Genomic DNA, 72089 nt, shown 5'->3' on the forward strand with positions numbered 1-72089 from the left:
TCAGCTCTATCTGGTCATTTAATGTCTTGTCTACACTGTTCATTCTAGTTAGCTATTCGTCTAATCTTTTTTCAAGGTTTTTAGCTTCCTTGCAATGGGTTCAAACATCCTCCTTTAGCTCAGAGAAGTTTGTTATTACCGATCTTCTGAAGCCTACTCTGTCAGCTTGTCAAAGTCATTCTCCATCCAGCTTTGTTCCGTTGCTGGCAAGGAACTGTGATCCTTTGGAGGAGAAGAGGCACTCTGATTTTTAGAATTTTCAAATTTTCTGCTCTGGTTTCTCCCCATCTTTGTGGTTTTATCTACCTTTGGTCTTTGATGATGGTGATCTACAGATGGGGTTTTGGTGTGAATGTCCTTTTTGTTGATGTTGATGCTATTCTTTTATGTTTGTTAGTTTTCCTTCTAACAGTCAGGTCCCTCAGCTGCAGGTCTGTTGGAGTTTGCTGTAAGTCCACTCTAGACCCTGTTTGCCTGGGTATCACCAGCAGAGGCTGCAGAACAGCAAATATTGCATATCAGCAAATATTGCTGCCTGATCGTTCCTCTGGAAGCTTCATCCCAGAGGGGCAGCTGCCTATATGAGGTGTCTGTCAGCCCCTACTAGGAGGTGTCTCCCAGTTAGGCTACACAGGGGTCAGGGACCCACTCGAGGAGGCAGTCTGTCCATTCTCAGAGCTCATATGCTGTGCTGGGAGAACCACTGCTCTCTTCAGAGCTGTCAGACAGGGACCTTTAAGTCTGCAGAAGTTGTCTGCTGCCTTTTGTTCAGCTATGCCCTGCCCACAGAGGTAGAGTCTAGAGGCAGTAGGCCTTGTTGAGCTGCAGTGGGTTCCACACAGTTCAAGCTTCCAGGTGTTTTGTTTACCTACTCAAGCCTCAGCAACGGCAGACACCCCTCCCCCAGCCAGACTGCAGCCTCGCAGATCAATCTCAGACTGCAGCCTCGCAGATCAATCTCAGACTGCTGTGCTAGCAGTGAGCTAGGCTCCGTGGGGGTGGGGCCCACTGAACCAGGCACAGGAGATAATCACCTTGTCTGCTGGTTGCTAAGACCTTGAGAAAAGCACAGTATTTGGGCAGGAAATGTCCTATTTTTCCAGGTAGTCTGTTACAGCTTCCCTTTGCTAGGAAAGGGAAATCCCCAGACCCCCTGCACTTCTAGGTGAGGCGATGCCCCACCCTGCTGCAGCTCACCCTCTGTGGGCTGCATCCACTGTCCAACCAGTCCCAATGAGACAAATCAGTTACCTTAGTTGGAAATGCAGAAATCACCCGTCTTCTACATTGATCACACTGGGAGCTGCAAACCGGAGCTCTTCCTATTCAGCCATCTTGGAACTGAAACCTAGTTGAAGTTTTTATCTGCTGATTTCAATATGTAGGTTGTCTATGAATCTATAGTGACTGATTTTGCTCTCAAGAATGGGTCATATTCTCTTGCTTCTGTCATATATGTACGGTTTTTGTTTTTAGTTTTGCTTTGCACTGTATGCTTGACTTTGTAAATGATAAGATAGAAACCCTGCATTCTGTCATCTTCATCTGAAGAGTGTTGCATTGCTCAAATTGATCTTGTAAAGGTTTGTTTTTTGTTTTGTTTTGTATTATCTTTTTTTAAAAAAATATTTGTATATTTTTAAGTGGCACAAGAGCAGTTTTGTCACATCGATATATTTTTAGTGATAAGTCTGGATGTTTAGTGTAACAATCACCCAAATAAGGTAGAATGTGCCCCTTCAGTCAGTTCTCACCCTTTGCCCCCTCCCACAAGCCCACTTTTCTGAGTATTATTCCATACTCTATGTCCATGTGTACACATTATTTAGCTTCCACTAATAAGTGAGGACATGTGGTATTTCATTTTCTGTTTCTGTATCCAACTGAATAATCCATTTAGAAGTTTGATGGTACATCAAACCCAACCTATTCAAAACCTAACTTACTATTTATCCCTCTAAATATACTTCCCACTTTTATTTAATCCCTCAGCTGATGATCATCAATCACTCAGTTATCCAACCAATCAATCTAAGCAATCTAAGATTCATCCTATTTTTTTCTTATGACTTCTCTTCCATATCAAATCGTCATTTACTTTTTCCTTCTTGTAATGCCCTGGAATAAATCTCTTCCACTTCCTTGTCTTTTCCTTAGCTTAGTTTCTCATTCTCTCCTAAAGTGTTACAGTAGCCTCTTATTTAGAGTCCTTATCCCCAGTATTTTTCCATTTCAAGCTATCTTCCTCAGTCACCCTATAATGGTCTTTAAAGTGGTTTTCAAAGTTTTAAAAACAAAAGCCACAGTAAAAAAAAAATGCATTATATACCATAAATCAGTCTGCACACACACACACACACACACACACAAAACTGAGACAAGGGTTTAATAAAATAATTTTTACCTTGTTTACATGAGGACCATACTGAAATTTTCAATTTTACTTCAGATATGTTCTATTTTAATCTAGTTTTTTACATGTCTTTCATTCTATTCTAATTTATATCTCTTAAATTCTAGTAGTGACCCACAAAATTCATTTCTCAATGGAAAGAGAAGGATTAAATAATGGCAGAATATTAACAATCTAGAAAATGAAATGAAATGTTCAGTGTATTATTCTTACTCATTTGAAGTTTAAAATATTTTAAAATAAAATATTGGGGAAAGTTATTTTTCTGAAATATTTTCTTCCTCATTGGCTTATAAGCAGCATTAAGGCAAAGATGATGCATTTTAAATTCTTAGGTGTTGGATACCTAGCGTAATTATTGCCCTATAATAGGTAATCAATAAATATTTGTTTTTCAAAGAATATGCATTGACTAGTTCCTAATATACTTGGAAAAACAAGAAAGAATTGTGTTTTGAAAGGAATAAGAAGATCAGAGGACTCTAATCTAGAAAAAGGAAGGCGAATTTGTATGAACAATTGAAAGTTGTTATAATGGAGTTCACTGGACAACTGCCAATGCTTTCCATTGCTATTGTTTATAATATAATTTTGCACCAATGGATAAAAATATGACAATATGAAAATATTTATCCCAGAATTTTGTATGCAAAGCATTCTTTTTCACTTACATAAAAAATAGTTATAATTTTCAGAAATTAAGCCTGATCCTTATCCATGTGCAAACGTGTAGGCAAACCATAAGACTTAGTTTTCATACATTTGGTGTATAACTAAAGGCATTTTAAATATTTAGTTTAATGTGTTGACTCCATAATATTAAATGTTGTGCTGTGAACATTGCAGATAGTAAATAATTGTCAGCTGTATTGAAGGAATATTCCTCCCTTAGCCATGTATTTATCTTCAAAGAAAATAAAAATTGCTAGTTTTTCAGGACAATCTGCCTTTACATATTATTTTGAAAACGAATTTGAGTAACTGAGGAAGAGAATAAACAGTTTTCATTGAACAGTCTCTAGTTATTAGTTATGCTTGAAATGCCTTTTGTGGTTCATTTTCAAGGTGAAACTGTCAACTCTGGATTTGTGGAAGGTTTGTATTATTTTTCTTTAGAAAAGTACTCTGATAGAAAAACCCAACAAAAATAAGCTATACATTTCTTATGTTGGTATGACTTTCCTGTATAGAACTGGATTCTAGTGAGCACTTTTTGCTTTCTTGATCTTTGGCTCCCATTTGTGTTGGCTCATAGATAGTTTTGATCAAGCCAGGAGGTTGTTGCCTAAATCTGTGACTATCCTGTTACTAAAATTCTAGCCGCCATGAGGCAGTAGGAATAATGAAGTCAAGGATGGATAGCTCCAAGCTAAATGAGTTAGGAAGAACCATAGATTTCACAAATAAGACTGTGTTTAGATATTTAAATCTTCCTCTTTATTAGTTGTAAGTGGACAAACAGGCTTTCTGAGTCTCAATTTTCATCTGTAAAGGGAATTGTCTCTGGAATTGAGAATAAAATGAAATGAAATGTATAAAAGCAGTAATCATGTATCAGACATCATTAATGGTGGTTTCAGCAGCATCAGAGGCATTGGCTCAGGATATCCTTTAAGTGTAGCTTTGAGTAGATCAGACTTCTCGCAGCCACCCATTTTCAGGGGTCCTCAGATACTTAGGTCCCCTGGCTAATCTAAAGGTATATGAAAGCCACTTAAGTAGTAATTGGAATAAGATAGGGGATTAATATGTTAATTAAATCTGAATATAAGTAGGAGAATTCTGAAACCAAGCGGTGTCAGGTAGGGGTAATTATTCTTTCTGGTTGGCCATATGGTTATGTGACCTCCACACAACCTTCAAGTATTGTCTAACAAGCTGTAATCTTGGCTTAATTTATGCAATAGAAGCGGGGTTCTTTCTTGTGTGAATCTTAATTCAATTGGCAAGAATGCAAAATATAGAAAAGACTAACAGTGTAAAAGTTATAGCTACAAAAATCCCCTCTGCAAATTCTTCAGCGCATGATTGTCCTTAAAAGGCAAGGGCAATTGAAGGAACAGCAACCAGGATGTTTTACTGGAAAGAAAATTTGTGAGTGGCTTCATAGGAAAGAGGTTGGACATGCCATATGAAAAAAGTCATTGGTTTGTTTGGGGCATTCAGACAGAAGAAGTAAAAACTAATTTATCAAGGTATTAAATTACTCTATAAGAAAAACTTTTTAAAGAACAAAAACACCATCTATGCAGATATTCAAGGAGTGGATAGATGACCAGAGGCTGAATTATAGCAGAGGGGATTTTTGTGTAGCCATTGTCATTTATTAAATAAACTCTCTGTAATTCCCCTTTCAACCATAAGATTCTCAGACTGGGTGTTACAGGGATGAGAATTATCTACTGGAAGAGGTTAAGCAACTTACTAAATACAAAGGCACCATTATCATTAAAGGATTAGACATTAGTATTAGGGAAATGCCCACTATGGGAAGCCTTAGCAGTGGACTCACTCACTATTACATCAAGAAGAGAGCAGAAATACTTTATTTCATGTCTTTTGGCCTAGAGTTTGCAAAAATTAAACATATGCATACCTTTTAGGCAATCATCCTTCTCTGCTGTGAACTGAAAACCGTGATAAATGATCTGACCTTTACCAGGCTCACATATATATCAATACTAAGGAGCAATTTTTAATTTTAAAAAGTCTGTGAGAGACTTTCTAAGAGAATAAACACAAAACAATCCATGAATTCTTATTCCATACTCTATGTCCATGTGCACACATTATTTAGCTTCTACTAATAAGTGAGGACATGTGTTATTTCATTTTCTGTTTCTGAGTTGGTTCACTTAAGAAAATGACCTGAAGTTCATTTTACTTATTCATATTCTTATTTAACTTTTACCCTTAGTGCTAAGGCAAAACTCAATTCTATCAACATGGTGTTTGCTGTTACAAGGTTGCTTTTCTGGTAAAAAAAAAAAAAAAAAAAAAAAAAAAAAAAAAAAAAAAAGTCATGTTAATCAGGTTCAATAAAAAGCCAAGGATGCTCATCAGTTTCCTCCAAGTAGGTAGGACTCTAACTGCTTGCTCATCTCCTCTGCAAAAGAAACTGCTGAAATGACTGCTCAGTTTTTTTAGTTTTCCAGCTATTGGTTTCCCCTGGGATCCTTAATATCTTGTCTCACATGTGCATATTTTATGGGTCAGCCAAGGATTTGGGAGAAATACATATACAGATTTCAAGGCTCCTAATTCAGAAGTTCTCAGCTTTATGGGACTTTTCCCCTCAACCATTCCCAAACTCTCTCTTTTGATGCCTCAGGCTAAAAAGACTGTGACTTCCTTTTTGAAGTTTGTGCCCTCACACTCTGAAGCTGGGAAATGTCTATAAAGGAAAACACAAATAAATGTTTATCTGACATTTCTCTCAAAAATCAATTTCCTTGAGTTTCTGCCTATATTCTGTCATGTTCAATGCCTTCAAAGTGTTGGTTTTTCGTATTTTGTCCAGAGTTTATCCTTATTAGTAACAGAAAGTTTTAGGTCAATATAAGCCTTGTCATTACCAAAAGATGCAAGTCTATATTCTGAAAGTTTTCTCTCATAAGTATCTCTTCAATGTCTTTCTCTTTATCTTCATTGTCACTACTCTCCTAAAGGTCATCCTCATTGCTTAGGAGAATCGAGATATACAATGCTTTCATATTCGTTCTTCTAACAAAGAATGATCCATTCAGAAATGGAAGCCTAATCATGTTCCTCCCTAATCATGTTCCTCCCTAATCATGTTCCTCCCTTCATTAAAACCATTCAATACCTTGCAATTGGTCTCCGTTTAAATTTCAAACTCTTTTATTTGGCTTAAAAGGTCCATAATCACTTGGTCCTGGTGATAAATGGTCTGCCATTTACCTTCATTGAGGATTACACTCTAGCCAAAGTAAACTCCTTTATACTCCATGGAATATGCCTTGTACCTGTGGTCTCCAAAATTTCATACTCTGTTCCCTCTGTCTGGGACATTGCTCTGGATCCTCTTAATTTGGCTGATGTCTTATTGATTTTTACATCTTTACTTTTGTGTATTTCTATAGTACTGAACTTCCTGAGTCATTTCACATATAAATTCTATTGTTATTTTTGTTTAATTTGTCTAAGAAGCTTTATAGCCTCTTATGGCTCTAGGAAGGCATGGACGATGTCTTCCCTGAATACTGTATTACAGACCTATGCCTACTGCCTGGCATATAATTAAAACACAATAAATGGTTAACGAATTAACAAATATAAACTACTTTGGAAACAACCTGATTCTATGTATAATTTCAAAACTTAAATGGCAAGGGTCAACAGCTGGGCAGTCACGTACTAATTTTCCCCAAATCATAAGACATGAAAACTCTACAAAAACACTTCATATATCATATCAAATTTTATTGAGAATTATGTTGGGAAGCAGAGCTGAGCAGATCACGCAGTCAAAGATTGAAACCATCCTTGCCAACATGGTGAAACCCTGTCTCTACTAAAAATACAAAAATTAGCTGGGCATAGTGGCGCATGCCTCTAGTCCCAGCTACTCGGGAGGCTGAGGCAAGAGAATCAATTGAACCCAGGAGGCGGAGGCTGCAGTGAGCAAGATCGCACCACTGTACTCCCGCCTGATGACACAGCGAGACTTCATCTCAAAAAAAAAAAACAAAAAAACAAATTTTGGTTGATTTCAAAACTTCACTTGTCTCAATCAAAAATATATGGTTATTATTTAAAATATATGGTTATTATTTAAAGCATATAAAACTAAAATATATGGTTATTATTTTAAAATATATGGTTTTTAAAATATATGGTTATTATTTAAAGCATATAAAACTAAAAGACTATGTTGTAAACCAGTCTTTTGTTTAAACATATTTGAAACCTCTCTTTTATTATAAAAATTGTTTTTAAAATAACAGCTAATGAAATTATTTAAAATTTTTGCCATCCCACTGTGATTCACTAAGTGGACTTTTCCCTAATTCATTTCATGTTCTGTGTGTTGTGGTTAAGAACTGACTAATTCTGAATTCCAGTTACACAGTTTATAGATTTGTAATCTTAAATACCTAACTTTCTAAGCACATTTTCTTCACCTATAAAATGGGGTAATTTTATAGTTTATCCTAGGTATGTCTATGGTGAATGTGTGTGCATGTACACACACACTTGTTTGTGTGTGTGTGTGGGGGGGGGTGTGTATATAAAAAAGTGCTTGTTGGTTTCATAAGCATTTTGACAATGTTACCTTAAATAATGTATAGCTAACAGGTCATTGTTTAATTATAGGCATCCCTTAGGATTTAGTATATTTAGAATCTTTGTTAAATGCAAAAAAACTTCTTATACTTTGATAATTCAAAGATAAAAATAATGGGACAAAAACTTAAAAGTTTGGACAATTAATGTCATGAAGATCAGATATATATCCAAAGGAGAATAATAGTTCGTACTTTTGATATCAACATACTGCCATATAGAAAGCATCATTTTTGTTTAAATTGTTAGAGCTATGTGGCAAATAGGAAAACATGTTACTGTCATTTTAATGTGGAAAAAACTAAATGAATGGCCAGGCACGGTGGCTCACACCTATAATCCCAGCACTTTGGGAAGCCAAGGCGGTTGGATCATGAGGTCAAGAGTTCAAGACCAGCCTGGCCAAGATGGTGAAACCCCATCTCTACTAAAAATACAAAAATTAGCTGGGCATGGTGGTAAGCACCTGTAATACCAGCTACTCTGGAAGCTGAGACAGAGAATTGCTTAATACCAGTAGGCAGAGGGGTTGTTGTGAGCCGAGATGGTGCCACTGCACTCCAGCCTAGGTGACAGAGCGAGGAGACTCCCTCTAAAAAAAAAAAAAAAAAAGAAAAAAAAACTAAATGATTGCAAAAGGTTAAGAGATTTGTCCAAGTTAAATCAACTAGTGAGTAGATGGGCATGATTCAGATCCATATGCATGACTCTACAGAGCTCTTTCTTAAACTATGCAAAAGAAGCTTGCAACTGGGAAAAATGTCTGCTCAGCGGAGTCACAGGAAGACTGTCGACAGAGCTCTGTGTAATACAGACATGGCACCAGTACAATAAACCATGTTTTATATCAAAATACTTATGTTCTAGTCAAACATTATAGAAAATATATATGATAGTGTATAGAAGGGGGTCTTTAATTTTTGGTGGATTTATATTTAAAGCAATATTAGTTTTAAATGGAGAAATTATATATTTTGCAAAGAGAAAGGGAAGTTTAGGAAAAGGTTACATAGGCTATTTGTAATATATGCAAAATATAGCCCTTTCTATCACTTAAGCCATATGAGGTATATAAAATTATTAATAAAACTTGATACACATTCAAATTATACTGGTAAAATCCGATGTTATGAGTGTGGGGGACAGTTAATAAGCAGGCCTTCTCAACTGTTGCCCTTCAGGCTTCAAGCTATGGTACAAATGATAAAAAAGCACCAAGAAATGTCCAAGGCAGATACCGAGGAGCTTAAATCCTTCACTCAATATTTATGAAGCACGTAGTTGGTGTCGATGTAAGCCGAGCCCATTTCAGTGAGCAGTACGGTGGACATAGGGCTGTCTGGCTATGGCTCTGGGCATGAGAACTCTGCAACTACTTCCCTTTTTACAGCTGGGGCCCAGTATGCCCTGGAGATTTGGGAATTGGCACCTCCTCCGATTCTACAACATTGACACACAGGGTTCTAATTATTTTGCAGGAATTCACAGACACTAAGTTGACTTTTAGTTGAACAAATAATGTTAGGAGAGGCTTTAATGAGAATTCATGGATTAATTTGTATTTATTCTCTTAGAAAGTCTCTCATAAACTTCTTAAAATTAAAAATTGCTCCTTAGTATTGACATACATGCAAACCTGATAAAGTTCAGATCATTTATCAGGATTTCCAATTCACAGCAGAGAAGGAGGATTGCCTAAAAGATATGTATGTGTTGAATTTTTGCAAACTCTATAGGCCAAAAGACGTGAAGTAAAATATTTCTGCTCTCTTATTGATGTAATAGTCAGTTGGTCCACTGCTAAGGCTTCCCATAGTGGGCATTTCCCTAATACTAATGTCTAATCCTTTAATGATAATGGTGCCTTTGTATTTAGTAAGTTGCTTAACCTCTTCCAATAGATAATTCTCATCCCTGTAACACCCAGTCTGAGAATCTTATGGTTGAAAGAGGAATTACAGAGAGTTTTATTTAACAAATTCCAATGGCTACACAAAAATCCCCTCTGCTATAATTCAGCCTCTGGTCATCTATCCACTCCTTGAATATCTGCATAGATGGTGTTTTTGTTCTTTAAAAAGTTTTTCTCATAGAGTAATTTAATACCTTGATAAATTAGTTTTTACTTCTTCTGTCTGAATGCCCCAAACAAACCAATGACTTTTTTCATATGGCATGTCCAACCTCTTTCCTATGAAGCCACTCACAAATTTTCTTTCCAGTAAAACATCCTGGTTGCTGTTCCTTCAATTGCCCTTGCCTTTTAAGGACAATCATGCGCTGAAGAATTTGCAGAGGGTATTTTTGTAGCTATAACTTTTACACTGTTAGTCTTTTCTATATTTTGCATTCTTGCCAATTGAATTAAGATTCACACAAGAAAGAACCCCGCTTCTATTGCATAAATTAAGCCAAGATTACAGCTTGTTAGACAATACTTGAAGGTTGTGTGGAGGTCACATAAACATATGGCCAACCAGAAAGAATAATTACCCCTACCTGACACCGCTTGGTTTCAGAATTCTCCTACTTATATTCAGATTTAATTAACATATTAATCCCCTATCTTATTCCAATTACTACTTAAGTGGCTTTCATATACCTTTAGATTAGCCAGGGAACCTAAGTATCTGAGGACCCCTGAAAATGGGTGGCTGCGAGAAGTCTGATCTACTCAAAGCTACACTTAAAGGATATCCTGAGCCAATGCCTCTGATGCTGCTGAAACCACCATTAATGTCTGATACATGATTACTGCTTTTATATATTTCATTTCATTTTATTCTCAATTCCAGAGACAATTCCCTTTACAGATGAAAATTGAGACTCAGAAAGCCTGTTTGTCCACTTACAACTAATAAAGAGGAAGATTTAAATATCTAAACACAGTCTCATCAGTGAAATCTATGGTTCTTCCTAACTCATTTAGCTTGGAGCTATCCATCCTTGACCATTATTCCTACTGCCTCGTGGTGGCTAGAATTTTAGTAACAGGATAGTCACAGATTTAGGCAACAACCTCCTGACTTGATCAAAACTATCTATGAGCCAAGATCAAGAAAGCAAAAAGTGCTCACTAGAATCCAGTTCTATACAGGAAATATATACCAACATAAGAAATGTATAGCTTCTTTTTGTTGGATTTTCCTATCAAAGTACTTCTCTGAAGAAAATAATACAAACCTTCCAGAAATCCAGTTGAGAGCTTCACCCTGAAAATGAGCCACAAAGGTCATTTCAAGTGTAACTAATAACTAGAGAATGTTCAATGAAAACTGTTTATTCTCTTCCTCAATTACTCAAATTCACTTTTAAAATAATCTGTAAGGGGAGATTGTCCTAAAAAACTAGAAATTTTTATTTTCTTAAGAAGATAAACACATGGCTAAGAGAGGAATATTCCTCCAATTCAGCTAACAATTATTTACTATCTGCAATGTGCATGACACAACATTTAATATTATTGATTCAACATATTAAACTAAATATTTAAAATACCTTTAGTTATACACCAAGGCATGAAAACTGAGTCTCATGATTTGCCTACATGTTTGCACATGGATAAGGATCATGCTTAATTTCTGAAAACTGTAACTGTTTTTTTTATGTAACTGAAAAATAATGCTTTTCATACAAAATTCTGGGATAAATATTTTTCATACTAAGTCATATTTTTATCCATTGGTGCAAAATTATATTATAAACAATAGCAACAGAAAGTATTGGCAGTTGTCCAGTGAACTCCATTATAACAACTTTCAATTGTTCATACAAATTAGCCTTTCTTTTTCTAGATTGGAGTTCTCTGATCTTCTTATTCCTTTCAAAACACAATTCTTTCTTGTTTTTCCAAGAATATTAGGAACTAGTCAAATGCATATTCTTTGAACAACAAATATTTATTAATTACCTATTATAGGGCAATCATTATGCTAGGTATCCAACACCTAAGAATTTAAAATGCACCATCCTTGCCCTAATGGATCTTAGAAGCTAATGAGGAAGAAAATGTTTCAGTAAAATAATTTTCCCCAATATTTTATTTTTAAAAATCTAAACCTTCAAATGAGTAAGAATAACACACTGAGCAGTTCATTTAATTTTCTAGATTGCTAGTATTCTGCCACTATTTAAATCCTTCTCTTTCCATTGAGAAATGAATTTTGTGGGTCATTAGAACTTAAGAGATATAAATTAGAATAGAATGAAAGACATGTAAAAAACTAGATTAGAACATAAATGAAAAAAATTGAAAATTTCAGTATGTTCCTCATGTAAACAATGTAAAAATTATTTTATTAAATCCTTGTCTCAGTTGTGTGTGTGTATGTGTTTGTGTGTTTGTGCAGACTGAGTTATGATATAGAATTCATTTTTTACTGTGGCTTTTATTTGTAAAATTTTGAAAGCCACTTTAAGGATCATTATAGCATTACTGTGGAAGATAGCTTGAAGAGAAAAATACTGGGGACAGGGACTCTATATAAGAGGCTACTGTAACACTCTAGGAGAGAATGAGAAACTAAACTAAGGAAAAAAAAAAGACGGAAGAGACTTATTCCAGAGCATTATAAGAAGGAAAAACTTAATGACTATTTGATGTGGAAGAGCAAGCACAGAAAAAAATAGGGTGAGTCTTAGACTGATTGCTTGGATAACTGAGTGATTGATGATCATCAGCTGAAAGATTAAATAAAAGTGAGGAGCATATTAAGAGGGAAAAATAGTAAGCTAGGTTTTGAATAGGTTGGGTTTGATGCTTATTCAATTGGATATAAGATTCTGGGTCTTTGAAGAGATCTCTTTAAAAGGCAAATCTGGAGGGAGGGAGCCAAGATGGCCGAATAGGAACAGCTCAGGTCTACAGCTCCCAGCAAGAGCAACGCAGAAGACGGGTGATTTCTGCATTTCCATCTGAGGTACCAGGTTCATCTCACTAGGGAGTGCCAGATAGTGGGTGCAGGACAGTGGGTGCAGTGCACCATGTGCCAGCCAAAGCAGCGTGAGGCATTGCCTCACTCAGGAAGCGCAAGGGGTCAGGGAGTTCCCTTTCCTAGTCAAAGAAAGGGGTGACACATGGCACCTGGAAAATCGGGTCACTCCCACCCTAATACTGCGCTTTCCCAATGGGCTTAAAAAACGGCACACCAGGAGATTATATCCCACAACTGGTTCAGAGGGTCCTACGCCCACAGAGTCTCGCCGATTGCTAGCACAGCAGTCTGAGATCAAACTGCAAAGTAGCAGCGATGCTGGAGCAGGGGTGCCTGCCATTGCCCAGGCTTGCTTAGGTAAACAAAGCAGCCAGGAAGCTTGAACTGGGTGGAGCCCACCACAGCTCAAGGAGGCCTGCCTGCCTCTGTAGGCTCCACATCTGGGGGCAGGGCACAGACAAACAAAAAGACAGCAGGAACCTCTGCAGACTTAAATGTCCCTGTCTGACAGCTTTGAAGAGAGTAGTGGTTCTCCCAGCACGCAGCTGGAGATCTGAGAATGGACAGACTGCCTCCTCAAGTGGGTCCCTGACCCCTGAGCAGCATAACTGGGAGGCACCCCCCAGTAAGGGAAGATAGACACCTCACATGGCCAGGTACTCCTCTGAGACAAAACTTCCAGAGGAACAATCAGGCAGCAGCATTTGCAGTTCATGAAAATCTGCTGTTCTATAGCCACCACTGTTCTGCAGCCACTGCTGCTGATACCCAGGCAAACAGCATCGCGAGTGGGCCTCTAGCAAACTCCAACAGACCTGCAGCTGAGGGTCCTGTCTGTTAGAAGGAAAACTAACAAAGAGAAAGGACTTCCACACCAAAAACCCATCTGTACATCACCATCATCAAAGACCAAAAGTAGATAAAACCACAAAGATGGGGGAAAAACAGAGCAGAAAAACTGGAAACTCTAAAAAGCAAAGCGCCTCTCCTCCTCCAAAGAAACGCAGTTCCTCACCAGCAATGGAACAAAGCTGGATGGAGAATGACTTTGACGAGTTGAGAGAAGAAGGCTTCAGATGATCAAACTACTCTGAACTACAGGAGGAAATTCAAACCAATGGCAAAGAAGTTAAAAACTTTGAAAAAAAATTAGACGAATGTATAACTAGAATAACCAGTACAGAGAAGGGCTTAAAGGAGCTCATGGAGCTGAAAGCCAAGGCTCGAGAACTATGTGAAGAATGCAGAAGCCTCAGGAGCTGATGCAATCAATAGGAAGAAAGGGTATCAGTGATGGAAGATGAAATGAATGAAATGAAGTGAGAAGGGAAGTTTAGAGAAAAAAAGATAAAAAGAAACAAACAAAGCCTCCAAGAATATGGGACCATGTGAAAAGACCAAATCTATGTCTGATTGGTGTACCTGAAAGTGACGGGGAGAATGGAACCAAGTTGAAAAACACTCTGCAGGATATTATCCAGGAGAACTTCCCCAATCTAGCAAGGCAGGCCAACATTCAGATTCAGGAAATACAGAGAATGCCACAAAGATACTCCTCGAGAAGAGCAACTCCAAGACACATAATTGTCAGATTCACCAAAGTTGAAATAAGGAAAAAAAGTTAAGGGCAGCCAGAGAGAAAGGTCGGGTTACCCACAAAGGGAAGCCCATCAGACTAACAGCGGATCTCTCAGCAGAAACTCTACAAGCCAGAAGAGAGTGGGGGCCAATATTCAACATTCCTAAAGAAAAGAATTCTCAGCCCAGAATCTCATATCCAGCCAAACTAAGCTTCGTAAGTGAAGGAGAAATAAAATACTTTACAGACAAGCAAATGCTGAGTGATTTTGTCACCACCAGGCCTGCCCTAAAAGAGCTCCTGAAGGAAGCACTAAACATGGAAAGGAAAAACCGGTACCAGCCACTGCAAAAACAAGCCAAATTGTAAAGACCATCGAGGCTAGGAAGAAACTGCATCGACTAACGAGCAAAATAACCAGCTAACATCATAACGACAGGATCAAATTCACACATAACAATATTAACTTTAAATGTAAATGGGCTAAATGTGCCAATTAAAAGACACAGACTGGCAAATTGGATAAAGAGTCAAGACCCATCAGTGTGCTGTATTCAGGAAACCCATCTCATGTGCAGAGACACACATAGGCTCAAAATAAAGGGATGAAGGAAGATCTACCAAGCAAATGGAAAACAAAAAAAGACAGGGGTTGCAATCCTAGTCTCTGATAAAACAGACTTTAAACCAACAAAGATCAAAAGAGACAAAGAAAGCCATTACATAATGGTAAAGGGATCAATTCAACAAAAAGAGCTAACTATCCTAAATATATATGCACCCAATACAGGAGCACCCAGATTCATAAAGCAAGTCGTGAGTGACCTACAAAGAGACTTAGACTCCCACACAATAATAATGGGAGACTTTAACACCCCACTGTCAACATTAGACAGATCAATGAGACAGAAAGTTAACAAAGATACCCAGGAATTGAACTCAGCTCTGCACGAAGCAGACCTAATAGACATCTACAGAACTCTCCATCACAAATCAACAGAATATACATGTTTTTCAGCACCACACCACACCTATTCCAAAATTGACCACATACTTGGAAGTAAAGCACTCTTCAGCAAATGTAAAAGAACAGAAATTACAACAAACTGTCTCTCAAACCACAGTGCAATCAAACTAGAACTCAGGACTAAGAAACTCACTCAAAACGGCTCAACTGCATGGAAACTGAACAACCTGATCCTGAATGACTACTGGATACAGAACGAAACGAAGGCAGAAATAAATATGTGCTTTGAAACCAACGAGAACAAAGACACAACATACCAGAATCTCTGGGACACATTCAAAGCAGTGTGTAGAGGGAAATTTATAGCACTAAATGCCCACAAGAGAAAGCAGGAAAGATCCAAAATTGACACCCTAACATCACAATTAAAAGAACTAGAAAAGCAAGAGCAAACACATTCAAAAGCTAGCAGAAGGCAAGAAATAAGTAAAATCACAGCAGAACTGAAGGAAATAGAGATACAAAAAGCCCTTCAAAAAATTAATGGATCCAGGAGCTGGTTTTTTTGAAAAGATCAACAAAATTGATAGACCGCTAGCAAGACTAATAAAGAAGAAAAGAGAGAAGAATCAAATAGATGCAATAAAAAATGATAAAGGGAATATTACAACTGATCCCACAGAAATGCAAACTACCAACAGAGAATACTACAAACACCTCTATGCAAATAAACTAGAAAATCTAGAAGAAATGGATACATTCCTTGACACATACACCCTCCCAAGACTAAACCAGGAAGAAGTTGAATCTCTGAATAGACCAATAACAGGTTCTGAAATTGTGACAATAATCAATAGCTTACTAGCCAAAAAGAGTCCAGGACCAGATGGATTCACAGCTGAATTCTACCAGAGGTAGAAGGAGGAACTGGTACCATTCCTTCTGAAACTATTCCAATCAATAGAAAAAGAGGGAATCCTCCCTAACTCATTTGATGAGGACAGCATAATCCTGATACCAAAGCCTGGCAGAGACACAACCAAAAAAGAGAATTTTAGACCAATATCCTTGATGAACATTGATGCAAAAATCCTCAATAAAATACTGGCAAACCGAATCCAGCGGCACATCAAAAAGCTTATCCAACATGATCAAGTGGGCTTCATCCCTGGGATGCAAGAGTGGTTCAACATATGCAAATCAATAAATGTAATCCAGCATATAAACAGAACCAAAGACAAAAACCACATGATTATCTCAATAGATGCAGAAAAGGCCTTTGACAAAATTCAACAACACTTCATGCTAAAAACTCAATAAATTAGGTATTGATTGGATGTATCTCAAAATAATAAGAGCTATCTATGACAAACCCACAGCCAATATCAGACTGAATGGGCAAAAACTGGAAGCATTCCCTTTGAAAACTGGCACAAGACAGGGATGCCCTCTCTCACCACTCCTATTCAACATAGTGTTGGAAGTTCTGGCCAGGGCAATCAGGCAGGAGAAGGAAATAAAGGGTATTCAATTAGGAAAAGAGGAAGTCAAATTGTCCCTGTTTGCAGATGACATGATTGTATATCTAGAAAACCCCATCCTCTCAGCCCAAAATCTCCTTAAGCTGATAAGCAACTTCAGCAAAGTCTCAGGATACAAAATCAATGTACGAAAATCACAAGCATTCTTGTACGCCAATAACAGACAGAGAGCCAAATCATGAGTGAACTCCCATTCACAATTGCCTCAAAGAGAATAAAATACCTAGGAATCCAACTTACAAGGGACGTGAAGGACCTTTCCAAGGAGAACTACAAACCACTGCTCAATGAAATAAAAGAGGATACAAACAAATGGAAGAACATTCCATGCTCATGGGTTGGAAGAATCAATATCGTGAAAATGGTCATACCACCCAAAGTAATTTATAGATTCAATGCCATCCTCATCAAGTTACCAATGACTTTCTTCACAGAATTGGAAAAAATTACTTTGAAGTTCATATGGAACAAAAAGGAGCCTGCATTGCCAAGTCAATCCTAAGCCAAAAGAACAAAGCTGGAGGCATCACGCTACCTGACTTCAAACTATACTACAAGGGTAAAGTAACCAAAACAGCATGGTACTGGTACCAAAACAGAGATATAGATCAATGGAACAGAACGGAGCACTCAGAAATAATGCTGCATATCTACAACCATCTGACCTTTGACAAACCTGACAAAAACAAGCAATGGGGAAAGGATTCCCTATTTAATAAGTGGTGCTGGGAAAACTGGCTAGCCTTATGTAGAAAGCTGAAACTGGATCCCTTCCTTACACCTTACACAAAAATTAATTCAAGATGGATTAAAGACTTACATGTTAGACCTAAAACCATAAAAACCCTAGAAAAAAACCTAGGCAATACCATTCAGGACATAGGGGTGGGCAAGGACTTCATGTCTAAAACACCAAAAGCAATGGCAACAAAAGCCAAAATTGACAAATAGGATCTAATTAAACTAAAGAGCTTCTGCACAGCAAAAGAAACTACCAGAAGAATGAACAGGCAACCTACAAAATGGGAGAAAATTTTCGCAACCTACTCATCTGACAAAGGGCTAATATCCAGAATCTACAATGAACTCAAACAAATGTAAAAGAAAAAAACAAACAACCCCATCAAAAAATGGGTGAAGAATATGAACAGACACGTCTCAAAAGAAGACATTTATGCAGCCAAAAAACACATGAAAAAATGCTCATCATCACTGGCCATCAGAGAAATGCAAATCAAAACCACAATGAGATACCATCTCACACCAGTTAGAATGGCCATCATTAAAAAGTCAGGAAACAACAGGTGCTGGAGAGGATGTGGAGAAATAGGAACACTTTTACACTGTTGGTGGGACTGTAAACTAGTTCAACCATTGTGGAAGTCAGTGTGGCGATTCCTGGGGGATCTAGAACTAGAAATATCATTTGACCCAGCCATCCCATTACTGGGTATATACCCAAAGGACTATAAATCATGCTACTATAAAGACACATGCACACGTATGTTTACTGCGGCACTATTCACAATAGCAAAGACTTGGAACCAACCCAAATGTCCAACAACAATAGACTGGATTAAGAAAATGTGGCACATATATACCATGGAATACTATGCAGCCATAAAAAGTGATGAGTTCATGTCCTTTGCAGGGACATGGATGAAACTGGAAATCATCATGCTCAGTAAACTATCGCAAGGACAAAAAACCAAACACTGCATGTTCTCACTCATGGGTGGGAATTGAACAATGAGAACACATGGACACAGGAAGGGGAACATCACACTCCAGGGACTGTTGTGCGGTGGGGGTAGCGGGGAGGGATAGCATTAGGAGATATACCTAATGCTAAATGACGAGTTAATGGGTGCAGCACACCAACATGGCACATGTATACCTATGTAACAAACCTGCACATTGTGCACATGTACCCTAAAACTTACAGTATAATAATAGTAAAATTTAAAAAAAGATTCTGGGTAATTAGAGAAGAATTTTAGCTGAAGGCATAGCTTAAGGCGTCAGAAATAGATTATATTATAAGAGAAAGTGAAGACTAAGAAGATAAATTGTCAAGTATAATAAATCAAAGAAAAAGAATCAGAAAATAAGAACTATGGTTGCTATTAAAAGAAAAAGAACATGAAAAATTGGCTCGAAGAAAAGTAAAATAGATTTCTAGATGGGCATAGTCACAGTTAAGTGTCAAAAGAATTGAAGTAACACAAGTACAGAAAATCATTTATGGTTTTCACAATTCGGTGGCAATTGCCAACCTCCATTAGAGCAATTTCAGATAAAAGAAATTGAAGTAGAATAAATTGAAAGGTTTTGGGTAAGGAAATGAATAATACACACACACACACACACACACACACACACACACACACACACACACGTGTCATCCCCATCCCTGGGGAAATGTACTATGAGCCCCAAATTGTTCAAAATAGAAACTAATATACAATAACATACCAGGTTTAATATATTAGGTTTCTGATTCAGGCAGTTTTCTTTAAATCATTGAGATAAAATTCGACGTTAAGTTATAGGTAAAGGAAGTAGTTTAATGTTTCTCTGGCTTTGTGCTGATTTTTCTAACCTTCTGTTACAGTGACAGTATAAGGCACTAGTTATAAATGTGGGTTTTAGAACCAAATTGCTGGTGCTCAATTCAATATCTGCCAGAGACTAGTTATAATACCCAGACTGATTACTAATATTCTCTGCTTCTCAGTCTCAAAATGGGGTGGTGTTGATCATAGTACCTTCCCCTTAAGGTGGTTGTTTGGGGGATTTAATTATATTATATACACAAACCATTTAAATTTGTGCTTCAGCACTTAAAGTCCTCAAAAAAACTTACCTGTTATTATTTTTGGGAGTTCCCTTGAGAACTGATTTCTAGAAAAAATAAAAAGAAGAAAAGGGACTTTGATGCATTACTACTACAATCTGGACTATATAACCTCTTTTGAAGTAGAAACTGAACTCAATAATAGAATATTCTTAAAAGCTCCAAATGAGTTAGAGCTAAAATTTTATGACTCTTGAAAAAGGCATATGCAATATGCATGCATATTTAAGGTAATTCTTGAATGTTTTGTGGGCTCTAGTTTCTAGTCCCGCACTTAATGATGATACCCTTTCTGTTGTAAGTGAATTTTTAGTTGAGAAACAGCATATAGTGTTCCATAAGGTAAACAAGATGCTGTGGTGCTCCAAAAATACAATTCACTCATCTATGAAGCTCTAATCCTGATAATAAAATGAAGTTGAAAGAAGAATCACGCAAAAGATTTTAATCCCATCTTTAACAATTTTTCGATTTTTTATTTTCTTAAGATTCCAGCACTATCAAATATGCTTTGCAATAGATTATAATCAATACCAGTAAAACGCTTGGAGGTATTTTAAATTGTGGGAAGTAAAGGAAAAAATTGTGAGAGGAGACAATGGAGCAACAACATGTAAAGTGATAAGCTTCAAATATACAAGACACAAAATTAGGAGAAAAAAACCACAAAAGATTTTGGTATTTGGTAGTTTCTAGGAAACTAAACATTGGTTATTCCCCAATTGCAACATATTGTGATAGTTGATGAGTAATAACTGATCCTAGGGGAGAGGCCTGGAAGCCACAGATTTCTCCATTCCATTATACCTTTGAGTATATAAAACAGCTGCAATATTCCAGGGCCAGTCACTTGCCATTTCTCATAACAGTGTCGGAGAGAAAGAACTAACTGAAACGTTTGAGGTAAGAAAGGTCTTAAATATCATCTATTTTGTAAATATAGATATATAGCATCTCTCCACATATTTTTCTTTAAATCATAAAAATTTTGATTATGGAGACTAAATTGTAATGGTTGCTTGAATTTGTAGATTTAGTAACTAGAAAACAATTTTTAGTATTCTGTTTGCAAAACTTTTTTTTAAATCACCATCCTGCTGTACTAAATATTTATTTTAGAGTGACCATAAATGAATCTTTCTAGGAGTGGAGCACTGGTGTGGGAGAGTGAAGATAGAGTGAGACAACAGAGCCTCAGGTTTATTTTTAAATTTGTGGCCATCACGTCAGCAAAGAGAGGGAACATGCACCACCAGAGATTCTCTAAAGTCTGAGCAAGTGCCAATTTCTTTGGTTTCCTCTTTTATCTTTAAAATATATGCAGTACTTGCATTCCATTCCATAACATTTTATGTTGATTTTAATATAAAAGTCATTTGTCTTTCCCGTAAACTCTTGAATAAAATTAATTATCTAGGAAGATGTATCTAATTTATCTGGAGTATCATTTATTCTACAGCACACAGCAATAAACTGCTATGGGTATCATGACTTGATAAGTATAAAAATAAAAGGAGATAGCTTGTAATTATGCTATGTCCTGACTCTAAGATACGATCTGGAAGAGTCTGTAACGTGGATTATCTACTTATTTGCTTAATGTAGTTTTGAATAATTCTTGAAACCAGTTGAAAGAAATTATATTGTAAAGGCCCTGCTTGAATTCTATTCTCTCCAAAACTATTTCCGCAACCTGCCTCTTTCTTCTTCTAAATACTCCCAATATTTTGCAATTTCTATATATGGTGTATATCACGCTTTTTTTACATTAAAGAAATATCTGTATCCATCTTCCATGTGGAAGTCTCAAATGGAAGAAATTATGCTTTATCATTGTGTCCCTGAAAGCACCCAGCATTGTTGCTTTGCACATAGAAAGTAGACTATGTATATGTATGTGTGTGTCTGTGAGGAGTATGTGTGAGTGTATGCATGTGTGTGTTTGTATAATTTTTACTCTTGATTTCCTGCATGAACAATCTGCCTGTAGAAGGCTGAACTTGACTGGAATTTTACATTCCTGTCTTCTCGAAATTATTAGATTATCTGGTACTTTTTTGAATTTGAATTCAAATTTTGATTAATATCAGAAAATAAAGGCAGAGATCAAAATTTTGCTACATTTTTTACACTGTGTTCTTTTGTCTCATGGATATATAGGAAACATCAAAAGGTGATAAAACTTCCCTAGAATCTCCACTATCTCAAAGGTACTTCGAAATGATAATGATATTAAAAATTGACATCTTCCTCAACGTAAAGTACTAAATTAAATAATCTTTAAAAAGCTTTGTAATGTATTTACCTATAACAATGTAACAGTGAGCTTAAAAGATCCATAAATCAGGGACTTTCCAAACTGATATTACAGGAAAACTTCAGAGATACTGCAGGTTCGGTTCTTGACCACCACCATAGAGTGAGTATCAAAGTTAGGCAGGTCAAATGAATTTCTCGGATTCCCAGTGTACATAAAAGTTATGATTACACTATAGCATTGTATGTTAAGTGTAATAGCAGTATGTCTAGAAAAACAACATACATATCTTAATTAAAACCTGCTTTATTGCTCAAAAATGCTAACAATTATCTCAGTCCTCACTGAGTCACAATCTTTTTGCTGGTGAAGGGTCTTGCCTTGATGTTAATGGCTGCTGATCAGGGTGATGGTTCCTGAAGGCTAAGGTGGCTGCGGCAATTTCTTAAAATTAGTCAACAGTGGAGTTTGACACAGGGATTGACTCTTCCTTTCACAAAAGATTTCTCTGTAGCATGCAATGTTGTAGCATTTTGGAGCATGTGAAGCATTTTGCCCACAGTATTTGTTTCAAAATGGGACTCAACCCTTGCAAACCCTGCCACTGCTTTATCAATTAAGTTTATGTAGTATTTTAAATCATTTACTGTCATTTGAAAAATATTCACAGAATCTTCACCAGGAGTAGATTCCATCTCAAGAAACCACTTTCTTTGCTCATCCATAAGAAGCAATTTTTCATTCATTCAAGTTTTACCATTAGATTGAAGCAATTAAGTCACATGTTCAAGCTTCACTTCTAATTCTAGTTCTCTTGCTATTTCCACCACATCTGCAAGTTACTTCCTCCACCGAAGTCTTGAATCCCTCAAAGTCATCCACAAGAGTTGGAATCAACTTCTCCCAAACTCCTGTAATGTTGATATTTTGGCCTCCTCCTATGAATCACGAATGGTCTTAATGGCATCTGGAGTGGTGAATATTTTACAGAAGGTTTTTAATTTACTTTGCCCAGATCCATCAAAGAAATCACTATCTGTGCCAGCTATAGCCTTAGAAAACGTATTTATTCAATAATGAAATCTGAAAGTCAAATTTACTCTTTGATCCATAGGCTGCAGAATAGATGTTGTGTTAGCAGGCATGAAAACAACATTCATCTCTTTGTACATCTGCTTCAGAGTTCCTGGGGGCTCAGGTACATTTTCAATGAACAGCAATATTTTGAAAAAAACATTTTTTCCTAAGAAGTGAGCTGAAAATATTAGTAAACCATGCTGTGTTATATTTACTGCCATCCAGGCTTTGTTGTTCCAACCACAGAGCACAGGAAGAGTAGATTTAGTATAATTCTTAAGGGCACTACGATTTTCAAAGTGATAAATGAGCATTGGCTTCAATTTAGGAAACCAGCTATATCCCTTAAAAAGAGTCAGCCTGTCCTTTGAAGCTTTGAAGCCAGGCATTGTTTTCATCTCTTTAGCTATGAAAGTTCCAGATGGCATCTTTCTACAAAATAAGACTGTTTCATCCACAATAAAAACCTATTATTTATTGTAGACACCTTCATCAGTGTTCTTAGATAGATATTCTGGATAACGCTGCAGCCTCTATATCAACACTTGCTGCTTTATCTTGCACTTTCATGATATAGCCAATCTCTGCTAGCTTCCAACTTTTCTTCTGCAGTTTCTTCACATCTCTCAATCTTTGTATAATTAAAGAGCATAGGGGCCTTCTTCTAGATTAGGCTTCTGCTTAATAAAATGTGCTGGCTGGTTTGATCTATCCAGACAACTAAAACTTTCTCCATATTGGGAATAAGACTCTTTCGCTTTCTTGTCATTCCTGTGTTCATTGTAATAGCACTTTCAATTTCCTTCAAAACTCTTCCTTTGCATTCACAACTTGACTAACTAGTCGTTGCAAGATCCCAGCTTTCAGCTTATCTTGGCTTTTGACATTCCTTCTTCACTAAATCGTTTTTACCTTTTGATGTAAAGTAGGAGACATGCGACTCTTCCTTTCACTAGAACACTTAAAGGGCATTGTAGGGTTATTAACTGGCCCAGATTTAATATTCTCATGTCTCAGGAAATAGAAAAGCCTGAGGAGAGGAAGCGATAACTGGGGGCATGGCCAGTGAGTGGAGCAATCAAAACATTCACAAGATTTATCAAATAAGTTTGCCACTTATTTTTCCCATAACACCCCCAAATAATTAGATCAAAGTAACGCCACCAAAGACCACTGATCACAGATTGCCATAAAAGATATAATAAAATCTTATTACATCTTTATAATGTCTTATAGATATTAAAATATCTTATAATACTGAAAACTTTAAAATATTGCTAGGATTACCAAAATATGACACAGAGACATGCAGTGAGCATGTGCTGTTGGAAAAATGGTGCTTGCTGATAGACTTGCTCGATGCTGGATTGCCACAGATTGCCACTCAATTAGTAAAAAACAAGATATGTATGAAGTGCAATAAAATGAGGTGTGCCTGTATATACACAACACCTAGACTAACATCTCATACTTAGTTATCAAGAAAACCTTTATAAACTAATAAATTAACAAATATGAGGCAAACTTCAAAGTCCCCTAGCCAATCCCCATTTTCAAGTTGATTGCCTTTCCCAGAACCCCCCACATATTCTTTAGCATATACTGCATTCACACCATGACAAAGAAGAGGATTAATGCCTAATGATACCATCCAATATGGAAAATTTCCCACTATTATTTGAAATCAAGTAATATGTACGTTTATTGTATTAATGACAAATATTTGTAAATGCAAACGTTCTATGTTTCATTGTATATTCCATTATAAAATTATTGAATAAATCTTTAATTTAGCTCAGTTTTCTCAAATATAATATTAACAATATTGTAACTGACACATTTTAACAGTGTGTGTGATATGATAAGGAATCTACAGTGAAAATTAAAATACAATAAAATGCTTTGGAAAAGTCCTTTATTATTTATTAAATAATAAAACTCGAAAGTCAAAATTACTCTATGATCCATGGACTGCAGGATGGATTTTGTGTTAGCAGGCAAGAAAACAGATCCTTCTTCACATCGTGGATTTTTTGGGGTTGCCTGGAACCAGTGCAAATAAATCTGTCACCTACATTACTTTCATGGACATTAGTAAATGGAATGTCGAACTCTCTGAGATCACTAAATAACTGCTTACTTCCAAACCAACATTCTCTGTATAAACCAATGCATTATTTCTTCCAGAAACTTTTCTGTGATTATCAAGTATGTAGAAGTATTGTTCTTTTATTTTTTATTTTAAGTTCAGGGATACATGTGTAGGTTTGTTACATAAGGAATTAGTATTCTTAAATAATATGTTAATGTTTATTTTTAAAGCAATTGGTGTAATATAGTTATGAAATTACAAAGCTCCTTTGATTTGACCTTTAAAAAGTTCTTTATTAACAAATAGATTGATTCCCTAAGATTCTAAGTGACTTGCTCAAACTCAAAGAGCTATTTGTCAAATAATTCTTACTTTAACTGGATCTTTTGAATTCATGGTCTTTTAGCTGACTTCTAGGAAACTTATGAATAAAATGAAAGTTCTTCTTATTTTTTATTTACTCCATTTTGCAGATGAAGAAAGTTCTCCTTCTGATCACAGCCATCTTGGCAGTGGCTGTTGCTTTCCCAGTAGGTATCCATGTATACATTCCAAAATATTTATGTATGGCCATGTACCGCATATTTATGTCAACAAGGAACCACATACACAAGGGTGGTCCCAGAAGATTATAACAGAGCTACCAAGTGCAGTGGCTTATGCCTGTATTCCCTGTAATTTGGGAGGTCAAGGCAGGAGAATCACTTGAGTCCACAAGTTCAAGACCAGCCTGGGCAACATAGCAATCCCCTCTCTATAAAAAAAAAAAAAAATTATAATGAACCTAATGACATCGTAGCCATCATTATGTCATAGGGCAATGCATTAGTCATGTGTTCATGTGTTTGAGATGATGCTGGTGTAAACAAACCTACCCTCTGCCAGTCATATAAGAGTAGAGCACAAAAAATTATACACAGCTCATAATACAATAATAAACAACTATGTTAAAAAAAACAACCATGTAACTGGTTTGTGTATTAATTATACTATACTTTTATCATTATTTTAGAGTTAACTCCTTCTACTATTTTTTTAACATTAACTGTAAAACAGCCTCAGACAGGTCCTTCAGGAGGTATTCCATAAGAAACCATTATTGTCATAGGAGATGATAGTTCCACGTGTCTAACTGCCCCTGAAGACCTTCCAGTAGGAAGAGATGGGGAGGTGGCTAGCAGTGACATTGATGACCCTGACCCTGTGGAAGCCTAGGCTAATGTATATGTTTGTGTCTCAGTTTTAAACAAAATAGTTTAAAAGTAAAAAAGAAAAAGCATATAGAGTAAGGATACAAAGAGTGAAAGTATTTTTGTACAGCTGTAAAATGTGTTTGTTTTAAGCTAAGTGTTATTACAAATGAGTTAAAGTAAAATAGTTATAGTAAGCTAAGGTTAATTTATTATCAAGGGAAGAAAACAATGTTTTTATAAGGTTAGTGTAGTGTAAGTGTGCAGTGTTTACAAAGTCCACAGGAGTAAACAGTAATGTCCTAGGCCTTCCTATGCAATAACTCACTTACTAACTCAAACAGAGCAACTTCCAGTCCTGAAACCTTTATTTATGGTACGTAACCTATACAAGTGTATAGGTATAAAGTGTACCATTTTCCATCTTTTATACTGTATTTTTTACTGTACCTTTTCTATGTTTCTTAGATATGTTTAGATACACAAATACTTACCACTGTGTTAAAACTGCTTACAGAATTCAGGATAGTAATATGCCATACAGCTTTGTAGTCTAGGAGCAAGAGACTATACTGTCTAGCCTAGGTATTTAGTAGGCTATACCATCTAGGTTTGTGTAAGTACACTCTATGATGTTCACATGATGAAATCGCTGAACTACTCATTTCTCAGAACTTATCTCTGCTGTTAGGCAATGCATGACTGTATATTTTGTCTTGATTCATAAATCTTAAGGGTTTTTTCTCCTTCACATGCCGTATTCTGTAAGAATACCTAACACATACGTTGTATTCTGTAAGAATACCTAACACCTGCCCTTTTGTCATTACAGTCCAGAAAATATTATAAACCATATACTGTTCAGTGCATAATTCAGTTCCACATATCTTTGGTGTAGAGGTGAATTTGAGCCATTTAAGAATACATATTAAGACTTTTTGGGAAAATCATTTCTACATTTCTAGACAAATTCTGGGTATTTTAAAAAATGGTTATTATGAAACAATATTAGGTAATAGATTGTCATGCATATGTATATATTTATTTGTGTGTTTTCATGAGCATGAGTTTAATTAATTTCACTATTTGATCTTTAGGTCTCTCAAGACCAGGAACGAGAAAAGAGAAGTGTAAGTTACCTTTTCTCTTTTTTACATGTAAGTTTACATGTGAAATATTCGTAACTGTTGTTAAAGATATTGATTTATCTAAACCTCCCAAACTGTGGAGAGATTCATAAAAAGCTTTTGGTATTAGCACTCAACAGAAGTTTAGACTTCAGGGATTTGAGCTCTGCTCATAGAAAAGAAATTATCTCCATATCTCATGTCACGGTAAGAATTGAACTGAAATCCGAATCACTCTGTGATGATTTGAGTTACAATATTTTTTACTAGATTTACCTAGCCTAATAACTCAGGCCTCCACTCTGCCATAGCGCTATGAAACTCATTTCAAAAAAAGTAAAAAATGAAACCTAAGCGTTAAGAGATGTGGGCCAGCTTTGATGATCCTCCCAGTGGCAAATTCCTTCATGGATTATGTGGGTCTAAACAGTTAACTAAAATTGTTTAATAAAAAGAAAATAAAATTTGAAGAGGGAAAGCCTCGTTTAAAGATTTGTTTTTATTTATGGAAACCCTATTATCTGGAAAGCATGATTTTATCGCAAAAACTACAAACAGAGAGTTAAGAATACAAAAATTAACAGAGATACAGACAGATAATTGAGAACAAAAGCAGGAAGAAGGAACTGAGATACTGAAAGAGAGAGATTGTTTCCAACATGTGGTTTGGGTGAAGACCTTGCATGAAGGCAAAGGGAGAAATTTTATAGTACCACAACACCACATTCATCTTGGCCTTGTAGGTAAAGAAGTGATTGCCAGAAAAATTTGCCTTTAAGTGGAAAGATATAGGAACATGAGTATCTCTAAATAATTTTTAAATGATGCAAATTAATAAACTCCCTGTCGATAGTACACATAGAAAGGATAAAGGATTTTAGAGCTTCTAAAGCCTCTTCCTAAAAATAAAGGCCCATTATTTAAAAAGCAAAGCTGTTCTATTTCTCTTCTTTGTGAAAAGTAAAATAAACCCTTTAACTTCTTTCTTTCAACAGATCAGTGACAGCGATGAATCATCTTCAGGGATTTTTGTGTTCCCTTACCCATATCCATTTCGCCCATTTCCACCAGTTCCATTTTCAAGATATCCATGGTTTACACGTAGTTTTCCTATTCCAATATCGGAATCTGACCCCTACAACTCCCCTTCCTAGCGAAAAGTAAACAAGAAGGAAAAGTCACGATGAAATTGAAGATGAAATACCTGGTAAGTACACATAGTTACAATCATAGTTTATTTTAAGTTTGCAGATTGGAATCCATAATTTCAAGGAAAAAAAATGTTAACTATGTCCCCAGTTGGCCCCTTTAAGTTTCTATTTGTTTTAATGTTTTTCTCTGGTAGATACTGTCACGTGTGTCCACTCAGAGATACACATGTGGCTTTCGTGATCTAACCAGCACAGCACTTTAAATCCCGCCTTGGTTGTGATATAACAGAAACAATTTCTATGTTATTAAAATATTGTTTACAAAGTATTTGTAACTCTTTATACTATTGTCAATAACTGCATTTTGGACTGAATCAGAGTAACCAAGGGGGAGATCAAAGTAGATGAAGTTATGGGCCTAGAGTTTAAAGTAAACCAGCTTAGCCCTTAGAGAAACACGTAATTTTTCTAATACTAAAACTCCAAACTTAGGTTCCGAGTGTCACATTATAGTAAAATTTTAAAGGCTTCATGCTTCACCTATAACAGTGGCCCCTGTCATTTCATCACATCAAAAACAAAGTGGATGGTGTGTCAATTACTAGATAAATTGAGGAAATACATTCTATACTACAGACTATAGATCTAATCTACTATAGTAATTTATAATTTAATATATATAATTTAATCTTATCTAAGATTAAATTAGAACCCAGAGGACTGTTCTAGGAAAAAAATATTTTAGCTAATACTTACCACTAAAGACCTTTGCTTTCTTTCTACATCTTGAGCAGATTGTTTCCCAGCCTTGAACTAGATATATTTTTAAGCCAATAGTTGTCATTAAAATGCAGAAAATGTATATGTTTCCAAGAAAATGACCCATTGCAATTAATAACCATATGTCTGTTATTTATTTCAGGTCACCTAAAATTAAATGTGATCCACTTCCTTGAAGAATCAAAATTCCTGTTAATAAAAGAAAAACAAATGTAATTGAAATAGCACATAGCATTCCCTAGTCAATATCTTTAGTGATCTTCTTTAATAAACATGAAAGCAAAGATCTTGGTTTCTTAATTTCCACAAATTCCATGATTAGCACTCAATTTGTTTTCAATCTTCAGCAATCCCCTGAAGAAGGAAGAGGTGGCAGGTGGTGATAAAAATAAACTGTCCTACAGCATGTGACAAAAGTCATCCAACAAGATTCTACTTGCACAATAAGCCTTTCAGTGGGTCAGAATGACTGCCTTTGTCTCCATAAGTTGATTATCAGGAAATTAGAAAAATTCTCTTTGAATAAAGATTATGTTTCTTCACCTTAAGTTTAAATTGCTCATAGCTGAGACCCTTAGCATCAATAATGGAAATTCTGCCACCATTCATCCATAACTGGCTACAAATCAAAGTCAGCCTAATGAGCCACTTGGCACTCGAGTAGGGAAATGGCTGACTCCCTTGGTCACTGTCAGGGATTACAGGTACCTCAAACATTTAAATATTTATTGGTATTAAAGTCAGTGATCCCAATTAAAATATGGGAAAGACAGCAAGAAAACCAAACAGTCATCAATATAATTTGGTAAATTAATTTTATAGTCATTGTTTCCTAACCTTACGGCTGATAGATCGGAGGCAACTGCACGACTGGGGAGAGGCAGCCATGGGAAAATAAGATAGAGGGGCAGAGAGAACAAAAGCAATCAAAGCCCTGAAGAGGGGCCAAAGACAAATGGTTGCTCTGAAATGTGGAAGAGTCAGCTCTGCAAGTAATCTACTGTGCCACTAATCTACTATCTAATCTAATCTATCCCACTTTTTTGTTTCATTAAAATTCTTTGACATCTCTCCTTAACTCTCAGATTAGAGCTTTTATTTTATCTGCCTCATTTTATGTCACAATAACTTTCTGAAGAAAAAACAACTCTGTCATTTACTTTTAACTACTAGATTTGTTTCTATTAAAATTAATCAACTATTTCCCCCACCCAGTGAATTTGGGCATTATTCTTGAATACTGTAATTATAAAACAACAGGGAGTATTTGTGTATTTACATACAGAAAAATATGGTAAAATGTGGTATAAAAGATTTAAAAAAATGGTACCACTATATGGGGTACTTATACCCTATATAGGCCTCTAGGCCTGGAATTTGCTCTGGGTGAGCCAGTAAGTGAGTGGTGATCAAATGTGAAGGCCCAGGACATTACTGTACACTACTGTGAACCTTATAAATACTGCAAACTTAGGCTACACTAAATTTATGAAAACATATTTTTCTTTCTTCAATAATGAATTAAGGTACAAAAATATCTTTAGAATATAAAGATACAAAAAAGATACAAAAACATCTTTATTCTTTATATCCTCATTCTATAAGTTTTCTCTACTGTTAAATATAAATACTTTTTTTACTTTTAAACTTTTTTGTTTAAAACCAAGACACAAACATACATATTAGCCTAGGCCTACACAGGGCCAGGATTATCAAGGCATCCCTAGCAACAAGAGTTTTTCAGCTCCATTATAATCTTATGCGATCACCATCATAGATAGTTAGGCATTGACCAAAACATTGTTATACAGCGCATGACTATACTTCTTTTTTGTCAATTGTTGTGCTAAATACTGGCGATTTGGGGAAAATATTGTCGTGCTAAATATTAGTGATTAGGAAAACAGATTCTCTTTAATGATCTTACAGGTTAGATAGGGGAGATAAACATACACAAAATTTCAAGAAATGTAATAAATGCTCCAAAAAATTACAGAGCTTTTTGTTTTAAAGCAGAGGAGAAACTAGCTCTGCCTACACAAATTAGGAAAGGTCCCACAGGTGACTTTGAGTTGCACTTAAATGGATAAACAGGTTACTGACAGGGAAACAGGCACAAATTAGATGCTCAATAGATATTTACTAGATAAGCTCTACACTCAAATTGGTACTTTTGCTTGTTGCTTTTATTTTCTTTTTGTTTTTTTTTTATTGAAAACGGATATTTTTAACGATGTTTATTTTCACTGGACAAAGATAAAAGAGCAAAAGATGGGAGTAAAATACTTTAAAACATATTTCTAAAAAATATATAAAGTTCTATTAATCTTAGGAACAACCTCTAACCTGAGAAGCATAAGATAAATATCTTAATAATATTCTTGTTCCCTAAATAACATTTCTATCAATGTTTCATGCAGATACAGAGTAATATAACCTGATGAGTTATTTCCTTATGAAAATAGCTAATATATCTAGGAGACAGTATTTATTTAGAATTCTGTGTCAATTCAATAATGCCCGGGCAGAGTTGAAACTCTGGCCAAAGCCGTGGGCATCAAACCAAGGTAAGTGAAGGACACCAACAGCAATACAGCAAGGTGAACAGCAAGGCATGGACCACCTATTGGATGCTCCCCACAATCGCTTAAGGAAGCTTCTACTTCCCCTCAAGTATCCAAGACTTTAGCATGGGAATGAAATCAGAGCAGAGAGACACACTGAATTCCAATTGCGGTCACTCTAAATGAGAACCCAGCTAGAGACCAGCCTCCCCAACAGTCAGGGGAAGGCCAGTTCTAATACACTCACAGGAAAACAGAGCCCAGAAAAATCCATCCCTCATCCAGCTGTTCTAACTCTTCTATGAAGTAAGTTAGAATTCAAGGGGAAAACAGATAATATGACTGCCCACTTTAGACGTTCTTCTTGACTAGGTTCTGGCCTTATCCAAAGGAAAGTAGTAATTCCAAAACATTGATCTGCATAAAAAATTATTTAGTTTCTTATTTGTTATTCAGATTTCTAGGAACATTGCTGCTCTGAAAATTTTGACTCCGAGTTGTGGGGTTAGGCAGGAATTTGCAACTTAGACAAGTAGTACAGATAGTTAATCATTTGCTCAAAAAGTATTTGTCTAATATGTGTCAAGCACAGGTTTAGAGACTGTGACTATTATTTTCTAGTGGAAAAGGACAGGAAATAGTAAATGAACATATATAAGTTAAAAAAAATTTTATATTGTAATACGTTATGAGGAAAATAAAAGGTAAAATAATAAAGTGTTTGAAGAAGTATTTAGACAAAGTGCCAAGGAAAGCCTCTCTGAAATGAAGACATTTGAGCTGAATCCCAAATAATACAGGCAGCATTACTGAGAATTGAGGTAAGAACATTCCAGGGACCACGAATATAAGTGGAAGTTCCTGATTTAGGAGAGAGTTTGGCACATTCTAGGAACAGAAATGTCACTGAAACCAGCACACAGTGAGAGAAAAAGTGGTAGAAGTTAAGGTAAGATGGATAAAGAGAGACCAAATTATTTAGAAACAGTGCCTGGTAAAAAGTTTGAATGTATTGTAAGTGCATAGGAATCCATTGAGAATTTAAGCAGAAGAATAATCATATTAGATATATGTTAAAAATAACATTTTTATAACTGTGTAAGAAATGATTATAGGGCGATAAGAGTGAAAGTAAAGAGACCAAAAACGGAAATATTAGGATGGTTCAGGTGTAACATGCCAGTGGCTGGGACTAAAGCAACAAAGGTCAGATTAGAAAGTGGTGTCAGATTTGGGGTATAGTGTTAAGATAGAATTAATAATTCTTCTAACAGGTTGTTGCAGGGAGGAGAAAAGATGACCTATAGGAGTCACTAGATGGCCCCTGAGCCACTAGTGGTATCATGGTACTGTTTCCTAAAGGAGAAAAGAGACTAGTGCAGAACTAGTTGTGAAACAGGGTATGTTTGGAAATAGAAGATTCTGTTTTGTTCATAACAATTTGGAGATGATATTTTACATGCAAATAGAGATTTTAAAATAGCTATTGGAATCTTGAATCTACAGTTCAGTGAAGGCAATAGCCTATTGATGATACTTAAGGTTATAGGAATTGAGTACATTAACTAGAAAGATATTAAAGATAGAGGGAGAAAAGATAGAGTAGTGGTGGATGCTGGAAGAATTTTTAAAAGTTCTCCTAAATTTAGAGTTTGAGGAAAATAAGAGGAACTAAAATGGAAATTAAGAGCAGCTTTAAGTGACTTGAGGGGGAAAAAAAAAGAAGGAAAAGTCAAAAAGTTTTACCAGTCAGAAAAATGAATCACCATGCCAAGAGCTGCTACAATATTGAGTGGGAAGAATATCTAACAGCTACCGCTGGATTTGGCTACACAGAGATCATCGTTGATCTGGCTGTTTATTTTGAATGGTAACAAGAATGACAAGAATGAAGTAAACATAGGACAGGATTATAGGGGGTCTTGGGATCATGATGGAGAAATAACACTTTACGTGAATTGATTATCCCTTGTATGTTTAAATCTGTATATTTTAATGGCTTCAAAAATCTTTGGACCCTAAAACTTACTAAGGAATAAATTAATGTGTGCGCTAATGCTAAAGTCATAATGACACTCACTCTAGGCTCCAGATGACATCAAATGTCTCCTCATAATCTGAAAATAGTCTTTCTGTAAGTGTTCAGGAGAAAGCACTATCTCCTTAGACAATCTCTACAAACAGAGATTGTGGCTGTCTACTACACTCCCAAAAGTACTTTGTTTCTAATACAAACAATTTGTATGTGTATTGTTTGTTTAACAGAAGTGGCTACAGGAGAGTAAAATTTTGATATTACACTTTGCTCTAGTTTGTTGACCATGTTTAAGAGCATTTTAGGCTATTTTCCATGGTTTTTACATATAGCAAAGATTTTTGAAACATACAAATTTCTACACTGAAATACCAATTTTCTGATGCCTTACAAATCCTATGGAAAGCTGTGTTCATCATTTACATTGCAACTACCCTTACAAACATTACTGTACTTCAAGAACAAAATAGAGTGTTGAGGTCAGCCTGGTACTAATGAAGTGGCTGAGAAATAAAATAAGACAGAAAAAATAAAACTACATGCATGTAAATACCATCAAAGGAAGACAAAATAGACATGAAGTACACTTCAAAAGTAAGAAATATTAACAGAATAACAAAAAGTTGTTACTAAAAAAGAGTGTATATGAGTCAATAATCATTATGTCACTTATTGCAAAATGTTTTTGTTTACAATGCTTAAAACGTGAACTTATGTACCCACAATAGCCTCTTACCCAGTCCCAGTGTGTGAATGGTGGTAGGAATATACACTGATTATCAGGACCTAAACAAAGGGAAGTTGCAGCTGGACTGAAAAGCCCTGCTGGTTCTCTTCACACAATCCAGGGATATTCCAGAATCAGGCCATGCCCCGTTGATGGATGCATAAGTAGATAAAGACTGATGGATTCATTCTAGATTATAAACACTCTCAGTTTGGAGGCCTTGTTCAGCGCTATCGCAGCTTCCTTGGAGATTTCAAAGCATGCGAGTTCTGATCCTCCTTTTGCTTTTCTTTGGAAAACACAAGAGCATTGCATAGCTCCATTACAGAATCCATCTAGTTCATCTACTCCAGTGACTCAAAACACTTTCAGTAAGATTGCCTTAGATCCATAGAGATGGGAAATATCCAATGTTACCAGTACTCAATAAAATTTTAGACTATGAGCTCCACAAGAACAGAGATGTTTACCTGCTTTGGTTACTAATTTATCCCTACTACCCGAAACAGTACCTGAAATAAGGTATGTGCTCAAAGAATAATGTCCAGTACCTGAAATATTGTATGGGCTCAAATAATAATGTCCAGTTTTGCAAAGCCCCACAAAAGCTACATTAGTATTTGAAGTGAATGGGTGATACCAAGGTAAACATGTTTTTATCTTGGTGGGAGAAAAGATTACTAGCACTCTCAGATGTTCTTAAAATATATTTTCCTGTGAAAACAATGTCTTCAGAAGTGTTCTGAGTCTCTGCTACTTGTAAATTAAATAATTCAATACTCAACTGAAAATCATTATCACTCTTATTATTCTAAATCAATGGCTGAGAAATTACTATATGAAATAGAACACCTTCAAAATTTGAGGAATGACCAGATCATAATGTTTCAACCACGGATCCTGACAATCAAAGGGAAACACTGTGACTAAATAGTTCAGATAGAATGGCTGGTGTTACTACTTTAGCAACTTGGTTTAGCAATTTTAAATTCTGTCATCTCTTTTTCAACCACAAAAACCAACTATTCTGAGGAACAAAATTTCATTTTACTCTATGTAATCCAAATAAGTATTCTAGGGTTTAGAATATTGTTCCTAACTTTCTAAGACATGCAGTAGTTCTAAGAAACAGACAGGAATATAGACATAACTACAATGCTGATATTATTTCTTGTTTGTGTTCTGGCAGTCCTACATTAATTCCTGTAAGTTCCTCAATCTGGTCAGGTCTTCACAGCCAAAATAAAGTCACAGTTAACATTATTTCTTGAGAAAAGCAAGTAAAAGAAAACATTCTTTCCTGAATTATCTAAGCAAAATTTTTGTTTAGCTATTTTTTGCCAAAATATTCACAATGTCAGTGGGTTTGTGATTTATGCTCTAAGTCAAAATGACTTTCCTTAAAACAGAACAATTATCTCCAATTCAATAATTTAATATTTTTTCAGAATGGTTCACCTATATTATTGAAATTTAAAATCTTAAAAAAAAGTTTATTTGTAAGAGGATAATAAATCACCAAGTATGTAGTCAATGCATATGGGAGAAAATGTGCTGCAGCTCAAACACAAATGATTCCCCACTTTATACTGATTAAAATGTTTCATATATGGGTTTGACTTTTATAAGGAGGTGCTCTTGGGTATGTGTGAGATGGCCAATTATTTAATTTTTTAAAATCAATAATTGTAATTCTGGAAGGAAGAAGACCAACCACAGTCAATACCAGATGTAGTATCACTTGAAATCCAGGTTCTTAAACTAAAAGAAACAATTAAAATGTGAAAGTATTGTGGCTATTTTTCATTTCAACAGCAGTTTTAAGTTTAAATAGATAGGATATGTTGAATAAGAATACAATTAATATTTTTAAAATTTCTTCTATATTTCTTTATAAACAAAAAATGATTATTTAAAAAGATATGAATACTCTTTTTTCAAGCTTTATGAGTGATGACTCTACATCCTTCTCTGCATTTCATTAAAAAAGATTGACCCAAAGGTGACCCTGCTGTCATCAAATCTTTCCTTTCTGTCATCATCTTATTGGGTAAAAAGTAGGAGGGAAATAGAATAGCGTGACTCAAGGTACTAATACCCTTTAATTGGTCTTCAGTTATTTTTCTTGGGTCTCCTCTACAGCTGACAGGCCAACTCAACCTACTGCCAACCAAGACCTGAGTGGCACGAGGAAAGGTAATGCTGCTGAAACACTTGGATAAAGTGATCCTTTTCACGGTAGTTAGTTGGGACATCACCACAGTTATTTCAGAATCACATTTTCTTCCTTTTAGTTATTGTTAAGTTTGAATATGACCTAGCATCACTTTAAAATTAATTTCTAACCTAAACATAAGTTCTGGATGGTGTTATGCTCAAATTTATTTTTAACTTTACTTTGGGTTCCAGTCAAATTCTGATACCAGCTAAATCATAGCAGACATGGTGAATTCTGAACAAGAAGGCGTTTAACATATTCCTACAGACAAATGTTGAGAGTTAACTCGTCAGGAGGTTGGACTCATGATAATAATCGCAATTAACCCCTTAATTATTTTCAAATTTTATTTCTATAAAAGTCATAATTTTATTTGTTATGGAATAATTATTTTTTAAACATGTTTTTCAAATATTCATGAAAGCTGGATAATTCTACCGTTTCACAAATTATTTCTTCTTACCAAGTGATGAGGGCAAATGCAAATGTAGCTGAGTATGGTCAGCAAAGTATGGTCTTATCTCTGTGATTTTTGATCATTTTATAGAAATTGTCTTTTGTTTACATATCATTTTGCTGTGTGAATTGATAAGCGGTCTGTGATTCATCATAAAAACATTTTCAGTCTATAATCCTAAAAGATCACTAGCAAGTGAAGCATTAATAAGGAGCTTCATCCCACTTAAAGAAATATGAGTTTGCTTAGATTGTTCAAATTGATTCCAAATGAGTTCCATCGAATGGAAATCTGATGACATCGTATGGGCAGTTTTGAAGTCACTTTAGTAGACAGCCTTCCTAATCATTATTGTCTGAGAATCAGACGCTAATGGAGTCTGATGTGCTTTCCATCCCCTATCTGAGGCTTTAATTCTGTGAATCTTTTTTGTAAAGTTCAAGTTTGTAGTGATTCAAGTTTATGAGTATGTCAATAACAATAGCTGCAACCAGATGAAGTTAGCTATTACTTCCCAAATATAATATATACTTACATATAAAAAGTTTGGGGTGTCATATATTATTATTGTCTAAAAAGATTTATTAAAAATCAAATAAGCAGGTATGACACTGTATATACTCTTTTAGAAAAATAAGGCTAATTTATTTCTTTAAATATTTTAGTCAAAGCCACTGTAATTGTCATCTCTATACTTCTTATTAAAACAATCAAGTTAATCATATCAGTTACGATTACTGGAGAAGTATGTTATAAAGAAAACAGTTTCATAACCCTCTACTTCCTATTCCATCCTACTTACTTCTGTTGGATTGATCATGGAATTATAGAATTTTACAAATCTCTAAGTTCAAACCCTGGTTTTACAGGTAAGAAAATGTAAAGCCCAGGAAAAGGAAATCACTTGATCAAAGTTACAGAGGTAGAGATAAGGCCTGGTCTAGAACTCAGTCCTCCAAAAAATGTATAGTCATACACTTTCTAGTCCGAAAACACTCAATTGTTTTCTGTTGTTTATAAAGCCATGCCTAGCTTTTTAACCCATCATTATCTTAAAGGTGTCTACTTTTTCTGCTCTAAACTTTCCTTCCAATCTTGTATTTCCCTTCTCATACAAGATTCCAATCAAATGTTCATGGCAATTCTCAAGACTTTCTCTTCTACTTGAAATATTTCTCTCCCTATTAAACACTGCATAGGCAAGCCTCATCTATATGTCATTTTTTCCACACAAAGACTGCTGCTTCTCTTAACTGAAACTTTTATTAATAGAAAACCACTTTTGTGGCATTTTCTACTTTTTTCCCTCTTACAGTTATTTGTATATGTTTCAACACTCTTCCTAAAATTGATGCTACTCATTGGCAAGGCCTGTATCATATTTACCTTCATAATCTCAACATTTGGCATAGTAATGATAATTTGATAATTCCGTTAATATTGTCAAAAATTAAATTCAGAAATTTTTTACTCCAAGTTTGAGTTTTTACATTCTTTTGTTAAAATAAATTTTTCACATCGGCTAAATCTACCTGTAAATCTGGCTTTTTTTCTTAATCAAGGAAACATTGTATTCAAGTCACTCCTAAATTTCTAGTAAGAAATTCTTTTAAATTAATTTTTTAAAAATTTATCTTTAGGTGCAATAATGAAGAGTTTTCTTCTAGTTGTCAATGCCCTGGCATTCACCCTGCCTTTTTTGGTAAGTTAATTTCATCTAACCGGTTTGTACTGACTTTAAGAAAATTTTATTTAAGGGCCCAACTATGCAAATTTCTAAATACAATTATACTTCATAGAACAAAATATCTACATAGTTGTTACATTTTTAAGGTTAATTTTTTTAATATTTCAATTGTAAAATCAAAGTCATGTTCTTTTGGATATCCATTTAGTTCTGTGAATTAAGAAATCACACTTAATCATGTATAGGAAACTTTTAAAATTCTCATACTATAGAGAAAATATGTTCTGGTGGAAAACAATACTGAAAACATTTTAAAATTGTAAATGCATTAAAGATAATTCAGAAAGAATAAATACAGAAATCATAGTCTGGGAATCAGAAATTATTTTAATTAAGTTCCTATCTCACTCAGACTCCAATCTCTTTATGGAAACAAAATCCTTCAACAACTTTGGTTAAGCTTTTTCACAAGTTTCAAAGACCTTGATACTTCTGCTTTTAATATTTGAATCATTATCTTTTGTTATATTCTTCCCCATTATGTCAATTGACTGACCCCTTTCCAGGGATCAATGGTCATAAACAGCTTGAAGGCTTTCAGGCATTATCTTGAATTATATGCAATGTTTTAAGGCTACTGGGCCTAGAAAAAGGTTCTGTTTTTTTCTTTTAATTTTTTGACTTGTTTTTATTGTTGTTTTGGCTATTGCCTCTCTTTATTTTCTTGTTCATCTGGGGATTCTAGGCACTGACAAAGGAGGCAAGCATAAATAATGGTATATGTTCTCCTCCTAGATTGTAAAATTTTGGGGAGCACTAGTCCTTGTTCTGTGACTCTCTGTAATATTTATTTATTATTAAGTTTAGACTTGCTTTTAAGTAACATCTATTAATTAATTCTATTAACTGCATGTTGTGCTTGTGTATAACATGTCTATTAACTCTATTAGGTCAATTCTTGGAGTCAAAATTACCTTCTAAAACTTTGAGTTCTACAGCTCAAATACTTTGTGGCCACCTGAACATTTGGAACTTAGGTTGTCTCTTTGAGTAATAGGGCTTAAAGTTTAAATCATGAAATGACCTACAAATCCCTGCTGCATAGCAACCTCTCCTGAGCTACCTGAGCTGGATTTGTCTTTCAAACATTCCTTCCCATTTTCAAAAAGGCTTCAGGCCTCAGGGACATGAACAAATATACAGAAAAAAAATTAAAGCTTATTGATTTTACCATTCAATCTTATGAGTAGTCGAATTTATACAAATTAAAACATCAATGTGATGCCATGTTATATGTACTATTTTATCCCTTCCCCCAAAATAAAAATAGTTAGATAATATTTTACTAGCACTTATGCACTAAACTGCATAAACACATAGCCTATTGGTGACATTATAATTTGACTCAACTTTTCTATACCACAATTTGATAATTTCTATCAAAGAATCAAATCTCATTTGTGAAAAATCATTTTAAGGTATTAATGAAAATTACTTAAAAGGCCACTGGTATACAGATGTTAATCATCTCTCTGTTTATAATTAAAATTTTATCTTAATAGATAACAATAAGAAATAAACATTTCATGACATAATCATTGATCACTTAGTTATCAACTACGAAAATGTAAGCATGAAACCTATGATATAAATTAAGAAAAATATGACATACCACATTTCTTATAAAAATGCAGGATACTTTTTAGACAAGCATATACCAGGAATACATAACATAGGTTGATATTGCATTACGGTATCTAGATTGTCAGAATTTTTTAAAGTATACTTTCTGTAATATTCATATTACTTCTTTTTTTTTTTTTTTTTTTTTTTTTGAGACAGAGTCTCGCTCGGTCGCCCAGGCTGAAGTGCAGTGGCACAATCTTGGCTTACTGCAACCTCTGTCTCCCAGGTTTAAGCAATTTTCCTGCCTCAGCCTCCCAAGTAGCTGGGACTACAAGTGCCCGCCACCATGCCCAGTTAATTGTTGTATTTTTAGTACAGACAGAGTTTCACCATGTTGGCCAGGCTGGTCTTGAACCCCTGACCTCAGATGATCCACCCACCTCTGCCTCCCAAAGTGCTGGGATTACAGGGTGAGACACCATGCCCAGCCTCATATTACTTCTTTACATTTTAAACTAATGATTTAATATATTTAAAGAAAAGCAAGTCTTTGACTCAAAGCAAGGAAACTTCATTACCTTCTCAAATTTCTGATTTTCTATACTCACACCTTCCAAAAGGTTTCTAGAGTCATTTTATACCCAAGGAATACATGTGTAATGTCCTAAACCAGAACTGTCAATTTAAAAATATTCAATATTATACCTCCTTTCAAAAGTTTCTAAAAGCTTTGGAGTTTTTAGTTTTATAAATATATGTCCATAAAAATTGTTTTCTCACTCCTGATTCTCTAAATATGTCACCATCCAAAACTAAGGAAAGCACTATAAAAACAAATGAAAGATGGTATTAAAAACACTATTATTTATATGTTAAGGTTATGCGAGAGGCAATATTTTAAATCTTCTAAGTAAACCTTATGAATCATCTTAGTATGAGAGCAAAGAAAGGAAAAAAGGCTCAATGCTCCTCTAATTTTTAACAATGTATATTTAATAAAAATGAAATAGAAATTATTCATATTTTGCATTTAAGCATATTTGTTGGCATGGGAGTCAGATGACTAGATTTTTCCCACAGTGACCTTTTCATTCTAGGTGGTGATATTTAAAGACAATATAAACATGAGGTTTATTATTACTAATCAGTTAGACTACTGTTGCTTCTTAAGTAGTCCATAGGCCTCATAGATCAGTCATGAAAAATGTTTTAAAAAATAAAAATAAAACATATTTTGTCTTTAACACAAAAGACTTTTTTAACTGATTTAAGTCCTTTTTTTTTTCTTTTTTAACTTATTTCTCATTATTTCTTCTTCTGGAACTCCCCAGGCTGCTGAGGTTCAAAACCAGAAACAACCAGCAGTAAGTCTATTTTAATTACTTCTGTTAGAGGCATGAACTACAAAATATATTCTGCAAAGGTCAATCATATTATAGATGGCTTCTGTCTAAAACCTAAATATTTCATTTCCATAAAACGATCTAATAAAATTTGCAAGAAAATAATTTCAGCAACAGGTGATATGAATCAACATCATGTTCATCTGAAAGTTTTATTTTCTTATAAAACCCAAGTCATGTATCTCTGGTTTTCATGTATATTTAGCAATATGAGAAAACTCATTCAACATTTCATACTGGAAAAAAAATGAAAACATAAGTAAAGCTTAATATTTCCCCTTTCCACTTTTTAAGACAAGGAAAGATCCTTTTCTGACCCATCTTTGAATACTTCTCATACATCTATATTTACTTCCCCTTTCATTTCCCAAATATGTTTGAATACATTTAAATATGTCTCATTTTAGGAGAAATGTTTGCTTTGTCGTATAATTTTGTCAATTTATTTCTATTCATATGGAAAGGTCTACTGACAAATTTTTAAACAGAGGCACATAGATATAGACAATTCTTTATCTAATGTTTTGTGAAGAAAATTAAACCAAAAAAAAAATCCAAAATCTAAATCCAGGAATTGCTCCACATCACATTATGTTACTATTCTGCTATAGTTTAGGAAAAAATAAATGTGCTCTTGGGCTAATGTTTAAATGAATAAAATTTGAGATCAATTACAAATATGTGGTGAGAATACATACATGTGTGTGTATCATTTTGTGTGTGTCTGCATGTTGTGCTTGTGTATAACATGTCAAAGTACTCAATGAGATTTTTCTCTGTGTTATACCTATAATAGCTAACATACAGGATCACTTTCCATGTATGCCAATCTCTGGGCAATATGGTTTACATTATGAATAAACTCATCTAATTTCTTGAAACAAATATTATATGATATTATCAAAATAATATTTATAATATTGAAAATCATAAAGTGGAAAGACAATGTACAAATCAACATCTTATAAAATAATATTGCTGCTGGGTTCCATACTTCTAATATCTTACTCAATGGTAAATACTATATTATTTCAAAAAGTGCAGATTTAAAGTATTTCCACATTTGGGTCTATAATAATAATATTCTGTATCATTTATTTTTTTTTTTGCAGTGCCGTGAGAATGATGAAAGACCGTTCTATCAGAAAACAGCTCCATATGTCCCAATGTATTATGTGCCAAATAGCTATCCTTATTATGGAACCAATTTGTACCAACATAGACCAGCTATAGCAATTAATAATCCATATGTGCCTCGCACATATTATGCAAACCCAGCTGTAGTTAGGCCACATGCCCAAATTCCTCAGCAGCAATACCTGCCAAATAGCCACCCACCCACTGTGGAACGTCATCCAAACCTGCATCCATCATTTATTGCCATCCCCCCAAAGAAAATTCAGGATAAAATAATCATCCCTACCATCAATACAATCGCTACTGTTGAACCTACACCAACTCCTGCCACTGAACCAACGGTGGACAGTGTAGTCACTCCAGAAGCTTTTTCAGAGTCCATCGTCAGGAGCACCCCTGAGACAACCACAGTCTCAGTTACCCCACCTACGGCATAAAAACACCAAGGAAATATCAAAGAAGACAACGCAGGTAAATGAACAATATACAAAATGAATAATTTCGACAAGAAGCATGGATTTATGAATACAATCATACATTCTAAAATAGTACAAATAGATAAACTAAGTGTGTTATAGAAGCAGACAAAACAGGGTACTTACAATTTTACCTCGGTAAACCCATAGCATTGATATACCAGATTCTGTTCCAACTAGAAATTTAAAATAATTTTATTTGACAAAATGAAAATAATTGGCAACTTTATTATCAAACTTTTTTCTGACAATTGGGACGCTCTTAGAATGTAATAGTTTTATTTCATCCTTATTCACACACAAACTATGACAGTAGAGTAACACAGCAAGTAACACTTTCATGATTTTTACTTCAAAAATAATTTTTAGAAGAAGTTATATAGAATATGAGTTTAAGTAAATTTTAATTCTGTAACAATTCTCTTGCACTCTCATTGTAGTATGAACAGAGTAAAAGGAAATGATATGCTTCCATGCATTTATTTATTTCAGACACATTTCCAAAATGATTCATGAAATTAAGCCTCTCAAATTTCTCCTATTCTAAGATAAACCCGGGAAAGAATTATAACGCTTAACTTGAAAAACACATAAATATTAAAAGGATACTTTCAGAACACTGAATGTGATGCAAAATGTTACTATTTATTACTTGGACCAACGGATAATGGCAGAATCTAAAATAATTTGAAACTTATGAGAAGAATTTAAACAAAGAGAATGATAAATAGAGTGGAAAATATCCAAAGAGTGTAAAATAATTTGGGGAGAAAGTTGCAAAATGTTGAGTTTCTTTGCAATGAATATTTTCAGTCCATCAGATGTCTACATGTTTTATGATCTAAAATACCAGACAATGGTCTGTGATATCATGGGACTACCATTAGCCCAGAAAAGGTTGCTTCTTTCATCTGCTTGCCTAATGACCATAGGCTGGTCATTACTTTCTCTGAACTTTTATTTTCTCATAATTCTGGTTGCTATGAAACTCAAGTGAGAATGCACATGTGAAAGGATTTTAAAAACTGATCAATCTGTAAAATGTCATGTATTGGAAAAGATAAAGTAAAATTCATACCAGTACCCTAAGTCTCCACTAAATGATAAAAACTATACATAATTATGTCTGTTAATTCCCATAGTAACCATATGAAACAGATATTATTCCTATCTCAAATTTAGGGATAAAAACCAGTAGGACTGAGGACATTAAGTAAATTATCACAGCTAGAAAGTACAAATGGGAGGCAAACCAAACCTGTTTAATTTCAGATAGTGGGGCTTAATTACTATGTCATTTATTTTTATATGGGCTGTCTAACTTGCTGAGAAACAGGGAAAATACACTGTGATTTCCTTAGACTAGCATATGGATAAATTGTGTTGTTTAGTTGCTGTTCAACAGGATATCTGTTAAGAAAAAGAAAACAAGAGCTGGTTAAACAGGTGGCTTACTATCTTTTGGAGAATAAAATAAGAAAATTAATACAACATGAAATCAAGTTATTTAATAAGTAGTTATATATTTTACTGATGCAAAATATAAAGAAGCATGTAAAAGACATTTTCTTTCTGTAAATATTACATAATGTCTATTATTTCCAGTTTACTATATGCCTATTTTAAATATTTAAGTTTAAATATTTAATCTGATTAACTTATTGGATACAGACATAAAAGAAAAATTGTGGAAGTTAAATATATATCATGAGAACTGTTAACACACTATGAATAAATTTCTAAACTATCATTACTTTTTATAGGACTTGCTGAAACTAAATGACTACTTCACACTCTCCTTCAGCCATTTGTCTGCCTTCAGTCAACAGAAAATGTGATTTTCACAGATTCAGCTCTTCTATCCTTACATTTTACATTCATGCCACGTTCAATATTTTGATTCTTGCACAATAAAGCCAACTGATTGCAACTGATTCTTTGAGAGGAGTTTGCAAAGTTACCTCAGGGATCTCTGAAACTTTGAAATGCTATGACAAATTTAGTGTGAGTTAGAGTACACAAATTTACCTAAAGGCAGTGTTCATAGTTTCATCAGGTTCTCAAAGTGGTTCGTGTTCTGACACTAAGAATTTCTCCTCTAGGATGACACTGGGACCAGAGAAAGCCAAACCGTAGTGTTCCAATCAAGGGGACCACAGAGTGACTCTTGAGAGCCATGGGAACTCTAGAGTTAGCATTAAATTTAAGTGCCCAAATGTATTGCTAACGTTAGTCTAGATTATTCCTGACAGCAAATTCTGGGCACAGGCAAACTACAAATGCCCACAACTACAAACACAGATACGTTGCAAAATTATAGATGTTGACAGAGACGCTAGACATGCATGACCAGATTTCCCCACACTGGAAGCCACAGTCTCACATCTGTTCAAACACACACACACCCCCACACCCACACATGCACACACACACACACACACATCACACACCAGAAAGCTTCTGGAATTCAGGCATTCCAGTTTGGAAAAACTCGTGAATATTCAAGGTCCAAGGATATGACATAGTTGTTTTCTTAAACAAATATTGCAAGGAAAATCAGGTCACCTTTATGCTTGGTCCATATTTAACACATCATGCCAGAAAAAATAAAACTCACTCAGCCCTTACAAAATGTTTATTGGTCACCTATCTAATCTTCTGCTGTGACTCCCAACAGATGTGCTATTATTAGGATTGATTTACAGTGTTTAACTGCTCTCTCACTCAAATAGAGAGTCTTGAACAGAGACGTGGAAGGAATATGACATGGCTAGACCTTATTTGCTATGATCATTAATGATATTATCAATTTCTTAAAAAACAAATATGTGGAAAAGGCAAAATTTATATCATTAATTAAAAACCTTATCACCTATTATACACAAGGTATTATAAAAATTATTGTGATAATACAAATGATAATAATGCCTGATAACAATAAGCAACGAGCAGTTATAAAGTACATACTATTTGCCAGTCAATCTTCTATTTGTTTATATTTATTTACTCATTTAATATGTAGTCATGAACCACATATATTTATTCTTGTTGTTATTATAAGTGAAAGAGAAATGAAGTAAGTTTCCCCACGTGAGGCTGAGATTTGAAATTAAAGTCTTACTTTAAAGTCCATGCTCTTTAAAAACTGACACATGGACCAATGGAACAGCATAAAGAACCCATAAATAAAACTGAATGTATGCAGTCAACTAATTTTCAGCAAGGGTACAAAGAAGACACAATAGCAATATTATAGTCTTTTTAACAAATGGTGCTGGGAAAACTGGATGTCACAGCAAAAGAATGATATTGGACCCATATCTTACAACATACACAAAAATCCACTCAAAATGGGTAAAAGCTCAATGTAAGACCTGAAACTTTAAAATTACTAGAAGAATACCTAGGGAGAAAGCTCCTTGACATTGGCCTTGGCAAAAATTGTTTCGGATATCACACTAAAAGCTCTGGCTACAAAATCAAAAATAAGTAAATGTTCTCACTCATAAGTGGGAATTGAACAATGAGAACACATGGACACAGGAAGGGGAACATCATACATCGGGGCCTGTTGTGGGGTGGGGGGAGGGGGAAGGGATAGCATACGGAGATATACCTAATGTTAAATGATGAGTTACTGGGTTCAGCACACCAAAATGGCACATGTATACATATGTAACTAATCTGCACGATATGCACATGTACCCTAAAACTTAAAGTATAATTAAAAAAAAGTCCTATAAGAAAAATTGCCATCTTTATGAATCTCTGCAATAAAATATGGCATAAACCTTTAAAAAAATAAGTAAACGGGCTACATCAAACTAAAAAGCTTCTGCACAGCAAAGAAAATAATCAACAAAATAAAAAGACAGCCTATAAATTGGGAGAAAATATTTGCAAACCATTTATCTAATAAGGGGTTAATATCCAAAATACATAAAGAACTCACAAAACTCAATAGCAGAAAAACAAATAATCTGATTTTTAAAATGAGCAAAAGACAGGCCTGGTGCGGTGGCTCACGCCTGTAATCCCAGCACTTTGGGAGGCCAAGGTGGGCAGATCACAAGGTCAGGAGATAGAGACCATCCTGGCTAACACGGTGAAGCCCTGTCTCTACTAAAAATACAAAAATTAGCCAGTCGTGGTGGCATGTGCCTGTAGTCTCAGCTGCCTGGGAGGCTGAGGCAGGAGAACCGCTTGAACCTGGGAGGCTGAGGTTGCAGTGAGCTGAGATCGCGCCATTGCACTCCAGCCTAGGCCACAGAGCGAGACTCTGTCTCAAGAAAAAAAAAAAGAAGAAGAAGAAAAGAAAAGAAAAAGACATAAATAGACATTTCTCCAAGGAAAACAAAAAAATGATGAACAAGTATATGAAAGGATGATCAGCATCACTATCAAGAAAATGCAAATCAAAACCACAATAAGATATCACATCACACCTGTCAGGAGGACTATTTCAAAAAGACAAGGGATAACAAGTGTTGACAAGGATGCGGACAAAAGGCAGTCTGTGCATTGTTGGTGGGAATGTAGATAGGTGCAGCCACTGTGAAAAACAGTATGGAGGTGCCTATAGAAATTAAAAATAGAATTACTGTATGACCCAAAAGGCCCTTTTCTGGCTATCTACTCAAAGGAAATGAAATCACCCTTTGTAATGATATCTGCACTCTCTTGTTCATTGCGGCATTAGTCATAATAGCCAGTGTGAAACAACCTAAGTGTACATCAAGGGATATGCATAAAATACGTTGAAACACACACACACACACATACACACACACGGATATTATTCAGCCTTAAAAGAAAAGAGATTCTGCTACTTGCCACAACATGGATGAACTTTGAACTTGTAGGACAGAAAGCTAAGTGAAACAGGGCAGATACAGATAAAAAGAATACTGAATAATTTCACTTACATGTGGAATCTAAAAAAAAAAAATCAGTCAAATACATAAAAACAGAGAACAAAATGGTAGTTACCAGGGGTGGGCGACACTGGAAAGAAATAGGTCAAAGGACACAGAGATGGATGTAGGATTAATAAGTCTAGAGATCTAATGTACAACATGAGAACTACAGTTAATAATATTGTATTTTATTTGAGTTTTTTTTTGTTAAGAGAGTAGATTTTTGGTGCTCTTGACACACACAAAAGTGGTAACATTGTGAAATGATGAATGTGTTAGTTTGCTTGATTGTAGTAACTATATCACTATGTATATAAAAAAATTATGTTGTATACCTTAAATACATAAAATAAAAAATAAAAATCTATTCTCTTAATCATGTAAAAACTACTATAAAATCATTTTCAATATAGCAGGTGAAATAAAACGTGGAGCAAAATACTTTGAAACAAGGAAAACATTCTTAATATTGGTTCATATTAATATGATTATGTCTAATTAAATAACATTAATAATGAGTTGCCAAAAGTAAGATTTAAGTTAAACACTTACCTCTCAGATATAATGTTACTCCATATTTGTATGAACTGGATTAACTAACTGGAATATTATATGTACCTAATCCCTCAACTACTATTTTTACATGTTCACAAAATACATTGTTGAGCTGCTTATCTTTGACTTGAATAAATTACTTCAGATGCAAGGATTCATCCAGGTAGAAGTGGTTTGTTACACATGAGAAATTGGGTTGTTGGCACAGAAGAGATCTGATCTGGAGATGGTCACCCATAGTCATTCACTTCTGTCGATTACTAGCCGATTGCCCCACTGTAAATACAGCATGTTTCCCTCCCACCTCTAGGACGTCATAGTCTAATGAGATTGAGAAAAACATTTTATTTCTCAATCCTGCAAAACAGCCATATTTGAAAGTTCCCAGGTAATCAGAATCCAGGGTTACATTATATGACAATTGTTTATATAGCACTTTAAAATGTATAAAGCATTTTTACACATGCCAACCTTTTAACCTTCACCAATAAACTCTTGAAGTAATTTGTTATTGATTCTCATTTTACATATGTGGAAATAACTCCACAATGGTCAAACATATGGTAGTGAAAATGTATAGGGTTCATATTTGTATAGAATTTGATCAAAGTTTCAGCTCAATATTACTTAGCTGTGTAACTTTGGGCAATAAATATAATGGAAAGTACCATTTATTGATTTATTGATATATCTGTCAGGCTCTATAACAAGGGTTTTATAGGTATTTATTTTATATTCACTCTCTTAGGGAGGTACTATTATTATACTTATGTAGATATGAGGAAACAGGCTCAGAGGGATTAAGTAATTTGGCTAAGATAAGAAAATACTGAGTGGTAGAACTTAGCTTTGAACTCTAGCAATTCAATCCACCAGCCCTCATTATCATATCACTAAGTCATATAACCTTTAATCTAATTAGAGTATTTAAGGTATTAGAGTACCTTATATTAGTTGGTCATTCAATAAATGTTCATTCATTTATCCCTTAACTCCCTAAGTGACATTGCCAAGGACATCCATTGTCCTTAAGATAAAGTCAATTTTCATAGTCGTATTATTCACCTTCCCACTTCATTTCTCTTCATTAGATCATCATACCATTCACCCCAGTGACTCAAAGACTTCTGACACTGCTTCAGCTCTACCATCACCATCCTCCAGCACTTTTCTGAAGCTGCTCAGATCACCATGATAATTCATAGCATCTAATCAAAATATGAATCCCTGACCTATATCCTTGAGGAAATAGTTCCTGAACTTCCAAAATCAAGTGATCCACTAATGTACCACCCAGTATGCTGGCCCTCACAGCTCCTCTGTCCCTTAATACCCCTTAAACTCCATGACACCGGCCTATCCACCTCTCCCACTGGGGCTATAAACCCTAGAGGCTGTGTTCTTCTCACCACTGTCTCTCCAAGGTGAGGCCTAATACAGTGTAGGAGATAAATAAATATTTGTTAAGCAAATAAACAAGTAAAGGAAAAATGGATTGTTGGTGACTAAAGTAGAAATACCGATTTAATTGGATTAAATAGCCTAGGCTTTTCTTACCCAAATCCACAAAGAAAAAACTGTGTTGAGTTTAACAGTTTACTAGTGATGATGAACCAAAGCTATCAAAGGCATTGTTAGGCCAATTTTAAATACAAAAGAAAATTACTCAAATTATATTATCGATCACAGAAATCTGAAAGTGTAAGGAGATAATGTTTTTATAATTTAATCTCAGTTTGCAAGGAAAGAAAATTGAATGTCAACAGAATGATAACCAAATTGCTGTATCAATATTATATATTATCTTAACTCTGGCTCAATATTTGGAAGAAGACGATAGCATCTCCTCTTCCTAATCTTCCTAATGTGATGTGCTGTCGTAGTTGCCATATGTCCATGGTATTGGGATAAAGATTATAAAGCTAATAGTGAAGGCTAATGAGCAAAATTATACTTAAAAGATCAAGTGTATTATGTTTATGTCTGTATTTTATTGGAATATACTGAAAAATCCCAGAAACTTTGGAAGGTAAGATTAAACTCTTAAATGTTCCCCATAAAAATAAATGTTTTGTATTAATACAGTTATTTTCCATATTAAAAATAATTCTTTTGAATCATTCGTTACAAAATATCTACAACTATTGTTGGGATGGCTAAGACAAGGAACTTAAATAATAAAATCTTGACATACTTCATGCTATGGAAGCAATAAATTTGAAACTTAACATTTGAAGTAATTATACAAATAATAAAAATGTTATAAGCAATAAAATTGTTCTTTCTTTTTCCTAAAATGTAATAGTGAAACATGCTGTTTTTACAAACAAATTTTCACAAGCAACTGATTTTGTAAACCAATTTGACTTTCTTTTAATCAGTATTAACCCTTGCCAATGGTAATCATACTAAAATTTTCTCAGTCTCTCCCCAATAGGAAATAAGTAGGAGGGACATCAAGAATGAAGGGTTTGTTTATTAAAAGGGTGCTAACTCATTCCATTTGGAGACAATGACAATCGTAGGAGAACCAGCTTGGTTAAGAGAAGAAGACATCTGACCAGAACATAGAGGACAAACCCCCTGTCTAAGGTACCTATTCAGGTAAGAATTTGGGACATAGTTTTCTTTTAGGATCTGGGATTTCCACCATTTTGACAAAACAGTAATAGCTAAACAAATTAATAACTGGAATTTAAATCTGCTGATTTAGGCAAATTAAACTTGTTCTTAACACTCCTTTATTAATTACTGATGGGAACTGGTCATACATACTCACTAAAAGATAGATTCCCACTCACTTTCACTAGTTCTACAGTTAAAGCTTATTCTTATGAATTATTCAAGTTTTATCGTTGTATAGCAACCACTGGTAAATGGGATTTAATTTAAAAAAATCATAAAGCAAAACTGTCTTTGTTCAGAAAAATTTCTATACCAGAAATGCTTCACTCTGCCTAAGACATTTACTGGTATTAAAGTAGATACTGAATTCAATACCTACCTCAACGCTTTGAGACCTCTGTGGAAACACTGACTATAGTATTGTCCTGACATCCTAAAAGCATGAGTTGCTATTTTTTAAAGCTAAAAGCTTCTGTAAAATAAAATTTTATTTAAATAATGGGCTTATTCTTATATTTAAAGAAGCACTTAGCTCCTAACCCTAATTACTCTAAATTACTCTTCTATTATCAGACCTTTATAAAGGGCACAGAAACCTTAATTACTTTAAATTACTCTTCTATTATCAGGCCTTTATAAAGTTCACAGAAAGCTCTCTAGTAACCAGCAAATTATTTTGTGATAGCATTACTACCTGCGAAGTCTTATTCCGTAATAGACTAAAATAAAGGTGGATTTGAATGACATATTCATCACTACACTATTAAGTATGGATTATCTTTATTCTTTTTTTTATGTCTTGCTAAGTTCCATGAAGAAAAAATGAAGGACTTCATCTTGACTGTGATCATATTGAACATTATTATATTCTTCTTGGTAAATTTTTAATTGTCTTAAATGGGTAATTTTGTTGTCATTTAGAAAAAGATAAAGATGCCCACATCAATCATATGCCACAAAAACATCTTATACTAAATCATCATTGTGTTTGCAACCCAAATAATATATGCTTTGTTTTGTCTTAAAAATTTTTACCTTGTAGTATAGTTTGAAGTCAGGTAGCGTGATGCCTTTAGCTTTGTTCTTTTGGCTTAAGATTGACTTGGCAATGCGGGCTCTTTTTTGGTTCCATATGAACTTTAAACTAATTTTTTCCAATTCTGTGAAGAAAGTCATTGGTAGCTTGATGGGGATGGCATTGAATCTACAAATTAGTTTGGGCAGTATGGCCATTTTCACAATATTGATTCTTCCTACCCATGAGCATGGAATATGCTTCCATTTGTTTGTATCCTCTTTTATTTCATTGAGCAGTGGTTTGTAGTTCTCCTTGAAGAGGTCCTTCGCATCCCTTGTAAGTTGGATTCCTAGGTATTTTATTCTCTTTGAAGCAATTGTGAATGGGAGTTCACTCATGATTTGGCTCTCTGTTTGTCTGTTACTGGTGTACAAGAATGCTTGTGATTTTTGTACATTGATTTTGTATCCTGAGACTTTGCTGAAGTTGCGTATCAGCTTAAGGAGATTTTGGGCTGAGACGATGGGGTTTTCCAGATATACAATCATGTCATCTGCAAACAGGGACAATTTGACTTCCTCTTTTCCTAATTGAATACCCTTTATTTCCTTCTCCTGCCTAATTGCCCTGGCCAGAACTTCCAGCACTATGTTGAATAGGAGTGGTGAGAGAGGGCATCCCTGTCTTGTGCCAGTTTTCAAATGGAATGCTTCCAGTTTTTGCCCATTCAGTATGATATTGGCTGTGGGTTTGTCATAGATAGCTCTTATTATTTTGAGATACATCCCATCAATACCTAATTTATTGAGAGTTTTTAGCATGAAGGATGGGAAGGGGGTGAGGGATAAAAGACTACAAATTGGGTGCAATCAGGTGATGGGTGTACCATATTTCAAAAATCACCACTAGAGGACTTACTCATATAACCAAACACCACCTGTTTCCCAATAACTTATGGAAATAAAAAACTTAAAAACAAATTTTTACCTTGAACTTTATTATATCTTTGTATATATTTTCATACAATGATATTTATAGCCAACAAAAAAATCAGAAATCTATGTCCACACAAAAACCACACAGATGTTTATAGCAACTCTAATTCATAATTGCCAAAACTTGGAAGCAATCAACCTGTCCTACAGTAGGTAAATGGATAAATAAACTGTGGTACCTCCATACAATGGAATATTACTCATCATTAAAAAGAAATGAGCTATCCATCCATGAAACGACATGGAAGATCCCTAAATCAATATTACCAAGTGAAAGAAGCCAATCTAAAACAGCTACATACTGTGTGATTTCACTATATGACATTCCAATCAAGGCAAAATGATGGATACAGTAAAAGGATCAGTCATTACCATAGATTCGATGAGAGGGAGGATAAATAGGTGGAACACAGAAGATTTTACAGCAGTGAAAACTATTCTGTAAGATGCTATAATGGATATATGTCATTATACGTTTGTAAAAACCCATAGAATGTAAAATACCAAAAATGAACCTTAATATAAACTATAAACTTTGGCTGATGATGATGTATCGATGTAAGTTAATCCACTGTAATTAATGTGCCACTCTAGTACAGGATATTGATAATAAAGGAGGCTGGGATAGGGGGCTGAAATAAGGGATATATGGGAACTCTCTGTACTTCCCACTCAGTTTTTCTGTGAACCTAAAACTGCTTTTGAAAAGTTTTTAAGAAAAAGAAAGAAATGAAAATCAAAATGTGAATAACATCAAAATGGCTATTTCCTATTTTTATCTATTAATTTTTTAAATACACCCAATGTAGCTTGATGCCACACATATTTAGTCTTTATTTAAACATGTATTTTTAATTTAGACAAGCGAGAGTCTTAAAACTCATGATCTGTTGAGACAAATGCCATCAAGTTTAAATTCATCTTTCAAAACCAGAAAAACAAAGACCTCACATATCCAGGCTGCACTAAGACAAGCCTACATCCAGACATCAAAGCAATCATCAAGCCAGGCTTCACTTACTGTGACTCAACCAAAATCACCTGTGTCAGTTTTACCAAACCAATCTCTAACAACCAATTCCTTTAAATCTTCAACATCCAAGTCTACATCCAAACATTCATTATCTTAAAATCCAGCAAAGGAGTCTAACTCTACCAAAAAGCAATTTCTAGCTAAAAAAGACTGTAAAAAAATCAGCCTCAACAAGAACAACTTCAAAAAACAACAGAAATTAATCCACAAGTTTACACACAAAGTGGCCTTACCTGACAAGTCTATGCCCAATCAGGCATCTCTCACCAAAACTGCTATAAAAAGGAAGACAGCTGCTAAGCCTAAACAGAAACAGTCAAAAGTTACCAAATCTATACCCAAGAGGCCATATCTTCTCACAAAACAAACAAAAGGTCATCAGTTGCCAGTGCTACACAGAAATCACTTGTAAAGAGAGCAAAAAGAAAGACCACAGCTGCGAAAGCTGCACTTTGGCAAACATCATTTTTCCAGGGTGCAGTGAGGAGCCATCTAGTTCCTACATCTAAAGTTTCCACAGGTAAAACAAGAAGAGTTTCTTCTAAGAGGGGTCCACCAAAACAATTTCCCAGGCTCCAGATCTACTTCAAATACAGTTGCAAAGTTCACAGCCAAAAAGTCTCAAAGATGCAATTCTGCTGGAAGCCAGTGTCCAGCTTCCAAAACCAAACCAGAGAAAATGGGCCCTTTAAGTCCTCGTCTCCAACTTACTTGACTTTACTAAATGTTCCTAAGCACCATGTGCACAAACCTCATCCACCATCCTCATGTTCAATAAAAATGCATCCATCCCAATTTCAAACTCACAAATCTAAACCTCATAAGCCCACACCTTGTCCACATCGACCTAAAAAGTATCCATCTCAGAATTCTGTAGAAGCAGCTACTTCATCACACACAGCACCAACTCCTGTCCTTGCAGAGATCACCATGGCAGCCATTGGAGATAATAATGATATCACTACTAGCATGTCTCAAATTACACCTGCCTCAAAGGCCTTTTCTACTACCCTCTTACCTACTACAACTATCTCTGTATCTCAATCATCACCCACTCTGCAGATTACACTACCACCAGGCAAGGTACCGCTACATTTGACAGCGGCACTGTTGCGGTACTGCTGCTGCTGTAGGTAGAACCATGTTTGAAGTTGAAGCCACTACTCCTAAAACTGACATAACTATTAAAGAGACTGCTGTAACTGCTTCTATGACCAACCTCACAACCACTATAGATAGCACTTAACAGTGCAACTGACACTGAAACCACTATGGAGGCTCTAGAAACCATGACGGCTGCTCTAAGAGTGACCGCTTCTACCCTCAACACGACTCTGCCTGGGACCAATAACACTTCAACTGCTGCCCCTAATTCCACCACTGCCCTGGATGATGCTACCAGTGCCACCAATACTACTGTTGACACTAAGCCTGAAAGAAATGTCACTGTCCCTGAAGAGTATACCTACGATATTGAAGATTATAACCCAGCCTCTGAGTATGAGTATGACCCAGAGCTTGCTGAAATTTCCACCATAATTACAGAATCTAATGCCACAAGTGCTGTTATTCCTTCATCTCCAGGGGCCACTGCGTTTATACAAAATGCCTGAGAACCTACAACTGATAACACTGCTCAGAATCTACAGGTGACAGCTACTCCACATAGCCCTTGAATGTTGACTGGATACCCCAACCAACGATCAAAAGTCTTTGAGGAAATACTGAAAATGTTTAGCAGTGAAAACATAGCAATGCTGTAAGCATACTATAATGTGGTTTTTAAGTCTTTTTTCCTTATATGCCAATATATCATATCGTATATTTGAAGCACCACTAGGAGAATTGTAATCGCATTTTTAAATGATGATTCAAAAAGTTCACAGTTCCCAACACTTGACATGAATGGAATTTATCTTGTATTCTCATTTCACTCTAAAGTGTCTTTGATGTCCTAAGAGCAACAATCCTTAAATCCTCTTAATTCCCCTCTCTTGAGTACTAAAATCCCTCATTCACTGACCTTGATTAAATTATTCGACAAAAATTTGTCTCTTATAGTTTAAAGGGATAATTTATTGGCTTGGTGAATTTCATTCTTATGAAAGGAAACAAACACTTAAAGTTGTTACCTATAGAAAAATAGGAATTACTTATTGTAGGCTATGACATTTCTAGGATGGTATAAAACAGGAGACAGAGATTTATTCAGATAATCTAAATTTCTTCTTGGCCTGAAAGAAAATTTGGCCCAGAAGAGTCCTAGAAATCTATACGTATCTCCTTGTATGGAAAGACTCTTTAAATCATTCCTGAGTTATAAAGCACTGAAAGAACAAGACATGAGCTTCTCAGATACAACAAGACTGTCTTGAATGAAATGATATCAGTGGCAGCTTTAGGACTTCTCCCTACCACTGTAAACACATACTCATAGATCAGGTCCCAATGCATACATCGGGTCCCAAGGGTAATTGGACTGGGAAATCCTGCACCTGGTCCTTTTCTCCAAGGCTATCACTATTCCTTCAAACACCTACATCCTCTGAGAAATAAGCAGGGGATGTTGATCTAATTTTATAGGGAGTGTGTTTGTGTTGGGGGTGTTGGTGAGAGAGAGAGAGAGAGCTATCATTCTATAGCTCACCAAAAGGGCTGTACCCATAAATTTACTTTTCCCATCACAAATTTCTTCTGCTCTTTTGCAATGTGGAGTCAACAGGATGTGTACATCATAATCTAGTATTTTAAAAGAAGAATTAAAAAAATATTTTTCCTTTCAGGCCACAAGTTTTAGATTTATCAGTTTTTATCTTAAAATATTCATTATCAAGACTATTCCATAGATTTTTAAATCAATGTACCCATGATACATAATTGATATGTATCATGAGTACATATTATATTTTCATAATCTAGATTCATATTATAAGCCTAAACCAAATTAGTAGACAAAGTTTCTCTTCTTTGTATAGCCATTGAAGATACTTTAACTGCAGATGAGAAATATAATAAGAATCTGCTAAGTACAGGCATAAATCTTCATCTGCTCTGTAGTGTCAAACATGTTAACGTCTAATAATTTTCTGCTAACTGCTCTGCTTTTTCTTATACATTTAAACATTTATACACCTAAAATATTGACCAAGGCTCTTATTTTGTTAAAAAAAAGTAATTTCAGGTAATTGGGTATATTCATTTAGCATGCTCACTTAAAAATACATTTTGAACATCTACTAATAGCAAGTCCCTCTGCTAAGTGCTATGAGACAGTACAAAAAGACCCAGACAATTATTGTGGACTAATGGAGTTCACAGTAAAAGAGGAAACATACCATATGTATATAACTAATGATGGTACAATTCAAAATAGAAAAGGAGGCATCTTACAGACTGAGAGATCATGGCAGTGATGAGGAAAAAAAAAAGTGTTATGATGGTGTGCACTTGTAGTCCTAGCTACTTGGGATATTTGAGTGGCAGGATTGCTTCAGCCCAGGAATCCAAGGCTGCAGTAAGCTATGATTGTGCCACTGCACTCCAAAGTGAGATTCTATGTCTTCAATAAAAAGTGTTATGGAAAAGATGGCACTTGAGTGGATGTGTGCTGCAAGCTGGCTGCTGGACCGTAAACTGTTTACTGGTCAGTTATGAGTGAAGGACATAAATCACTTTTTGTCATTATGCACAAACACTATTTCAGCTTCTTTTTAACTATTGATTCATTCATTTACTCATTCACTTATTCAGTAGCAAGACTTTCTTGTTGACAAAGGCAATGTGTTCCGGTGCAAGCTCCTTATCTCATTCCTGACCAATAATTTGAGTACACCTGAACTAGAACTAAGTAGCGGCTGCTCCCTGCTTTTATAACTGAGGCATGCTCTCCTCATTTCACCTGTTTCCACCCATTCACTACTGAGTAGCTTCTCATAAATTTAGGCATTTAAACTTGTAATCCTTGCTGTAAACAATGAAATAACTTAAGATTTGTGTAAAAGAAGGTAAATTCTTTTAGCTAATATAAGATGAAGGTGAGAGTTAGTAAAGGCCTAATGGTGAAACTGAGGGGACAATTTTGAGATATGTTAGGGAATAAATATCAGTAAAAATTGAGAATTTGTATATTGGATAAGATGGTGTTAAAGAAGAAGCTATTTTCTGAATTGGATAACTGGTTATGAGATAATATCTCCACAAGAAAACTATTAGAACTGATAAGCAAATTCAGCAAAGTTGCAGGATACAAAATCAACATACAAAACTAAGTAGCATTTCTATATGCTGACAGTGAACAATCTGAAAAAGAAAAAAAGATAATTCCATTTACTATAGCCACACATAAAATTAAATACCTGGGAATTAACTGAAGAAGAGAAATATCTCTATAATGAAAACTATTAAAGACATAAAATAAATCAAAGAGATATCAAAAATGGAAAAATATTCCATACTCATGGATTGGAAGAATCAGTATTGTTAAAATGTCCATACAACCCAAAGCGATCTACAGATTCAATGCAATCCATATCAAAATACCAATGACATTCTTCACAGAAATAGAAAAAAAAGTCTAAAATTTACATGGAATCACAGAAGACCCATAAGAGCCAAAGCTATCCCAAGCAAAAAGAGCAAAACTGGAGGAATCACATTACCTGCCTTCTAATTATACTACAGAGCTATATAACCAAAACAGCACGGTACTGGCATAAAAACAGACACAAAAAGCAATGGAACAAAACAGAGAACCCAGAAACAAATCCACACATCTGCAGTGAATTCATTTTTAACAAAGGTGCCAAGAACATACGCTGCAGAAAAGACAGTCTCTTCAATAAATGGTGCTGGGAAAACTGGATATCCATATGCAGAGGAATGAAACTAGGCTCCTTTCTCTCAGCATATACAAAAAGCAAAACAAAATGGATTAAAGACTTAAATTGAAGAGCCCAAACTCTGAAACCACTACAAGAAAACACTGGAAAAGTCTCCAGGACATTGGTCTGGGCAATAATTTCTTGAGGAATACCCAGAAGCACTGTCAGCCAAAGCAAAAAATGGACAGATAGGAACATATCAAGTTAAAAAGCTTCTGCACAGCAAAGGATAGAATCAACAAACTGAAGAGACACCTAGAATGGAAGAAAATATCTGCAAACTACCCGTCTGACAAGGAATTAATAACTAAAATATATAAGGAGCCCAAATAACTCCACAGAAAAAATCAATGTTCTGGATTTTAAAATGGGTAAAATGCAAAGTATGGTATACGCCTGTGGTCCCAGCTACTCAGGATGCTGAGGTGGGAGAATCACCTGGGGGTGGGAGGCAAAGGTTTCAATGAACCAAGATCATGCTCTACAGCCTGGGTGATGAAGCGGAGACCCTGTCTCAAAAAAAAAGGCAAAAGATTTGAATAGATATTTCTCAAGAGAAGACATACAAATGGCAGAATGGCAGACAAGTATATGAAAAGATGCTCCAATGCAAACCAAAACTACAATGAGATATCACCTCAGCCCAGCTAAAATGACTTATATACAAAAGGCAATAACAGATGCTGGTGAGGATGTGGAAAAAAGGAACCCTTGTACACTGTTCATGGGAATGTAAATTAGTACAACCACTATGGAAAACATTTTGGAGGTTCCTAAAAAAACGAAAAAGTGAATACCACATGATCCAGCCATCCTACTGCTGGGTATACACCCAAAAGAAAGGAGATCGGTATATCTGCAAGATAGCTGCACTCCTATGTTTGTTGCAGCACTTTTCACAATACCTAAGATTTGGAAACAAACTAAGTGTCCATGAACAGATGAATGGATAAAGAAAATGTAGTACGTATACACAATGGAGTACTGTTCAGCCATAAAAAAGAATGAGATCCAGCCATTTGCAACAACATGGATGGAAGTGGAGATCATTATGTTAACTGAAATAAGCCAGGCACAGAAAGACACATCACATGTTCTCACTTATTTGTGGGATCTAAAAATCAAAGCAACTGAACTCACAAACATAAGAGAGTAGAAAGATGGTTACCAGAGACTGGGAAGGGTAGTGGAGGGGTGGGATGGGATGTGGGGATGGTTAAGGGGTGCAAAAAAGTAGAGTAAGACCTACTGTTAGATAACACATTAGGGTGACTATAGTCAATAATAATTAATTATACACTTTAAAATAACTTAAAGAGGGTAATTGGATTGTTTGTAACTCAAAGGATAAATACTTCAGGGAAGGGATAGCCCATTCTCTATAATGTGCTTATTTCACATTGCTTGCCTGTATCAAAACATCTCACGCACCTGATAAATATATATACCTTCTATGTACTCACAAAATTTTTTACAAAAGATATTACAAAACAAGATTTATAAGTCAGTCTGTAGGCAAAAGGAAGAATTTACTTTGAGATGGGCTGCATCTATTCCAACCTCTGTGTTAAAAACTGACAGCATATCATTATTTTAAATACCCATGGTACATTACAAAACTGGACCACAGATTAGGCCACAAAGATAACCTCCCTAAATGTGAAAAACTCAGAAATCATATTACCAGAGACCTCTCTTGGTAGACTATAACAAATCTAAAAACTATGAAATAGTAAAAAGTTTACTTTTTCAAAGAACAAAACAGCAGTAAAATAGGCACTAATAAGAGATTTTGAAAATAAGACTATGTATGCAAACTTATGGGGCACAGTCAAAGTCATAGGAAAAGGTAAAGTGCTGTATTAATTTATAGTATCATGGGGACATTAGAGTAGATATATCAAAAAGTTATACTTCTATTTATGCATCTCAGAAATTAATAAAATGGATTCCCAAAATAGTAGGGGAAGTATACAAATATATTAATTTAAATACAACAGGTATTTTTCCCTAATAATGTGAAGAAAAGGAGAATTCCTATAATTACAATTTATAATTGAGAAAGAAGAATTTTTGCAGTACTCTCCACTTAACCTTTGAAACAATGTATTACTGCTTCTTAGGAAATCTCAGATTCATACAGGTAAAACGCATAAACAGTTACATTTAAGGAAAGGGATTAAAGTATCATTAATAATTAATAGATACCTTGAAAAAATCTTTGTCGTTATAAAAATATACATAAAAAATAAGATTGAATGTCACAATAATAACGCACAAATATATGACATTATAATTTTTCATTGATCTCCACTTATCTCTTTTATGCAATAGGATTATTCTGAAAAGGCACATCATGCTTCTATATAAACACTGGGCAATAGTCAGCATGCATTTTGAATACAGATTTTGAAAACCAGAGCTCATATATACAGTCTATGTAGAGACTAAAGATTTCTGCTTCTAAAAAACAAAAAAAAATGTAGAAAATATCTTTGAAATAGGATATTTTTATTTAAAATCCTTTATATAGACTTAAAATACATCTCAATTATTCACACCAAATTTCACAGTTTATTCTAGACAAGTTAATGAACTTCTAAGAGAGCTAGATGATTGAAACAAGAGAAATCAAATTTCTAACAGAATAAAAGGAATTTTAAAGTTAAAATGGCATTATTAAGAGAATCACATATGAAGAACCAATGCTTCTCAAAGAACAGTCACTTTATTTTTCCTTCAAGAAATACTAACAATTAAAACACAAGTGATCACATAATTGTTCATTTTTCCCCTCTTTCCTAAGAGAATAAAAGTAGGAAGAATAGAACATGTTCTTGGTTGTCTCATTAAATTAAGATTCAGCTGAAAATTCTCATAGTGGCTCACACCTGTAATCCCAGCAATTGGATGACTGAGGCTGGCAGATAGCTTGAGCTCAGGAATTTGAGCCCAGCCTGGGTAACAGTGAAACCCTATCTTTACAAAACATACAAAAATTAGCCAGGCCTGGCCAGGCGCAGTGGCTCACGCTTGTAATCCCAGCACTTTGGGATGCCCAGGCGGGTAGATCATGAGGTCAAGAGATCGAGACCATCCTGGCCAACATGGTGAAACCCTGTCTCTACTAAAAATACAAAAAATCAGCAGGGCGTGGTAGCAGGCACCTGTAGTCCCAGCTACTCCGGATGCTGAGGCAGGAGAATGGGGTGAACCTGGGAGGCGGAGCTTGCAGTGAGCCGAGATCATGCCACTGCACTCCAGCCTGGGCGACAGAGCAAGACTACATCTCAAAAAAAAAAAAAAATTAGCCAGGCCTGGTGGCACGCCAGGAGTCTCGGCTACTTGGGAGGCTGAGGTGGGAGGATCCTTTAAGCCTGGGGGTTCGAGGCTGCAGTGAATTATGATTGCGCCGCTGCAATCCACCCCGTCTCTAAATAAATAAATAAATGTAATTCTCAGTAAAATCAAGAAACATTGATTCATTCCTAGGAATTTGAAGATCCCAGACACTTAATCTGTGTAGGTAATGCCAGAGTCTTTGGAAACGTCTTATTTTAGTAGGTTCGTGATTTTTTTCTCTTTCAGGTGTGCATTAAAATATCGTGATATGTATTTGATATAAAGCCAGTCATTTTGATTGCATAAACTAGGTATGTGAGGAAAAGTTAAGAAAAATATTCAATTTGGTTCAAGAATAAAATAATCATGATCTCTTAAATTAAGCATTCTCTTTAATTAAGGGTATTTCCCGCCTTTGAATCAGCACCTTCAATGAAATTGTACTTTTATCAGCAAAATCGTATTTAAAAAATCGTATAAAACTTGTCTTGATGAAAATTAAGCTTTGATTATCATCAGAATGGTTATTTAAAATTAAATACTATTTGCTTCTAAAAAAAGCAAGAATTTAACTGAGGGGGCACTCAGGATTATCTTGATGTTTATTTAAAATTTCTCAACATAAGGTGTTATGTTCTCAACTATGCGTGCATTAGTAAGTTTAGTATTTTTCCCCTTATTGTTTTTATATCAAATCATGATTCTGTAGAAATGCTCTCAGAGTAGAATCAGGAGTGGCTATTGGAATATCTAAGTATGTATACGTATATGTATTTTCACACACACAGAAATACACACATATACATGCAAACATTTATGGACACGCTTGATATATAAAAACAAACAAGTCATTCCATAAAATCTCTTTCACTTGAATTATTATAAAAAGTCAATAGCTTTCATAGAATTTAAGACTGCTGAATGCTTTGCCACCATTTCCTGAAATGCCTAATTCTATAGTCAAAGGTGCTTATATCACTTTTGTTTTGCTTTTGGCTTCTTATACTTCTTTTTCCATTATATATTTGTTAGGTTTATCCTTTAGGGTTCTAGATTTTTCTCTGGAGATATGTGGTATAAATTGTTTTGCACATAAATACAACCTAGAGTTGTTCTAGAAATTTTTGCTGATTCACAGCAAAAATATCTTCTAATTCTTTGTGGACCAATTGTGAACATTTGAAATAGAGATGATCTGATAGTGTAATATCACTAGCTTATACATAACCTTGTTTAGTTGTCTTAATTTTTTTTTATACTTTAGGTTTTAGGGTACATGTGCACAATGTGCAGGTTTGTTACATATGTATCCATGTGCCATGTTGTATGGTGAGCTGCACCCATTAACTCATCATTTAGCATTAGGTATATCTCCTAATGCTGTCCCTCCCTCCTCCCCCCACCCCACAACAGTCCCCGGAGTGTGATGTTCCCCTTCCTGTGTCCATGAGTTCTCATTGTTCAATTCCCACCTATGAGTGAGAACATGCGGTGTTTGGTTTTTTGTCCTTGCGATAGTTTACTGAGAATGATGTTTTCCAGTTTCATCCATGTCCCTACAAAGGACATGAACTCATCCTTTTTATGGCTGCATAGTATTCCATGGTGTATATGTGCCACATTTTCTTAATCCAGTCTATCGTTGTTGGACATTTGGGTTGGTTCCAAGTCTTTGCTATTGTGAATAGTGCCACAATAAACATACATGTGCATGTGTCTTTCTAGCAGCATGATTTATAGTCCTTTGGGTGTATACCCAGTAATGGGATGGCTGGGTCAAATGGTATTTCTAGTTCTAGATCCCTGAGGAATCGCCACACTGACTTCCACAATGGTTGAACTAGTTGTCTTTAAGAAGACAAATGCAGAACAGAAAGAAAGTGTTAAATCTTAAATATCATTTTATCCGACACTTTAAACTCCTCTGTTTGCTATATTTCAGGTATATATAATATATCTTATATAATACATTTGCGTAATTTATATATAAATTTATTTTTTAATCAGCAGGGATGAATAATAAGAAACATTTAGAGCATGATTTTATCCAACTTAGTGATCCTTGTCTTCAAATTTAACAGGTGGACTCATCATTTGCTCTTTCCTGTCCTCTCAGAAATCATATATCCTCAGTGCAATAGGTAAGAAAAGTTAGATTTCAAATCCTCATTTTAAAATATTAAATATATTTTGCTTCTCTTTCACTAGACATGAGAAAAATCATCAAACCAAGAGCTCCCTCTTTAGGTGATTATAAACGTAAACAAGATGGCTGCTTGTTTCTGAAGCTCTCGGATTACCTCAAAGGTTTTAAATTTTGGGGTGGTGGAAATTCACCTTATGCTTATGCACAGTTACTTCAGCACAATTTAGTCAGCAAAGAAACAAAAGCAATAGAAAAAATATAGTAACATTATAAGCTAATGTATCATAATCATAAATAAGAATAAGAATAGCAATAAAATTACTTATAAGTAAATGAAAAATATACTTATTTAGCACTTAAAGATAAAGGAAGTAAGGAAAATAAGAGAAAGCTTTATGAATAATATATTCATCGCAAATTATTTGTAGTAATGATAAACCGAAAACAACCTATCAATTAAAGAACGGATTAGAATCTGTCCTGTAGAATATCCACATGGAATGACCATAAGTCATTAAATTTATATTTATAGAAAGTTTACAATAGAATTCTATGCTTATATAATGTTTGGGGTATAAATAACATAATATATAATCTATGATACATAATTTAATACATATTAAAATAATACATAATAAAAATATAATACATAATTTTTACATAATCACAACTATTAAAAGTCAAATATAATTAGCTAAACTACAAATTTTTTAAGAAAATTATCAAGGTAATGAGATTATAAGTAATTATTTTTATTTTTATTACAGTTTTTTGAGTTTTCCAATTCTACCAGTTTTACTTTGTTTACTTTGAAAACCAGAGAATCAATCTTCAAGATATTTAATATTTCTTGAAATTTATTAACTAATTAAATTATTAATTTAAAATAACTAGAAATAGGTTTTAAAATGTGTAAAAACTGACACTTAAAATACTTGTATTTTTTTAATTAGATTTCACCAATTACAATAAATACATTAACTGGGAGTTGCTTAGAAGGTCTTGTTCTAATGAGTAAGAAATTATTTTATAAATCTGGTGAACTAAAAAAGCCATTTAAACCATGTTGAGCTTATAAGTTATTTTTAACTGTAAACCACAGCATATCTTGCAACCATGTTATGAAGCTGGTGATTACATTATAAAGGAAAAATCATGTGAGTTAATACTTTCAATGAGCAACTCAGCACCAGTGAATTTGTATGACCAAAAAAACACAATAAATATATGGCTCAAAAAGTTACACAAAGATTGTCAAAGGATAACTTTGAGATGTGCAGTTATTTGCATGCAAATGAAGGCAAATGTCAATGAGAAAAGGGAAAACATGAGATTTGTGATGAGGAAGAGAGAAGAGAAATGGAAGCAACCTGGAAACAATAAACCATGTTTTACATTTTGGGGATAAAACAGCAACTAGCAAAGGGATCAGTCTGGATAGGCTCCACTTGAGCAGGCTGACAAAAATCATAAAAAATAATTAAATTGTAATTATTTTTGGGTTATCCAAAAACCATGAGAAGTTGACTGTGAAGTTAAACATGAAAATTGTATTATGTAAAATCTTCCAGCATCTTTCTGTCTACACCTTCAGGTTACTTAGAGAGGTCTGTACCTTACCATTTATAAGAATATCTCGAGATATAATTTTTAATAAAAATTTTTAGAAATCAAAATAAGATTGTTAAACACATTGATTATGCAAAGATCCCAGTTGTGGCATAGACATTTATAAAGCACATAAAATATAACATTATTGAATCAATATTTGATACAAAATTATTCATTATAAACATTAAAAATATGTAATTAATAATTTGTTTGACTTTATTAGAATTTAAAAGGGGAACTTTAAGATAAATTTGAATCTCCAGGTTCTGTGAAAAAGAAAATACTGCCCAATGAGATATGATCTACCAAATTGATTTTCTAGAAAAAAAAATCATTTAAAATCATTCCAGGAATCTTATTGTGGTTAGTTATTACAAGTTCAAAATCACTATTTTCAAAAATATACATCACAGCATCTAAACAGGTAACTCCTCAAAGAATTCAAATTGGGAAGGTTTTAAGGAAAGCCTCACAAATTTGATCTCATTTATTTTCATAACCCCAATACAATTATTATCAACTAGAATTGGAAAAGACAGTCTATCACACTCCTTTTCATTCTTGAAGTTGAGACAACGAGTGAAGAAAGATAAACTAGGAGAATATTTCTCATGTTCAGAATGAGCCCTATGACATTTTCAGAGTTACTGGAAAAGCCACTGTCAGTCATGGACTATTCATTGACCACACAGAGCCTAATTTCAAATGATTTAAAAAGATAACTTTGAGAGTGCAAATAGGTGATAATGTGAAGGAGATGCTACAGAAAATTATTCCACATACGTGAATGCTTTCATAGTTCTTGAAAACCCTTTTCTTACAAAGGTAAAATAATTGAGTTTACTTTGCAATTTTGTTTCCATTATTTATTTAGATCTTTATTATTCATTCTTAATATGAATGTAAAGTAGCCTATCCCTTGTGAAAACTCCCACATTCTGTATATGAGTCTAAATGTTTTATACATATTATAAAATTTGAAATTCTAAGTTGGATAGATTTTTGTATTTCGATACTTCTGAAACTTAAATGTCCTATAATTAATGAAGATTTATTTTATATTAGTGGTTGTTTCTTTATACTCATAATCTGTTATTTAGTCAATGGTTCCTCATACAATGTTTGACATTTTAGAATTTTTTAAAAAATTGTATTTTTCTGATCATTACAATAACTCATTATTTTTACCATTATAGAAATGGAAAAATGCAAAGATACAAAGAAACTTTTCAAGGTCACAAGGCTGAGAGGTGCTTGATCTGGATTTGAACTCAGATCTCTCTGATCCCAAAGCCCACACACTTTCTACTATGCCAACTTGCCTCTGTCATGTAACATAGGATAATTTTTCTTGCTGTACCCTTATTAATAACACTAATGATAGTAATAAATAAAACTGAGTTTATTATATACCTTGCAATGTTATAAATGTTTTACATATTTTTTAATCATCAAAATGACCTTATGAAGAGAATACCATTATAATCTCCTTTTGCATATAGGTAATCTGAGTGAAGCACAAGATTATTTTTATATGTTGCTTTGTTTTTATAATAGCAGCACAATTCCTTATTTATCTTAATTTAAATTTTTAGTTATTTTTTATTTTTTATATTTTTGTTTATTTTGATATTTTTTAGTTATAGTAGTGAATAGGAAAATCTTTGTAAATGTTGATCTGCTGTTAGCGCTAAGGTAAGTTTATTACCTTTGTTTGATTTTAATGAACTTCAAGTGAATTTAATAATTTTTTTTCCTTTAATTTGCCAAGTATCAAGAAATATCTGATCAACCAAATTGAGCTCCTCATTATGGATTGAACCTACATGGGTCGTACCCTATTGGCCTTCATCTCATCCATAAGCATCTACTCATTTGTACCACAATCATTTAACAAGATCTATGATTACCTTTCCAAACTACAGAAAACACTTTATTTCCTTCTCTGTTTACATCAATTCAAACTCCACCACACCCATCACAAACTCTAAACTCTTCAAATCCACTAGGCAAAGCTCATCATTGCTCAACTCCATTTAAGGAAAACCAGCAAACTCAATTTCAATCAAGAATAGCCCCAGCACATCTACCGATACAGCTAAAATTAGAATGACTGGTTTCCACCAACTATGTATCTTACAAATCTACCATATTGGAATCCTTACTCACAACATATTCTTAAAGCAATGTCAACAACTTCTTCTCTGTTAACCCCTATTACCATGTCTATCCAAAATCCAACTCCTTATACCAATACTAAGTATCATATTGCTATTATCTTCACAACCACTCAAACCTATCCTACTACCACACTACCACAGAATCTACTATAATTGGTGCTCTCTGTAATACCAGCAAGAATGCTGCAATCCCTATTCAATACACAGGTATAATTATTGCTTATGTCTGGGGCTACATGGCTATATTGAATTGTGTGTGTGTGTGTGTGTGTGTGTGTGTGTGTGTGTGTGTTGAGAGAACAGGATTAAAAATTATAAAGCATGCTCTCTCCTATCACAAAACTAAAACTCTAGTTAAGGAAATATAAAATCAAAGTTTACAAATTTTGTAAAGGCTTGCAGGAAATTTCATGGGACTAGGATATAGTAATGAGAAGTAGTAAGAAATACCACATTCACAATACCTGCTTTGTGTAGCCATTCAAGAAAGAAATAAGCCACTATGTTTAAATAGTGCCAATGTATGATTTTTGAAATAACACATGACTTTACATAAATACATTCGTGCATTCAAGATTCCAAGATTAGAATTCTGATACCTGATTAAATTATGGTACTTTTTCTACATCAAGTGCCATCTGAAAGTCTTATACACTAGATTAGGAAATCATCATCCTATTAGGATAATGCTTCGCAGCATGGTAATGCTTCTCTTGAATATCATCTAATTGTTGTTACTCTGAATAGACCTTTAATATATTCCTCAATCCATCATAATAAAAGCCCTAATCTAATTATCATCATTAAACAGTAAGCATTTATTTAGTACTTTCCTATGCTCCAGGCAGTGTGAATGTAAGCACTTCACATTGATTTATTCATGTAATACTTAAACAACTCTACAATCATGAAGAAAATGAAGCAAGAAAAGATGAAACATAGGTAGGTATGAAATCCAGGCGGTCTTTCACCAAATGCTCCATGCTTAACTACTGCAATGTTTCTAAATATGCCTTCCTACATTAAAATTGTATATATGTTTATCAATACCCAAGAAAAGGAATTTGGACTTATTTAGTCCAAATTATTATTTGTATATTTCTTTAGGTTAAAAAATAGAATAAGTTCTTTCCATATTCTTATTCTTACTCAGTGTCACCTAATATAAGATACATTACTATAAAATTTCTCATGAATTCATTTCAATAAAAGTATATTGGAAATTACATGTAACATCTGACTCCTACTAAAATGATACTAAAAGAAAACAAAGTAGATATGGACCTCAACTGCAAGGAACTTAGGAATTCATTCTTGAATATTAGCCACATAAGTTTTATGCCAAAATAAAAGTGGCATATCTCATTAAAAATATATACAGAATCATTGGGTTTCAGATGAGGGAAAAAAATAATTCGAGTTGGGCACATAAGAAGGCTCCCAAGAGTAAGAATATTTTATTTGGGCCTGAAAGAACATGCAAGTCATTGAGACCCCTAGTTTAGAAGTCTAGGAGCATTCCAGAAAGAGTGAAGAGCATCAGAAAAGCAACAGACCTTTAAGGAAAATAGGATGTGGTTTAGATAATCCAGAGCAAATGGTTCATGAAGAGCGTAGTGGAGGAGAAAATAAGATTTAAAAAAGGGGAAGCAGGGTTCAAATTACATAGACTTTTAAATGAACTCTTTTCTACAGTACCTGCCCTTCTATTACTCACACCCTGCTAACTTCCTTCATTTCTCTAGGCACAATCTTATTGTCACTGCTATTTCCAAGAATCTACCACATATCACCACTTCCTCAGGGTCCATGCTCTTACCACTCCCCAAACTGCCCCCAAACCTACTATTTTTTTTTTTTTTTTTTTTTTTTTTTTGAGACGGAGTCTCGCTCTGTCACGCAGGCTGGAGTGCAGTGGCGCAATCTCGGCTCACTGCAATCTCCGCCTCCCGGGTTCCTGCCATTCTCCTGCCTCAGCCTCTCCGAGTAGCTGGGACTACAGGCGCCCACCACCACGCCTGGCTAATTTTTTTTTTTTTTTGTATTTTTAGTAGAGACGGGGTTTCACCGTGGTCTCGATCTCCTGACCTCGTGATCCGCCCGCCTCGGCCTCCCAAAGTGCTGGGATTACAAGTGTGAGCCACCGCACCCGGCCCAAACCTACTATTTCCACAAGGACCACATTAGCAAGAATGGTCATCAGCATGCTCCCAAATGTGCTCACTACATCTCCTTCTTCAGAAACATGGGTGCCTATAACAACATCGGCATTAACCAACAAAATGTAGACTAAATTTAGCAACAACTAATCTAGAGGTAAATTGGGGACTGGACAAAAAGTTGCATCTGGAACTTCTTTGACTAATGGGAGCCTTAGCAAATTCAGGACTACCCCGAAACTTTGAAAGTCAGCACTAAGGGTGATGACAATCATGTGGATTTTGACATTGACCTTGAAGCTGGCACCACCTTTGAAAACGGAACAATTGCTATTTCTCCAAATGTTGTCAATCCCAAAGATGTTTATGTGTGAATATAATCTATGCAGTAGATTGTTCTCCAATCACAATTTTAAGAAAAGCATGCAAGAGAATGTGTTAAGGACCAAGCTAGAGAAACAAGTGTGTAGCACTGTAGCAACTAATTAGGAAATAAACTTTCATTTTAAATTCTCTATTAAGTACTGTCACACAAAATAATTTACTGTGATTTTCTATTGCCATACTGTGTAATACTTTCAAAACTAAAAATGACACCTTATAGATGAATCACTTGAAGAGATACTATAAAGAACTTCAGGTGGCAGCCGGGCACATTGGCTCACACGTGTAATCCTGGCACTTTGGGAGACTGAGGGTAATCCTGGCACTTTGGGAGACTGAGGGGGGCAGATCACAAGGTCAGGAGTTCAAGACCAGCCTGGCCAACATAATGAAATTCCATCTCTACTAAACATACAAAAAATTAGCCAAGTGTGGTGGTGGGTGCTCATAATCCCAGCTACTTGGAAGGCTGAGGCAGGAGAATCACTTGAACCCAGGAGGCGGGGGTTGCAGTGAGCCGAGATTGCGCTATTGCATTCCAGCCCTGGTGACAGTGCAAGACTCCGTCTCAAAAAAAAAAAAGAAAGAAAGAAAAAGAAGTTCAGGTGTATACTAATTTACAGTAGCTGACAAAATCCACATT

The 72089-nt window shown here is 34.8% G+C and overlaps 2 protein-coding genes across 2 annotated transcripts; both read left to right on the forward strand.

The window, feature by feature from the left end:
• The first annotated feature begins 20422 nt into the window (after positions 1-20422).
• Positions 20423-29556, forward strand: FDCSP (follicular dendritic cell secreted protein). The gene is made up of 5 exons (XM_004088990.3): positions 20423-20501; positions 25498-25554; positions 27312-27344; positions 28337-28548; positions 29415-29556. Exons 2-4 carry the CDS (start codon positions 25498-25500, stop codon positions 28493-28495), a joined length of 249 nt encoding a protein of 82 aa, XP_004089038.1. The 5' UTR covers positions 20423-20501; the 3' UTR covers positions 28496-28548; positions 29415-29556.
• A 7166-nt stretch (positions 29557-36722) lies between these two features.
• On the forward strand, positions 36723-45536 carry CSN3 (casein kappa). The gene is made up of 5 exons (XM_003265702.2): positions 36723-36794; positions 38914-38975; positions 41918-41950; positions 43102-43597; positions 45366-45536. The coding sequence occupies exons 2-4, from the start codon at positions 38922-38924 to the stop codon at positions 43561-43563; spliced, it is 549 nt and encodes a 182-aa protein (XP_003265750.1). The 5' UTR covers positions 36723-36794; positions 38914-38921; the 3' UTR covers positions 43564-43597; positions 45366-45536.
• The last annotated feature ends 26553 nt before the right edge of the window (positions 45537-72089 follow it).

This window comes from Nomascus leucogenys, chromosome 9 (assembly GCF_006542625.1).
Source record: "Nomascus leucogenys isolate Asia chromosome 9, Asia_NLE_v1, whole genome shotgun sequence".
NCBI classification, from domain to species: domain Eukaryota; kingdom Metazoa; phylum Chordata; class Mammalia; order Primates; family Hylobatidae; genus Nomascus; species Nomascus leucogenys.

Coding starts and splice junctions, on each gene's coding strand:
- CSN3 (XM_003265702.2), top strand. CDS start 38,922: ATGAAGAGTTTTCTTCTAGTTGTCAATGCCCTGGCATTCACCCTGCCT. Junction 38,976..41,917: donor CATTCACCCTGCCTTTTTTG/GTAAGTTAATTT, acceptor GGAACTCCCCAG/GCTGCTGAGGTTCAAAACCA. Junction 41,951..43,101: donor AAAACCAGAAACAACCAGCA/GTAAGTCTATTT, acceptor TTTTTTTTGCAG/TGCCGTGAGAATGATGAAAG.
- FDCSP (XM_004088990.3), top strand. CDS start 25,498: ATGAAGAAAGTTCTCCTTCTGATCACAGCCATCTTGGCAGTGGCTGTT. Junction 25,555..27,311: donor CAGTGGCTGTTGCTTTCCCA/GTAGGTATCCAT, acceptor TTTGATCTTTAG/GTCTCTCAAGACCAGGAACG. Junction 27,345..28,336: donor AGGAACGAGAAAAGAGAAGT/GTAAGTTACCTT, acceptor TTCTTTCAACAG/ATCAGTGACAGCGATGAATC.